This window comes from Sus scrofa, unplaced genomic scaffold (genome assembly GCF_000003025.6).
Source record: "Sus scrofa isolate TJ Tabasco breed Duroc unplaced genomic scaffold, Sscrofa11.1 Contig1966, whole genome shotgun sequence".
NCBI lineage: Eukaryota > Metazoa > Chordata > Mammalia > Artiodactyla > Suidae > Sus > Sus scrofa.
The window spans coordinates 23665-95753 of NW_018084993.1; the positions used below are offsets into that span (position 1 = coordinate 23665).

General features: G+C 36.4%; 3 protein-coding genes and 2 pseudogenes across 3 annotated transcripts; 1 reads left to right on the forward strand and 4 right to left on the reverse strand.

Annotated features, from left to right (window-relative positions):
- Positions 1-10460: 10460 nt before the first annotated feature.
- On the reverse strand, positions 10461-11522 carry LOC100156978 (olfactory receptor 4K2). Its single transcript, XM_021081685.1, is given in 3 exon segments — positions 10461-10899; positions 10902-11252; positions 11255-11522. Coding segments are annotated over 3 exon segments (948 nt in total). The 3' UTR covers positions 10461-10570.
- A 13886-nt stretch (positions 11523-25408) lies between these two features.
- Positions 25409-26584, forward strand: LOC110258400 (annotated as a pseudogene).
- A 12075-nt stretch (positions 26585-38659) lies between these two features.
- Positions 38660-39816, reverse strand: LOC100525650 (olfactory receptor 4K2-like). Its single transcript, XM_003128766.2, has one exon. The coding sequence runs from the start codon at positions 39743-39745 to the stop codon at positions 38786-38788; it is 960 nt and encodes a 319-aa protein (XP_003128814.2). The 5' UTR covers positions 39746-39816; the 3' UTR covers positions 38660-38785.
- Positions 39817-48239: 8423 nt separating this feature from the next.
- On the reverse strand, positions 48240-49353 carry LOC100525471 (olfactory receptor 4N2). The gene has a single exon (XM_003128765.2). It carries the CDS (start codon positions 49351-49353, stop codon positions 48430-48432), a length of 924 nt encoding a protein of 307 aa, XP_003128813.2. The 3' UTR covers positions 48240-48429.
- An 8154-nt stretch (positions 49354-57507) lies between these two features.
- LOC100525824 lies at positions 57508-59109 on the reverse strand (annotated as a pseudogene).
- Between the last annotated feature and the right edge of the window lie 12980 nt (positions 59110-72089).

Below are 72089 nucleotides of genomic sequence, written 5' to 3' on the forward strand. Positions count from 1 at the left end.
TTTATGAAGTAAAAGGATGATGTCAATGGGCAAACCTGTTTAATTTGAAAGTGCTTTACATGCAGTATGGAAACATTAAAGTATTTATAATAATCTGGTAAGGAGGAGATTATTGCCCCCATTTTTTAGAAGGAAATAGAGTCTCAGAAAGGTTAACTAATATGCTCAATATTATACTAATCCAGAACTTCATCCCAGAGCTTCAAAGCTCTTTCCACAAATGCTGATAGTAGAGTTTCTAATGGAATCTGAAAGGTATGGATTAGGAGTATGTGACAAAAGTTTCTTTTGGCCATCTCTCTTCTTTAGAGAAATATCCACCCAGATCTTCTGCCTATCTTTGATCCAACAATCCCACACTTGGGCATATATCTGGAGAAAACCATAATTTGAAAAGATATATATTCCCCAATTCTCATTGCAGCACTATTTACAGTAGCCAAGTCATATAAGCAACCTAGATGTCCATTAACAAAGGAATGGATAAAGAAGAGAAGATGTCGTACATATACACAGGGGAATACTGTTCAGCTATAAAAAAAAGAATGAGATAATACCATTTGTAGCAACATGGATGGACCTAGAGATTGTCATACTGAGTGAAGTCAAAGAGAGAAAGATAAATATTACATGATATCGCTTATATGTGGAATCTAACAAAATGATACAAAAAACTTATTTATGAAACAAACAAGCTCACAGATTTCAAAACCAATCTTATGGTTATCATAGGTGAAATAAACTAGTGGGGGGAAGAAGGGATTGGGAGGGTGGGAATAACGTATACACACCACTGTACAGAATAGATTATTGGCAAGAACCTACTGTGTAGCACAAGAAAATCTACTCAAAAGTTTGAAATAACCTATATGGGAAAAAAGAATGGATGTATTTGTAAATATGGCTGATTCACTTTGCTGTACACCTGAAACTAATGCAACATTGTGGGTCAACTATACTCCAATATGTATTTTAAAAAAAAGAGAGAGAGAGTGCATGTATGTGACAAATTGAATTATCTGGATTAGGGGATGAGAGGAGCTGAGTTTAGGCAGTTGATATAAAACTTAAATATTATTAAATGTACCATAGATGAACTTAATTATCCCTTTCTAGTTAAACAGGTAGGAAGTGATATATATTTTATTTTTCAAAATGGTTAATACTTTTTGCTTAAAGAGATAAGTTTGTAGTTTAAAATGTATTAGCTTGGAAAATTTTATCCTCTGATAATATTCACTAGATGGGTTATTGCTATTTTACAGTTTACAAAGGTCCTCCCAAAAATTTGAGCATTAAAAAAATAATCAAAAGGAATCCCATGGTGGCTCAACAGGTTAAATATCTGGCATTGTCACTGCTGAGGCTTGGGTCTCAGGTGTGGCACATGTTCAATCTCTGACCCAGGAACATCTCTTCTGCATGCCACAGGCACAACCAAAAAAAAAAAAAAATTAAACCAGGAGAATAAACAATGAATGCTGTGACAAAATAACTAAAATGAAACCATTCCAAAGGACATTTAGATCAATAATTATCACTAGCAGCAGAAGGAGCAGCCTCTCATTTGCATTCTCTGTGGGAAAGGGAATTTATATACAAAAGGAGAAAGTATGGGTTTAAGAAACATTGGGAGTAAAATTATTCTTGACCATATTTTTTTTTTTATTTGGTCAGTAACCTATGAAATGACAACTTTCTAGTAGTGAAAGTGAATGAGAAATTAATAGGTGTGGGAAGGGGAGGAAGAAAAATACTGGAAGAAATCCAGAAATCCTTACAGTATAACTCTGTATCCTTCCACTGAGTGCCATTTTTATCTGGATGCTGGACTGGGCTGTGCTGAACTATGATAATTATAAAATAATGTCCCCATCCCTATGCTTTTGTAGAGTCACTTCTTCTCAGTTTTTTAGAAGAAAAACCTTAAAATAAAATCAGCTCAAATATTACAGAAATTAATCCCTAATCCATTTTCTATCATACCCAAAGTAAAATTCTATGTGCCAGACTGTCATGAATGGAAATAGTTTGCAGTTGAGGCAAAGAAATTTGAACAAAACTGTAAGTCCAAACAGCACAAACAGTTGCTCCGAGTTACTTTCTGTGGTTAAAGGCCTCATTAACCTTTTCAATGAAAAAATCCAGAGAAATTAGATCGAGCAAGTGCTTGACACCAAATGAAGAAAACATACCTGGTTTAATTATCTGCATATTGCAAGAACATTGAAGCAAATTTTGGCTCCTTTCAAATTAAATGCTCCTGTAAGAGAGCTGGATCAGATGTATAACTAGAATGACTATTGACTTAGGCAAACCACCTCTTCTCAGCACTCTATTTGACTGGATTCCCACTTCATTGTTTCTGCATCTTGTTTAGGACTGGGGAATAAATTGGGACTTTGGGAGGACAGAGGTGTCCCATGGTGATTCATTGTCACTAGAAGTTTGCTGTTTCATTGAATAAGGAAAACGGCTTATGTTCAAAAAGTCAAATCATTTTCAGCTTCCCCTCAGCTCTCAGGCTCCTCCCCTGGCTCTTACTTCTACTGATTACGGGAACTATGTTTCTAATAGATTTAGGGAAATTTTGACATATGAGAATTTCTGAAATATTTTATGAAGAACTGACTCTTTAGTGATATTCTCCACCTTAGTCAGAATATGGAAAAAACTCATCAGAGAATATCTAATCCCCCACAATAAGGATATGTAATGAATTCCTCTTCTAATCTTAACTATTAAGTATCAGTAATAGAGCCTTCAATGTGAATATATTTGCACACCTAGCGTATATCCTACTTATGATGTATTATATGAGAAAAGAATAACCTGGGTTTTATGTACAATTTTTTTTTAATGTAGGATTTTTGCACAGGTGAAACTGACCTGTAGTATTTTGAAGTTGTGCTATCCACATCCGGTTTTGGTATTGAGACAATGATCGACTCATAAAAGTACTTTATCCCTAGTATTATTGGTTCTTTGAAGGTTTGGGAGATTTTGTTCATAAGCTTGAATGCGGGGAGTTCCTGTCATGGTGCATGGAAACGAATCTGACTAGGAACCATGAGGTTGCAGGTTCGACCCCTGGCCTCACTCAGTGGGTTAAGGATCTGGCATTGTCCTGAGCTGTGTGTAGATTGCAGACACGTCTCGGATCTGATGTTGCTGTGGCATAGGCCAGCAGCTGTAGCTCCAATTAGATCCCTAACCTGGGAACGTCCATGTGATGTGGGTGCGGCCCTTAAAAAAAAGGGAAAAAAAAGAAAAAAAATTTTGAATGTGTCCCATGTCTTCTATAGGATAGCAAATTTGACCTCTTTTTCAATATATGCCATAGGTATTAGCAACTTTACTTTTCTTCTTCTCTTTAAGAAAATGTGGCACTTATGCTTTCCTGAAAAATTAGTAAATTCATCTTAGTCTACTTTCTTCTGCTTTTATATATATAGCATCCTTTAGTTGTTTAATCTCCTCAACATGTGAATTTGTGGCCTTTTTTCTAATCCGTAGTGACTCCTTGTATAGTATAGGTCTTTAGTGTTGTTGGTGTTCAGTCCTGGTCTGTCTCTTGTTTGTTTGTTCTGCCTCTTCAAGAACTATATTTGGGTTTCACTGATAACCATATTAAATTATTTGGTTTTATTTCAAGAACTTCTGTTTTTAAAAGTAGAACTAAACTGAAACATCATCTCTCATATATTATATTGGTAAAAATTCAAATTTTCACAGCTCAGGCTAAGAGGCACTCTCATATATTACAAGTGAGAATGCAAAATGCATCAACTATTATAGATGTGCAGTTAGTGTCTAAAAATTTATACCATTGACTCTTGCACTTAGCAATTTTACTTAGGAGACTAGGGAAAACACATAATTAAACATATGTTGATAAGAGTTGAAGTGCATGGAGGGGAGCATGTGGCATTCTCTCATCTTTCATGTATCTCTTTGATGGTCCTTAGAGGCCTTCCTGAGGACAATAGTGGAGAACAAGGCTTAGACAACAAAAATGAGTAAGGCATTGCCTACAGGCTGTGGTATTGAACAATAGCTGCTATGATTCCAACAAGACAGCAAGATTTCAAGTTTCTCCAAATGAAAGAACAGAAACCCACCTATAGTGTGTCCTGCAGAAAGTATCAAACAATGTGATCAAATCTCTGGGGTCCATGATTTGCAGAAAATACAGAGGACAGAGGTACATGCTGTACTGTACTCTATGCACGCAACCACAGTATTTCAGACTTGGGGAGATGCTGCAGAGTGAATAGCTGAGGTTCTTCAAAGGATAAATTGCATAGAAAAAGAAGGAATGGTGGGAAGGAGACTTAAAGATTAAAAGAAAAGGAAAGGAAGTGAACAAGATGAAATTGGAAAGTCTCAGGATGTATAATTGGGTATAGATGTAAACATAACTGCAAAGAATTTACTAGAAAAGTCCAGGTAGTGGTTAATTTGGGAAGAAGAGAGAGTTGTGTTTGAGATGGACAAATGTGAGAACTTCAGGGATGACTGGCAAAGTTCTATATTGTAAACTGAAATATGGTTATAATGGTGTTTGGCTTATATTTTATTGTGCTATACATTTGGGGTATTTTTCTTTAATTGATTTTACTCTGCAGTTAAAAGGTTCTAATAATGAAAAATGAATATTATTATGATAGATATTATTGATTGATTCAGTTTCCAATCCATCCTCCTCTAAGATGTTTTCTGTTGCATTAAAAAATACTTGAAATCTATAAACTGCTTTTTTTAGCCAAGTTTTTCTATGCAAATTAGATTCCACCAATTAGATGCACTAATGAGAGCTTTAGAAGGCAGGGGTGAGGCAGAGAGCAGTACCAACATAAACGCTGCTGGTGAGCAAGAAGATGAAAATCAAGGGAGAAGTGATTGTGGCAGCCTGATCTGTCTTCTAGAGATTATGCATTAGCTACACAGCTGTTGAGGGTGGTGAGGCAGAGGCAGTAACATTTTGAGGCTTTTTACCTTAAAAGAGTTCTATTCTGGAACCTAACAACTGAAGAACTGGCCCCCAAGTCCTGCTTCTCCAACTCTTTCAATGAGCGTCTAATGCACTTTGTTAAATCTGCTTAGTATACCCAGTGGTTTTGTTTGCTTCACTAAATCCAATCAACATTATTATTCTCTGACAAAATGAAAAAGTAGAGATAGATACATGGTTATGTAAAACAAAATCCTAATTTAAGCACACTTTCTAGCTGTATTTATTTAACAAAAAAAAAAAATCAGAAAGAAAAAGATAAAATGTCAGTTAAGATATACCAGCAACTCTGCAGGCTGCATCAACCCATGATCTTACAGACCTGTGTGGATGTTGGTCCTTCTTAATCCAGCATAAATTGTACATATTTATCTCACAGTATAATTAATAACATTTAAAATAATTTACAATAAAATGTACCCTGATCTTTATGAGATTAATCATCATAACAGAAGCATCATGACAGTAAACTGAAAGACTGTCAAAGACTAGATTTTATTGGCATCTGACAGTACATGCAAGATGTTCACACAAATTAGGTTTCCATGGTTCTTTTCTCCTCCCAGTTTTCAACCCAGATACATGCATCACAAAATCACCATGCAAAATAGTAATAGGGAAGACACAAAGGAAAAAAAGAGGGTTATTTCAGTTCTCTCATCACCTTTGCTCTGTTTGTGATAAAAGCTTATTCGGAAAGCAAAGTTTCATTGGTCATTGTTTAAGGTTGAAAACACATCTGTCCCAAGTCTGAATATATTCAAATGATAGCATCTACAAAGAATTTCTTGGAGTTCCCATTGTGGCTCAGTGGAAGCAAATCTGACTAATATCCATGAGGACACAGGTTCAATCCCCGGCCTCACTTACTAGGTTAAAGATCCTGCGTTACCATGAGCTGTGGCATAGGTCACAGATGCAGCTCAGATCTGTTGCTGCTGTGGCTGTGGTGTAGGCCGGGCTACAGCTCCGATTTGACCCCTAGCCGGGGAACTTCCATATGCTGCAGATGAGGCCCTAAAAAAGACAAAAATAAGAACTTCTTCCCTTTGACAGCAGAGCCTAGTGATCACATTATCTCAGGCCCTTATCAGGGTAGAATAATTCTTCACATAAAACGGTTCATATACAAAATTTTACTTATCTAAGTTACTATTCACTAATCGATGCATTCATCTATATCTTCACCTTAATAATAATCAAATATCATTATTCTTTTTTTAATTTTTATTAAAGTATAATTGATTTACATTGTTGTGCCAATTTCTACTGTACAGCAAAGTGACCCAGTCATACATATGTATACATTCCCTTTCTTATACTATCTTCCACCATGTTTGATCCCAAGAGACTGAACATAGTTCCCTGTGCTATACAATAGGACCTCATTGTTTATTCATTCTAAATTTAATAGTTTGTATCTAACTCCCAACTCCCAGTCCATCCCACTCCCTCCGCAATATATCATCATTCTTATTCTGACCAAAATTGTGGTGAAAATCCAATCTAAAACAAATAATTTAATAATTACTCATTGTAAAAAAGAAATTGCATAATAATTAAACAAAAAATTGGAATTTCTCTTAACTTACAAAAATTATGAGCAATGCAAAAAACAAGTTTCTAAAGGCTTGAATTAATATAGAACCAATGTAGTTTTCTAATGGAAGTTACTTTTAATTTTCTAAGTTAATCTTGATATGTATTAATTTTATACACTACTTATACAGACACAACTATTTCAAATTTATAAAATAAAAATTTACCTTTCAAATTAAACATATCAATTGTTAGCTCAGGAGAGTACCAAGTTCTGTAAAAATATCCAGAGTTGTTTGAAATGATGCTGTAGTAACATTTGTTGACCACATATGTGCTTTATATGTCCTTTATTCCTCAAACAACTTTGGGGTGCAGGTACCATAACTATATCCTTTCACAGATATAGAAACTGAGGCTGAGGAACATTAGGTATCTTGCCCAGCAAACAGACTAGGCATTTAATCCTGATAAAAGATGCCCAAGTCTAAGACACTTTACCCATACACTCAGGGTGGATCCAGATTCTGCAGAGCCAAAGTTTGTACAATCTAAGGGGACTTCCTTAAAAAAAAAAAAGATCAAATTTATGAACAAATGGCTGCTGGGGTCCATTCCAAGTCTTTGGAAGAAATCCATGCAAAACAGGGATCTAAAACTCAGTCTTCAGTGTAAATCCACCCCTCATTACACTATATAATATTCTGAAATTTTCCTCCAATATTTTTGGAAGTGTACATCATTTATAATTTTTATTGTCATTACATATATCCAATTCTCTCATGCATTACAATTTACATTTATCACTTCATCTAGACCAGATTTTAATAGTTTTTTCACCTGCCTCAATGTATTGCTAAATTTTACAAAACAGCTTTTTACAGTTTTTAAAAGCTCATAGATTTGACATTGCCAAGCTTTCCAAACACCCGAGGGAATATGAGGTTGTTTGTCCTCATTGTCTCCTTGTAAATCCTCTGTATCTCAATGTTCCTCAGTTGGGTTACTGGAAATTTGGACCATTTAAAGCTATCCTCAACCTGCTATGTTTATACCAGCTTGTTTCTCTTCACCTAGCATGCTTTTCAAGACATTATTTCTGCCTCTAAACGCCCTAGTAGCAAATGGCACCATCTTTACTAACTGCTAAAGGAGGCTGTGCCATGTCACTCCACTTACCCTTGGCAAGAGTGTCAGCAGCATGTTGAGAAGACATGGTGATAAAATAATCCACCTCTGCCTCCTAATTAAGATCTAAGTGTTTATGTGATATGTAGAGGTAGGTATCTTGTATGTTGACCCCTCATGCTGAACCATCAAGGAAAATGGTAATTTCCTTTATATATGGAAGTTCTCCAGAGGCTGCCTTTTCATTTGCAGATACACAGCCTCACTGTCAATCCAAATACTCAATCTCAATATTGACTTGCCTTACAGAGTTGTTTGCTGATGAGTTATATTGTTGAAGTTTTTACAGATGTCATTGATTTTAAAATTATCCACATAAGCACTCAAGATTGATGACACCTCTTTAAAGTTTTCCAGAGAGTTCCCACTGTGGCTTAGCAGATTTGAACCCAACATAGTGTCGCTGAAGATGAAGGTTCAATCCCTGGCCTCACTCAGTAGGTTAAGGATCCTGCATTACCACAAGCTGCAGGATAAGTTGGAGGTGCAGCTCAGATCTGGCATTGCCATGGCTGTGGCATAGGCTGGCAGCTGCAACTCCAATGAAAACCCTAGCCCAGGAACTTCCATATGCTGTGGACGCATATGGAAGAAAAATTAATAAAAATAAAAAGTCTTGATAGTTTTATCTTGTAAAAATCAGTTCATTTTAAAACATATTTCCTGTTAAAATATTATTTGAAAGAGTTATTTGGAGCACCTCTAAAACACCGGTTAGAAAATTTATATATAAATGAGTTCCTGGAGTTCCCGTCGTGGCTCAGTGGTTAACGAATCCAACTAGGAACCATGAGGTTATGGGTTCGATCGCTGGCCTTGCTTAGTGGGTTAAGGATCCAGTGTTGCCATGAGGTGTGGTGTAGGTTGCAGACGTGGCTTGGATCCCGCATTGCTGTGGCTCTGGCGTAGGCCGGCAGCTACAGCTCTGATTCAACCCCTAGTCTGGGAACCTCCATATGCCACAGGAGCGGCCCTAGAAATGGCAAAAGACAAAAATAAAATAAAATAAAATAAATAAAAATAAATGAGTTCCTTGATCCTAAATATATTTTCACATGTAACTGAAACTGAGAAAAATGTATACACACAACCAAAATTTTTATCCCTATTTCAAATAGAATTATGCTATTATTTTGCAGATATAAACAGATTTTATTCTCATGTTAATACTGTAGACATTTTATTCAACAATTTCAAAAATGCCTAGGTTTAAACAAATACCACACTTTTAAATTCTAAAATTGTTTACTTATTTCCTTAATACATTAATGAATAAGATAAAAACACATTGAGGAAGAAACATTCCTCTTATCATTTGGCTTAAAATGAAACACTGGATATTTCATTTTCTTAACTTCTGTCTTGTCAATGGTGATTAGTTCATCTGTTATTCTTGATTTTCTCTATTTACTCACTAATGCCAGAAAAGAATAACAACTTGATATTTATCAAATATTGTGATTGCAACAGATCTTTCTTCTCATGGATACTAGTTGAATAATATTCTGGACACCATATTTCATAAGTATCATATAGTGAATTCCAAATAACAGTTGATGTTTACCAAGAGTTAAAGCAGATGATTTGCAAGCAAGGCATCCAAGAAATTTCTCATCCTTTGATGCTTGCAATTCCTGTATGTACCAGCAGGTGACAGTGATACATTGTTATCTTCAAGCTCATTTTGAACCTAACATTATTATTTTTAAAAAAAAATTGTTTATAAAATGTGCTTATTACATTAACAGTATATTACTAAGCACAAATTTCTTACTTTTGCATCCAAATAGTAAAAGGAAAAAGTAATTTAATGGAAGTATTCAACAATATACTTTTTTAAAGGAAAGCATAAATAAGCTCTCCATTGATTCACTATTATCATAAACTATTTTGTCTTAATTTAATTCTAGTTTTAATTTTCCAGGCATTAAACCGGCATTAATGTCTGTACAAAACAAAGTGCACTACTTTTAAACTCATTTCATATTACTTTTTGTCTATAGAATTCTCTAGCCTCTTTATTCAGCCTATATTATCAGAAGGAGTTATCATGGCTGTATTTATATTATATATATATATGTATATATAGTGGTGATGACTTTTCTACTTACATCATTTTCTTTGTACTTCATCAACATTTGTAATGAAATATACTCAGAGTTTCTTTAATAGAAGAACTCACAAATTTGTTTAAGTGTTAAGTAGTAATGACTGAGGGATGTCTGTAGAGGATCAGTCTAGCATTAGAGGCTACTCCTATAGAAATATTTAATTTCTAAGGCTTATAGATATTCAATAATTTGTTATACTTTGGGACAATTCTCTGAGTAACTCAGTTGTTAGTTGTACATAGTGTCATTATTTCCTAGTTCTTCTTTTTTTTTTTTTTTTTTTTTGTCCTCACCAAAATAATGGAAATGTGGAAATCCCCAGGCTAAGGACTGAACTCATACCACAGTCATGACCCAAGCCGCTGCAGTGACAACACTGCACCACGTGAGAATCCCCTAGTTCTTTTTGATATCTACTTTCTCTTCTTATTTTCTTTTCCTCTTTTCCAATAAATAGAATGTTAGTATTGAATCTCCTGAGACAATCAATCTTGGCATTTTTATAGATATTCTTTATTTTTGGTGAAACTCCTTCTGTCAACTTGCTTTTCTAAAATTTAAAATATATGTATGAGAATAGTTTTAACATGAATTTATCTTGTGCTCTCACATATTTTGACAATTGCAATTAGGAACCACAGAAATAAGAGCTTAACACAGGCTGTGTATACAAACATTGTGACACTTTAATGCCCAGGAGTAAAACTAGAAGTTAAAACTAAAAATAATGCAAAGGCATTGTCTTGTTAGAATTCAGAAGCTTATTCTTCAGTTTCCTCATAGCTGTCTTCACTTCCTGATTTCTCAAAGTATAGGTTACTGGGTTTAGAATGGGAGTAAAGATGGTATAAAACACAGACAGGACCTTGTCTATCAGAAAACTGCTTAGTGGCCACATGTAGATGAAGATGCAGGGCCCAAAGAACATGAAAACAACAATGAAATGAGCTGTGCAAGTAGAAAGGATCTTAGATGATCCTTTTGAAGAATGTTTCTTGATAGTAACCAGGACAATCGCATAAGAATTAAATAAAAGAATAAAGCAGGACAAGCAATTATGCCACTAGTTGAGATCATAAAGAGGCCCAGTACATAAGTATCCACACATGCCAGCTGGAACACCACAGGAAGGTCACAGAAAAAGCTATCTACTTCATTAGGACCACAGAATGGTAACGTGAGAGCAAATATAACCTGGCTCATTGAATGCATGATCCCTACAACCCAGGAAACCATGGCAAGAGCAACACACACCTGGGGACTTATGATTGAAGCATAGCGGAGAGGCTTACATATTGCAATATACCGATCAAAAGACATAGCCATAAGCAAAATAATCTCAGTACCGGTAAAAAGGTGTAGAAAAAATATCTGGGTGATGCAGCCATCAAAGGAGATGTTCTGTGTCCAGTGAGGTAGTCTGTAATCATTTTAGGGGTAGCAAATGAAGCAAGAGACATATCAATGACAGAAAGGTTCGCAAGCAGGAAATACATAGGAGAGTGTAGGTGAGAGTCAGCTATAACTGTGATGACTATGAGGCTATTACCCACCATTGTAGCCACATAAAACACTGAAAACACCACGAAGAAAAACATCTGTAGTTTCCAGGAATTAGAGAGTCCTAGCAAAACAAATTCACAAACTGTAGACTTGTTGGCCACATCCATTGTCCTGACTGATAGGTGAAAACCTGTTACCAAAGAAAACAAATCAAGGGAAAGTATGATTCCATTGAAGCAAAAGCTCTATTTCCAAGAATCCACTTTCACAGACTTTTTTCCTCTATAAAAACTTATCTTTAATATTACTTTCATCCTTATTTGATATATTGGTTTGAAAGATAGGGTATTAGGAATCACAGTGAAATATCACTTAAGTCATAAAGAACATAACTCTTTACTTTCTAATGCCAATGAGCCATCCAAACGAGATTATATCATCCTTAACAGATCTACTTTTCTACATATTTGTCCATTCATTTATTTGTATAACTTTAAAGGTGGTAGCTCACATTAAATGGAACTTATTCTGGGCTAACAATATGTTAAACACAAACACACATGCACACACACCACATACACACAGGTTTAGTCATTTAGAATTCATCCATAAGGTTATCCTTACTGAAAGAACATGTAAAAATTATATCACATATATGGACATGAGCTCTTAAGCAACATCATAGAGACTTCAGTGAACAGTTGCAGTACTCTTGTAAATTCCAGATAATTGTTAACATATTCACAGATTTAGACCCGTCAGAAACACAGAGAAAATTAGTATTGCTAATATTTACCCAGTGGAATAAATATACTACAATATAGCCATACAGCCCAAGGAAGGGCATTTAACTTCTTTTCTCTCAATTGCTTTTTTAAATAGGAGTTTGCTCCTGCAAATATTTGTAATTCAATGACTTAAAGTTTTACCTTGTCTCCTAAAGAATTTATCACATCATTTATATGGGAAAGAGCTCAAAGATCAATCTCATTGTTTGAATTCAACTCTTGTTTGAATTCTCCTTTTATATAGGCCAACATATGCAAACTATTTATTGACCTCAGCTCCATGGAGTAGGGGTTAGAAGATGGTAGAAGGAAAGGCAGAGAGCAAAAACACCTTTGCTTACCAGATCTAAGCAGAATCGGGGCTTTAGACTCTTCAGAGTATTAAAAAGGTTGTGACAGAGAATGTATAAGAGGTAATTTTAAGTATAAATAAATGACCTTGTTGAACTATCAGTGATTTAGCAGTTGTAGATAAAAATGGATGTTGTAGGAACTTGGGAATTGACCAAGAAATTATATCGCAATGGGATCTATTAAACAACAAAGATGGTATTATTTGGTTCATAACAGGAAGATATATCTAGAGTCTTATGGGAATTTACAATGTTTGTTTTTACCTGGATCTGAGAGATTCAGGGAATGGAAGTTGGGAAAGACATCATTTAAGAGGTAGCAGGAGATATCAAGTCAACCAACACTAATAAGCAGTCTTAACTATCTAATCCTGTTCTAGAGACAGTGGAGAATAAAATCCAGGAAACTCCATTCTACGTCAAGTAATTTATAATTTCTTTGTGATATGAACACTCATAAATAAAACAATTGGTAAAAAATACAGCCAAATAAATCAAGTGTTCAACCATTCTCAGAGATCATGAGTGAACTGAATTTTAGGTAAATTTATAATATGCTTACTTAATCCAGAAAGTGTTCTTGCAGAAGAAATGTCATGAACTTGATCTATAATGAAAACTAAGATTTTGTATAGCAAGGAAAAAAAAAAAAACACTGTGGGAAAAAAAATGATGGAACTTACTTGTAGGAACAAGATATTCGGTCAGCAGGTTGGAAGAACGAGAATGATGACCCTCTAAAATATAACAATATAAAAGATGACAAAGATTCATTGTAAAATTGTAGGCAAAGTTATGACAATTTGATATCAATATTTTGTTAAGGATTTAAACAGATTATTTGGAAAAGAAAGAAATTTTAGGCAGGAGATTAAATATGTATAAGGAGATCCCTTCAACTAAGGTATTGGTAACGTGAGTGTTATTGGGAATAATAAAATAAGAGTTAAAGGAGTTCCTATGGTGGCTCAGCGGAAGCAAATCTGACTAGCATCCACAAGGACACAGATCCCTGGCCTCACTCAGTCAGTTAAGGATCCAGCATTGCCGTGAGCTGTGGTGAAGGTCGCAGATGTGGTGAAGGTCGCAGATGTGGCTTGGGCCTGGAGTTGCACTGGCTGTGATGTAGGCCTGCCACTACAGCTCTGATTCAACCCCTAGCCTGGGAACTTCCACATGCCATGGGTGTGGCCCTAAAAAGACAAAAGACAAAAAAAAAGAAAGAAAGAAAGAAACTGTCACTATGAGTTATTTATTTATTATGCAATTTGCTATCTTAATCCACCTAGTCCATCTCTTTAGGGACCTTCCATTGCTGTGAGAAGAGTATAATTCCCATTTTATTTACCAAAGCCCTGGAAACATGACTTACTCTCTTCACTGTAATATGGGCAGAAGTATCATGTGCCACACAATGAGCAGATTCAGTGCATGATTCCACCATTGCTCCCAACAGAATGCTTTTATAACTCTCATATATTGCTGGTGGGAATGCAGAATGGTACAATCATTTGAGAAAATAGCTTGCCAGTTTATATAAAGTGAAACATACAATTACCATGTAACTCAGGAAAAATTCTCTTAGGTTATCTACCCAAAGGCAATGAAGGCATAAGTCCACAAAAAGACATATGTGACATTTCATAGTAACTTTGTTCATGATAGTCCAAAAGAGGAAAAAAACAAAGACAAAAAAAACAAATGTCCATTGACTAGTCATTAGGTGTACTCATATAATGAAATACTAGTCAGCCAAAAAATGTAAAGAAATATCCATATAATGAAACACTACCCAGCATGTGTTAATTGACACATGCAAAAAACATGAGTGAACCTCAAAAGTTTTATCCTAATCATGGTTTCTCATCTCAGCATTGTTGCTCTTTAGGAAAAGGTAATTGCTTGTTGTAGAGTGTGGTCCTGTGCATTGTAAAAGTTATGCAGCATCCTCAACATCCATCTACTACAAGCCACGAACACGTCTCACCCTGCCTAAATGATGACAATCAAAAATGTTTCCAAATATTACCAAATGTCCCCCAAGGAGGCAAAACCATCCCTAGTTGAGAACCAATGGACTAAGTTAAGGAGTTCCCATTGTGGCTCAGCAGAAAGGAATCTGACTAGTACAAGTTGGATCCTGCATTGCTGTAGCTGTGGTATAGGCTGGCAGCTACAGCTCCACTCCAATTCAGCCCGTAGCCTGGGAACTTCCATATGCCAGAGGTGCCACCCTAAAGAGCAAAAATTAATTAATTAATTAATTACAGTAGCCAGGCATAAAAGTCTACATACTATATTTCTCTTTATCTGAAAATGTTTAAAAGGAAAAAGTACAAAACTGCTTTATAGGAAGAAGATCAGCAGTGTCCAGACTTCAGGATTAGAAAGTAGATTTATGATAAAGAAATATGAGGAAAGTTTTGGGGGTGATGGAAATATGAAGGAGTTATACAACTACATGCATTTGTCAAAACTAATTCAATTGTATTCTTAAATATAAATTATTCCTAATAAAGCTGATTTAAAGTAAGCATATTTTATGCTTATTCAAATGAAAATTGTATACAAAATGAAAAGGAAATAATACGTGAGAAAATATTTGTGATATATATGATAGAAAACTTTTTATTTCCTTAGTATGTAAGCGCCTGTAAATTGATAAGAAAAAAGTTTCAATAGGAAAAAAACTGGCCAGAAAATCTAAATAGGCAATTCATAGAAAATTATATCCAATAACAAGTAAACCTCTGAGAAATATTTAATTTCATTAATGGTCAGGAAACTACATGTTATTAAAAAAATCATGTCATTTTTGCCCATCAATTGATCAAAATTGAAAAGAATGATGAAGGATATTCTGTATCACAGATGAATGTATAGATTGCTCTGGGGGTTTTAAAAGTATAGTTGATATACAAAGTTCCTTCAATTTCTGCTATACAGCAAAGTGACCCAGCCATACATATATACATTCTTTTTTTTCCATTACTATCTTCCATCATGTTATAACCCAAGAGACTGGACAGAGTTCTCTGTGCTGTACTGTAGGACCTGATTACTTGTTCATTCTAAATGTAATAGTTTGCATCCACCAACCCAAAACATCCCTCTCCTCCCCTGGCAAACACAAGTCTGTTCTCCATATACATGATCTATTTCTGTTTTTAGGTGGATCATGTGTGCCATATTTTAGATTCCACGTATAAGTGATATCATATGGTATTTGTCTTTCTAATTCTATCTTACTTAGTACGAGAATCTCTAGTTCCATCCATGTTGCTGAAAATGGCATTATTCTGTCCTTTTTCATGGACAAGTAGTATTCCTTTGTATATATGTGCCATATCTTCTCAATCCATTCATCTGTCAATGAACATTTGGGTTGTTTCCATGTCTTGGCTATTGTGAATAGTGCTGCAGTGAATGTAGGGGCACATGTATCTTTTTTCAATGAACGTTTTGTCTGGATATATGCCCCAGAGTGCAATTGCTGGATCATATGGTAGTTCTATATTTAGTTTTCTGAGGAACCTCCTTACTGTTTTCCATAGTGGTCATACCAATTTACATTCCCACCAGCAGTGAGGAGGGTTGCTTTTCTCCATTCCTCTCTAACATTTGTTATTTTTTGACTTGTTAATGATGACATTCTGTACCTCATTGTAGTTTTGATTTGCATTTTTCTAATAATGATGTTGAGCATTTCTTCATGTGTCTGCTGGCCATCTGTTCTTCACAGAACTAGAACGAAATGTTTTAAAATTTGTATGGAAACACAAAAGACCTCAAATAACCAAAGCAATATTGAAAAGAAAAAAACTGGCACAGCTGAAATGAATCCAGCTAGGAAACATAAGGTTATGGATTCGATCCCTGGCCTCACTCAGTGGGTTAAGGATCTGACATTGCCATGAGCTGTGGTGTAGGTTTCAGACACAGCTTGGATCTGGCATGGTTGTGGCTATGGCATAAGATGGCAGCTATAGCTCCAATTTGATTCAACGCCTAGGCTGGGAACTTCCATATGCCACAGGTGCGACCCTAAAAAGCAAAAAAAGAAAAAGAAAAAAGAAAAGAAAAAAACGGAACAGGAGGACTCAGGCTCCTGGTTTCAGATTGTACTACAAAGCTATAGTCATCAAAGTAGTATGGTACTGGCACAAAAACAAATAGAAATCAGGGAAACAGGATAGAAAGCCCAGAAATAAACCCAAATACCTATGGTCAACTAATCTATGACAAAGAGGGAAGAATATACAGTGCAAGAAAGATAGTTGCTTCGATAAGTGGTGCTGGGAAAACTGGAAATCTACATGAATAAGAATGAAATTAGAACACTCTCTAATACCATACACAAAAATAAACTCAAAAGGATTAAAGATCTAATTATAAGGCCAGATACTATAAAATTCCTTAGAGGAAAACATAGGCAGAAAGCTCTGCGACATAAATCACAGCAACGTCTTGTTCTGCCTAGAATAATGACAATACAGACAAAAATAAACCAATGGGACCTAATTAAACACAGACATTTTTGCACAGCAAAGGAAACCATTAAAAAAAACAAAAAGACAACCCACAGAATGGGAGAAAATCCTTGCAAATGATACAACTGACAAGAGCTTCATCTCCAAAATATACAAACAACTCATATAACTCAACAATAAAAAAAAAACAACCCCAGCAAAACATGGGCAGAAGACCTAAATAGACATTTCTCCAAAGTAGACTGCTGTGCTAAAACAAAACTCTAAAACTTGGAGATAACTGCTAAAATTAAAAATATACTTTTCCTGGGAATTCCCGTGTGGCGCAGTGGAAACAAATCCGACTAGTATCCATGAGGATGCAGGTTCAGTCCTTGGCCTTGCTCAGTGGGTTGGGGATCCGGCATTGCCATGAGCTGTGGTGTAGGTCACAGATGCAGCTTGGATCCTGCATTGCTGTGGCTATGGTGTAGGCCGGCAGCTGTAGCTCTGATTGGACCCCTAGCCTAGGAACTTCCATATGCTACAGGTGTATGTGTAGAAAGAAAGAAAAAATTCAGCTGTCATGGAAAGAAATAGTTTAATCTGAATATACTGACCTAAAAAATATGTCAACAATATACTCTCAAATAAAAAGAAACTGATCGGTAATATGTATTTTATGGTCTTAATTGTGTAAAATCAAACAATAACAAAGCAGACTAAGCTGTTTCATGTTGGTTACTTCAGGTCAGGAGAATAGAGAATATGGAGATGACACATGTTCTTTATATGTATTTGGATATTTTTCACTTCTTACTATTACTATTGTGGTAAAATATGCATCATATAAAATTTACCGTTAGTGGTGTTAAGTACATTCAGAATGTTGTGCAACTCTCACCACCATCTAGTTCCAGAACATCTTATTCAAAAGGAAAACCGATACCCACTGAGTAGACAGTCCCAAGTCTCCCTTCCTCAGACCCTAGCAATCACTAATTTGTTTTCTGTCTGTATGGGTCTGACTATTTTTGACATTTCATACAAATGGAATAATTCAATAAGCAACCTTGTGTGCCAAAAACTTTTACAGTAATGTTTGTAGCAGCACTATTCACAATAGCCAAAAGGTAGACACATCTATCAGCTGATAAATGAATAAACAAAATGTGGTAGGGTCATAAAATGGAAAGTTATTCAGTCATAAAGTAGAATGAAGAATAAATTACTGATACATGCTACAACCCAGATGTCCTTGAAAACATTCTAAATGAAGTCAGATATGTCTTACTTTTGGAACTACAGTTGACCCTTAAACAATGCAGGGGTTGGGATCAAGAAGTCAAAAATTTTTGTATAACTTGATAGCATTCTGTACCTGTCTTTCCACATCCTTGGATTCAACAAACCTCACATTGTATTTACTACTGAAAAAAATCCAAGTATATGTGACCTGCAGAGTTCAAACCTTTGTGGCTCAAGGGTGTGTGTATATATATCAATGAAGTTAAAGCAGAAAAAGAAATTAAGATTAGGACTTCCAGTTTCCAGTTCCACATGTAAGGAGCTTGGAGATCGTCACTCCACCCTGACAAGAAAATGCTGAACAGGCTTTCAAAAACTTTTTGGTTTGGTGGGGTGGTCTTTTTAGGGTCACACCCACAGCATATGGAGGTTCCCAGGCTATGAATCGAATCGGAGCTGTAGCCACTGGCCTATACCACAGCCACAGCAACTCAGGATCCAAGTCACATCTGCTACCTACACCACAGCTAGTGCAACGCTGGATCCTTAACCCACCGAGTGGGGCCAGAGATTGAACCTGCATGCTCATGGATGCTAGTCAGATTCATTTCCTCTGAGCCACAACAGGAACTTCCTCAACAGCTCCTTTAAGATGTGTGAGATGGAGACACAGGGCAAATCACTGCCCCCAAGATTGGAGAGACAGGCAGGCAAATACAGGAGCCACCAATTAACAAGAGCAGAGACACATGAGTGGAAACTGTGCAGGGAACCATTGCAGGGTGGGAAAACTCAAACTGTCATTGGCAAATTGCTGGAAGCTCAGGATGGACAAATCTGGGAGTTAAAAACGAGGGGACCTGGTCATAATATTTACCTCCAAGAGTTAGATTAGGTTCTCACAGTAAATACCAGAGAAAAATCTCCCCCCTCCACCCCACCAGCTTCCAGCGAGGGGAGGGGAAAAGGAAGGATTTTGAAAAATGCCCAAGCACTCTCATCTTAACAAGGCCATTGACAGAACACTGTAAACCAGTTATAATGAAAAAAAAAAAATCATTAAATATACAAAAATAAAAAGGCAAAAAATTAAAAATAAAAATAATTTTTTTTCTAAAAAAAGGCCATTTCAGCCACTTTAGCCACTGCCCAGCCATTTCAGCCACTCCAGTGGAGGTGCTAGATATGTTAGAGAGGGCACCAACACCAGCCAAGCTCCTGGATAAATGCAACTGCTTGAGTCTCTCCTGTGGACTATGGGGTAGAATACACTGCATCTTTTCATTATCAATACTGTTAAGTAAGGAGTTCCCATCATGGCTCAGCAGAAACAAATCTGACTGGGAACCATGAGGTTGCGGGTTCGATCCCTGGCCTTGCTCAGTGGGTTAAGGATCTGGCGTTGCTGTGAGCTGTGGTGTAGGTCGCAGATGACACTTGGATCCTGCATTGCTGTGGCTGTGGCATAGGCCAGTGGCTACAGCTCCAATTAGACCCCTAGCCTGGGAACGTCCATATGCTGCAGGTGTGGCCCTAAAAAGACAAAAAAAAGATAAAAGACAAAAAAAAATTGTTAAGTAAGATCTACATTTCCCATAATTCCATTCCCTGCATAGTTCTGGTTAGGTATTGTCTAAAAGGAAATCGCTTTGGGATTTCAAAGGTAGCATAAAGCACCAACCATTACTCTCTGATCATTATAGTTAGTTGACTTAAGACATGCCAGTAGGTTCTAGAATGTTGCACTACCTAACTATGTCCAATTCATTTTCCTAACTGCTCAATTTGAGAATTAACGGTAGCTGCAATCCTTGACCACGTGCTTTGCCACAGAACCACAGAAGTAACAGCTTCACATAATTTTTCCTGTCAGCTCCCCCTTTATGACTCCTACTTCATTGGCTAAATGGATTTGGTTTCTTACACTGACTGCTTAGTGCTGCTGCCTCTGATTGAGTAGCTCCCCATTTCATATCTTCACTTCCTCAGGTCCTTCCATAATTGTTCAAAGTCTAATTCCTATACTAAATCCTTTATCCCATGATGTATAGTGCCTCAAGTTGAACTCTGACTAATATAATTCCTAACTTAAGTAAAAACCAAGAAGCCAGATATATTCAAAGTTTAAGTATAGTTATTTTATAATGTTTTATTAGTTTCAGGTATACAACATAGTGACTCAGTATTTTTATAAATTATACTCTGTTAAAAGTAATTTCAAAGAAATGTACAATATATATCTGTCAAAAGACTTGTATGCCAAATATATGAAAAACTTTTAAGATAATAAGAGGACAGAATATCCTATAAAACTGTAAAATATTTGAACACACACTTTACCAGAGAAGGCGTTTGAAAATGATAAGCCCATGAAAAGATACTCAACATCATTATCTATTAGGGAAATGTTAGTTAAAATGGAAATGAGATACCATGTTACACATGCTAGCAGGGCTAAAATCTAAAAGTTAATAATATCAAGTACTAGAAAGGATGTGGAGAGCATCTGAAATTATCACAGTTGTTGGTGGGAAGGCAAAATAGTATAACCGGTGTAAAAACAATTTATCCAATTCTTTAAAGTTGAAAATAACACTTAACATACTACCCAACAATTCTAATACATATTTATCAAGAGGAAAGATATTTACCCAAGTCCACTCAAAGGTCTGTACATAATTTTTCATACCAGCTTTATTCATAATATTAAAAAACTGTAAACAACTCAAAATGTCCATCAAGGTGTGAGGGTAAACAAATCGTGAAATAGCCTCACCATGTAATACTGCCCATCAATAAAAGGAAACGAACTACCATTACATGTAACAACCTGGATAAATTTCAAAAGCAATATGCTGAGTGAAAGGAGACAGACCAAAAGAATACATACTCTGTGATTAAATTTATATGATATTCCAGAGAGGCAAAATGATAGAGACAACAAGCCATTCATTTCTTGGCAGTGGAGGTGGGAGTAGAGTATTGATTGCAAAAGAGCATAAGGGAATTTTTTCGGTGGGGAGGATGATATATCTTGATTGTGGTAGTATTTACATGAGTGGGTACATTTTTCAAACCTCACGGAACTCATTTGCTTAAAAGAGGAAAATTTTATCCAATATAAATTATACCTAAATGAAGCTAATTTTTTAAAGACAAAAAAGTTTTTATTTTATTCCTGACACCTCTACCCTATTATATCTCTCTCCTTATAGACTTATTTAAAGGTATATATTATTTGAAGATATATATATATATATACACACACTGCTTTAAGGGTGTGTGTGTATATATATGTATATATAAATGTCTCTTCATGGGGTTGTATCATTTCACTTTCATACTAATATCACCTCACTGCATCATTGTCCATAGTAGATTTTCAAGCCATTAAATTTTGTTGTCTGATAGAAACTCTATTACAATATGTCTTGATAAACAGTATCTCAATGTAATTTTAAAATATTTTCATACAGAGTTTGAGCATCTCATATAAATAGTAGCCAATTGCACACCTTTTCCCATTTCTTTGGAGGGTTGCTAGGCTTTTTATTCTGAGAGTAGCTCTTTATGCATTTATGTATCATTGTTTTGGCCTAAAAAGTTACAGATTTTTGTCTAGATATTCATTTGTGTCAGCTATGTTTTTGTGTCATGAAAACTTATTTATGCCATCAAAATTTTCAATTTTCCCTTACTACCTCTGGGTTTTGAATTATAGTTAGGAATAATCTCCTCCTCTAGATCTATAAAAACATTTCATTTTCACATCCAAATATTTCTCCCATTTTGAATAGTTATAGGTAAGGCATGAGGAATGAATGTAATTCTTTTTCCAGGTGGCTGTCTAGTTATCTCAAAATCAGTTGTTAAGAAGCACTTACTGCTCCCCACTCATTTTAGAAACTTCATTCATGATCTACTTTATTTCCAAATGCACTTAAGTTATTTCTAGGATTCCTCTTTTGTTTCTTTTGATTCTTTTTTTATTAATTTATCAATGTCAAAGTGTTTTATTTATGGTATCTTTTAGCATGTTTTCATGTATTCTAGAGCTAATCTGCTCCCATTGCTTTACTTCTTAAAATGTTTCCCTGGCTCTTCTTGCATGTCTGCATGTCACTTTTCCAAAAGAGTTTTGTAATCGGTTTATCTAGATCTAAGAGGACTGGTGTTATTTGTATCCAGATTGCTCTAAATTTGTAAATTAACTTCAGAAGAAATTATAAATTAGTTCAAGAACACATTATATGTTTCCATCTATTCGAGTCTATATTTGTGTCTTATAGGAGGGCTTTACACTTCTCTTCACATGGGTTTTAGATACTTCCTTTAAATGTATGAATTTTTTTGATCCTAAACAGAGAAACACAGACCTTATTTTCACTTATTGTTGGAGGAACTGAGAGGTAACATTTGCAGACCCCAAATCAAATAATAGATCCTATTTGTCTTATCTTTGCTGTGGCCTACATGCTGTCCCCATCCCACTATATTCATTCCATGTACACGAAGCACTCAAGAATAATCATAACATTTTGTGATCCATCTTGAACTCTGGCCAAACCAACTTGAATGTTCTAATAACTCCTGCTGGAACTTGAACATTTGTTTATCCTCTAAGGAACAGCTGGTCTTTTTCATGCCATGTAATCAATTCATATCAAAGCCGGCATTATAAATACAAATGTCTCAAAGATAGTGCACCTCCTTTACCCAGAAATTGGGCAGGGGATTGACTTGAAGTCACTCTGGAGCAGTTGTCACTGCTTTAAGGGTTAATCGAGTATTGGAATATTAATATGTGTGTGGAAAATGATTCTAAAATCATCTAGATCAACCCACTCATGTATGAAGAATCACAGAACCAGTTGATGCAGTAAATTTTCCAGTCTCACACATCTGGGACAAAAGTTGAATCCACAAAATTTGAAAATTTTGTGAATCCCAGGTCACTGCTATTTCTACTTCACCAATTTAACTGAGAGCTCTGCTGGAGACATCCATTTTACTATCAGGTACGTAGATGCAGAAACAAATCTAAGTTTCTGAAATGTGTCAAGTCAGAAAAACAGTGTGGAGTTAAAGGGCACCAAACATCAGAACAAAAAGTCAGAGTATGGGTAATTGCATATGTAAATTGGCTTGGTTTTGGAACAGTTCTTTTAGAATGTATACCACAGCAGAGTTTTAAGAAAGAAAAGAGAGAAGAAAAGCTTGGGTTAGTGACACAACATTTCAATTGACTTTCAGTGCACTTTGTAAAGTCTTCTCAGATCTTAGCGTTTCCCTAAGCAGCCAAGTTTTAATGTCATGTTATATTACATAACTTTTAGGTTCTCCATTATCATCCCCTGTCTCTACATGAACGGTTTCCTATTTGTTCCAAGTGAACTCTTAGAAACAGGAAATTTTCTGCTTCAACTGCTTTGGTAAAAGTCTATAAAATTCAACAGTTAAAAAATATCGGACTTAGTGCTGGAGGGGCTGTGGAGAAAAGGGAACCCTCCTGCACTGTTGGTGGGAATGTAAACTGGTACAGCCACTATGGAGAACAGTTTGGAGAACTTAGAAATCTATACATAGAACTTCCATATGACCCCGCAATCCCACTCTTGGGCATCTATCCGGACAAAGCTCTACTTAAAAGAGACACTTGCACCCGCATCTTCAGTGCAGCCCTATTCACAATAGCCAGGACATGGAAACAACCCAAATGTCCATTGACAGAGGATTGGATTCGGAAGAGGTGGTATATATACACAATGGAATACTACTCAGCCATAAAAAAGGATGACATAATGCCATTTGTAGCAACATGGATGGAACCAGAGAATCTCATCCTGAGTGAAATGAGCCAGAAAGACAAAGACAAATACCATATGATATCACTTATAACTGGAATCTAATATCCAGCACGAATGAACATCTCAGAAAAGAAAATCATGGACTTGGAGAAGAGACTTGTGGCTGCCTGATGGGAGGGGGAGGGAGTGGGAGGGATCGGGAGCTTGGGCTTCTCAGACACAACTTAGAATAGATTTACAAGGAGATCCTGCTGAATAGCATTGAGAACTATGTCTAGATACTCATGTTGCAACAGAAGAAAGGGTGGGGGAAAAACTGTAATTGCAATGTATACATATAAGGATAACCTGACCCCCTTGCTGTACAGTGGGAAAATTAAAAAAAAAAAAAATCTGACTTCAGGAAGCATGATACTTAACAGAGTCTATTTAAAATATATTTAGAAATGTATGATTGCAGTTCCCGTCGTGGCTCAGTGGTTAACGAATCCGACTGGGAACCATGAGGTTGCAGGTTTGATCCCTGGCCTTGCTCAGTGGGTTAAGGATCCAGCATTGCCTCGAGCTGTGGTGTAGGCTGCAGACACGGTTCAGATCCTGCGTTGCTGTGGCTCTGGCATAGGCCAGCAGCAACAGCTCTGATTAGACCCCTAGCCTGGGAATCTCCATATGCCATGGGAGCAGCCCTAGAAAAGGCAAAAAGACAAAAAAAAAGAAAAGAAATGTATGAAACCTTCAGGCCTTATAGTGTTCACAAGCCTTTGAAAAATGTATGGCATTGGTGGCCATACAGGGTCATTCATGCCTGATAACTGAAATGAAGAACTAAGAACATGAGGCTATTTTATTTTTATTCTGGAAAATCCCCATTAGAAAATTGAAGCAGGTTATGTACCCCTGTTATGTATTCTCTGTACCCATTTTCCTCATGATGTGTCCCTTTATCCTACCCACTGCAAGAAACTGGTGCCTACGTCGCTTTGCACCATTGTGTTTTCACTAATAATCAATCACTCATGATTCTCAAACATTGTTCACTCCTGTCTTTCCCTTTCATCATGATGTTTTGAAAAAGCTTACCCACTCCCTTCCCCTTCAAAACCTGTTGGCAGCTACCTTTGAATTTTTTACGTTTTTCACAAAGTGAGGAATGAATATTCAAATAGCTGAATTTTCATTTCTTTCATGGAGATTGCATTTTACTTGTAAGCAAATTGCTAAGACTTAATCTTGAATTGAATTAATTAAGATATCTGGAAAAGCCATGGGGGAAATATTCAACCAATGTGAGCAAGAGAGTGAGACAGCAGGAAACTGTCTGGTGGTGGGCAATCACTGCATTATTTCATGCCCCCCAAAAAAAAACTCACTTTGAGTTTAATCACTGTACTTTTCCTAGTTCTCCTCCACCTGGAAATGCCAGAGTCTTCCAGAAATCAGAGTGAAATGGCCTGGAACAATCAGTCAGTCATAAGGGAATTCATACTACAGGGTCTCTCCAGTGCCTGGGAACTCCAGATCTATTTCCTGTTTTTCTCCATAGTCTATGCAGCCACTGTACTGGGGAACCTCCTCATTCTGCTCACCATTGTGTCAGAGCCACGCCTTCACTCCCCCATGTACTTCCTGCTGGGCAATCTCTCCTTCACTGACATGTCTCTGGCCTCATTTGCCACCCCCAAAATGATCGCAGATTTCCTCAGTGAGCACAAAGCCATCTCTTTTGAAGGGTGCATCACCTAGATATTCTTCCTGCATCTCTTAGGGGGTGCTGAGATCGTACTGCTGATATCCATGTCTTTTGATAGGTATGTGGCTATTTGTAAGCCTCTACGTTACTTAACCATCATGAGCCGGAGAATGTGTGTTGGGCTTGTGACACTTTCCTGGATTGTTGGCATCTTCCACGCTATGAGTCAGTTAGCATTTACTGTAAATCTGCCCTTCTGTGGGCCCAATGAAGTGGACAGTTTCTTTTGTGATCTCCCCTTGGTGATTAAACTTGCCTGAGTAGACACATACATCCTGGGAGTGTTCATGATCTCAACCAGTGGCATGATTGCCCTGGTGTGCTTCATCCTCTTGGTGATCTCTTACACTGTCATCCTGGTCACCGTGAGACAACGTTCCTCCGGTGGGTCCTCCAAAGCCCTCTCCTCTTGCAGTGCCCACTTCTCCGTTGTGACCCTTTTCTTTGGCCCGTGCATTTTTATCTATGTGTGGCCTTTCACAAATTTCCCAATAGACAAAGTGCTCTCAGTATTTTATACCATTTTCACTCCCCTTTTGAATCCCGTAATCTATACTCTTAGAAATAAAAATGTCAAAGATTCCATGAGAAAACTTAGCAGCTGTGTCTTTAAGTCTAGGAAGACTGATCATACCCCTTGAATTCCTCATACAAAAATGAGCATCTGTTCCCCTCACTCGTTGGTCAACATAGCGATGCTATTGCAAGATGGGTGAAGACAGAACTATTTCTGTAATCAGCCTGAGTAGTCCCTAAATATCACTAATATTAAGGGTTCCTCTTGGAAAAACAGTCACAGTGCTGGTAAATGACTTAAGCTTAAGAACAAAGACCTAAAGGTATAAATGAACTGTTATGTGCCAAGAGGTCAGAGTAAGAGCTTAACCTTTTACCATCTAAGTGGCTTTTTAAATAGTAAAAGAACTTATATAATAGGAAACAAACCCTATATCATCCACCCATAGCTACTCCTCACTTGATCTCATCTAAAGAGCACAATAAAAGTGGTATGGTGTCTTGAGGTAGGGCTCTTGGTCCCTGAGACCTTGAATCCCCTGGTTCCCACCTTTACTTAAGGAAAAAAAAAAAAAAAGAGTTCCTCACACAACCTAATATTTACTAGGGAGCATTATCAAATCTATACCCCAAATTTTATCCCACAAGGACTCACTTTTTAGAATATTCAAGACTTGTCAGGTGTAAGCATTTATTTGAGTATTAAGTAAAATATCTGTATGTTTTAAGAATATATTTCCTCCCAGTCTCTTATAATTGTCTCTAAAAAGGGGGCAAGTGTGAAAATTCCAACACCTGGACTCTCAAGCATTCATTCATTTTTAATTGCTGAAAAAGGAGCTAATAAATGAATTGTTCTAGTTCAGAATCCAGAAAAAAATGGGGGGTTCTTGGTAAGTGAAAATGTTTGCTATTTAATATTTTTGTAGCATATCTTTGATAAGAATAAGAATGTACTTTATTTCAGTCTCTAAGCTCCTTAGTGTGGATTTCACAATTTTAAAACAGTATAGTATCTCCAGGATAATTTGTATAGTCATATATATATGTGTGTGTGTATATACACACACTAGATTCTAGAATTTATACAATAAATCCCATTCCCATTCTCATTCTACAGAAAATGCAACTAAGATCCAGGGACACTGTAGCTTTTTCAAAACAGAATCTAAGGTCTTTCACCTACAAAATGGGTATTTATTTTCTAAGCAGTAAAAAGTTATTTTGGTGCCATGATGTTCACTGTATCATTTTTATAATCAAAGTACATGTTGTAAATAGCAGGGTCCCAAAAGATCTTCTTTGCTTTTCTGCATGATTTTGGCTTTTTCTGAGCAAGAGTCAGTGTCCACAGGATGTACTACCTCTACCTTCCAGGCTGTGGTTCCACCAACTCTGCTTGGTCAAGACCACTTCTTACATTCTGATGAAGTGTCTCTGGGAACTGGCTGTCCTGTAACTAACATAACTGAGAAGGGGTATGAGTTTAATTATCTTGTCACCGAGTGTGGGAATTGGAAAGAGGTTTTTGCCAATGGAGTGATTTTTTTATTCAATTCTCTATGATAACATAGTGCACAAAGGAATCACTGGAAAAGTTCTTTTAAGGTGTATTGTTTTCAGCTCATCATTTTCAGACAGCATTCCAAGCACCACCAACAACAATCTAACAAAGTTCAAAAATGGCATTCCTTCTGCCAAATCTCATTCTTCTTGGAGCTTAACCAACCCTTGCCTGCTTGGCTTGCCTTGGATTCCATACTTCTAAAACCCCTTGGTAAAGCCACCCCATCAGTCACTTCTACTTAAAATGCCTCATCCTTGTGGTTCATAAGAGTGCCCCCATGGCTATGTTCTAGATTATTCTATAGCAATCTTGATAACTCTATTGTGATAGCAATCTTAAATTTAATTTTATATCCAGTCATCCTAGATTTCTGAAGTTTTTGGTGCCACCTTCTGAGAGGCCATCTAGAAGTTAGGGTTCAGATAAGTGCCTAATGCTTTGTTTTTGTTTGTTTTTTCTAATGTGTTCCTTTTATTTTTTATTTTTAAAATGTGTTCCTTTTAAACAAGTGGCAAAATAGCTTTTGCATATTCTTTCACCTTGGTTAAACACAGTATTTGACTTAAGGAATCAATGAAACAGTAGTCCTTCAACATATTCAATATAGTTAATAACTACATATTTTATTTTATTTATTTATTTTTTTTGTCTTTTTGCTATTTCTTGGGCCGCTCCTGCGGCATATGGAGGTTCCCAGGCTAGAGGTCCAATCAGAGCTGTAGCCACCGGCCTACGCCAGAGCCACAGCAACGCGGGATCCGAGCCGCGTCTGCAACCTACACCACAGCTCACGGCAACGCCGGATCGTTAACCCACTGAGCAAGGGCAGGGACCAAACCCGCAACCTCATGGTTCCTAGTCGGATTCGTTAACCACTGCGCCACGACGGGAACTCCAATAACTACATATTTTAGAACATAGAAATCATCTCAGTGATATCTATTTATCTTACAGAAGATGAAATTTAGAAGAAGAAAAAAAGTGACTTTTCCAAGTTTATATACCTATAAGATGACAGAGTCTAGCCAAGAAGGTGCCCCTTCTCTCTCTGCCTGTCTCTGTCTATCTCTCAATTGGACAACTGCGAAATTAAGAGCATTTTTGTCATCATAATTCTGAGAGCTAAAAATAGAAGAAATGCTTAATGCATAAAAGTGAACTCATAACCATTAATAAATATCCAGTTATCTAGTTGCCTGGCAATGTCAAAGTTTGCATGATGTGGTATGTAATGTTGTGTAGCTTGGGTTTAGATAAAGGCAGATGTATGCATCATTGACTGATAGATATGCAGATTGTAAATAATTGAATATAAAGGTAAATCAGTTATTAGGTAAATGGATGGGCTAATATATGGATGTGGATGGATGGGTGGGTGGATATATAGCAAAACAGAGATAGATAACCAGGTATTTACAATCATGAAGAAACTAATATACCAGTTGAATATATTGACTCCAGCTCTATGCATGTATGTTGAATCTGAACAACTGTAAATTGCAGCTGTTACTTGTTTAAAATTATTTGAAAAACTATTGAATTTGCTAAAGTTGAAAAAGTATACTCTTAAATATGTTTCTTGTGATGATGTATAGCCAGTTCAATTTACAAACATGGGGAGATCTAAAGAATTATGTTAGTGAAAACAAATTTTAAAAGCCCTTTAAGTATGACTCTATGACTATTATAACTTTATTCTCCAAATTATCAACCCTGTTAGACCAAGTCTGCAAACTGGATATTTATATTCATTCTGATATAAAGCATATGGTTGGCCAAACAGAGTAAAGAATGTTGCATTATTTATTTTCTATGTCAGGCTATGAATTTTGTTCTCCAGTTTAGCATCCTAACATGCACACTGCTAGAATCATAGCAAAATACATGTCACAGTTTACATTATATAAAAATTTGCATGTGTTCTAAAGTAAGATTCCAAGTATTAGGAATGCAACACTGAAAATTAACCCCAAAGACAAAATTACATGGTTGGCATAAGCCCCAACCTAAGAAAATTTCATGAAGAATTATCCCAGTCCCCATTCTAAGTCCTCCACTGATGGGGTTCTCTCCATTCCTGCCTCATATTTTCTGTTGACAGTTTTCTGAGCATGCTCTTTAATCTTTCATTCTCATCACCATAAAGAATCCTAACACTGAGTCCCAACAGTTTACTGTGAAAGATAAACCTAACAAACAACTTCAGGAAATACTGGATTAATCTCATGATTCTGTCTTTACCTTCAAGAGGCATTAACCAATTAAATTATAGAAGTTCCCTTGTGGTGCAGCTGGTTAGGGATCCAGCTGTGGCACTGGCTGTGGCATAGGTTGAAACTGTGGCTCAAGTTTGATCCCTGGCCCAGAAACTTCCACACACTGTGGGTATGGCCAAAAAAATCCAAAAAGCAAAAGCAAAAAAAAAAAAAAAAAAAAGAAAGGAAAGAAAGAAAGAAAGAAAAAACAGACTGCAATGTGGCTCTATAGAGTCATTTAATTATTTTTTATCTCTTTTTTATTTTTTTAATTAGATTTCTCTTCTCCACCCCATCCAGCTTAAACTATTTCACAAGTTGATCTCTAATTATAGTCTAATAAATAAAACCAGGAGTAAATATCTTTTAAGATGTCAAAAAACCTAATATTGTTCAAAAAGTTAAATGTACACACAAAATAATATTGAGATTTGTCTCAGATTGGATGAGCTTCAAACAATAAGCCATTAGCACCAAACTCATTTCCTGGTCTCAGATCCCTTTAGGTGTATTTTTCACCCACAGCAAATTCATTGCTCCTGCTCAAAGAACTACTTTCGCCTGCTCATTCTAGAAGCCAAGAGGATAATCAGCCAGGTGGCCTTCCATTTGACAATGTAGCCAGGGATTCGTGGAGCTCCATTATCAAAAACTTGACAAAGAATTGTTTGATGTGCCCTTTTTTTTTTTTGTCAGCTATCACTTTGTACCCCTTTTCTTCCAGAAAACCTATTTAGAATATGATGTTACAATTTTTGTTTCAAAAAATTACAATGGTTTTAGAACCAAGACACAATATAGTTCTATTACATTACCCTTCAAGATTTAATCTAATACCTAAGCCCTACTTCTTCACAGGAGGCTCCTTCAATTCTTTTACTTTTTTCAATGCTCATTTCTTGCATCATTAATTTCATACATTGTTTTATATTGCTACCTAATCATTTCTCAAGTCTGTGTCTTTTCTTCTTGTAATTGATAGCATTTTGAGAACAGAAATTTTGCCCTGGCTTGTTTTGTTGTCGTTACTCATTTGTTTGCACATTTTTTTTTGTTGTTGTTTTTAGTCTTTGCCATAGATCTTGACTCAGGGCACAGTTAGAAGTAATGATTTGGTACAATTTTTGAAATAATTATCTTTTTTCTAAGTAACTGTACTTTTTGAGGAGTTCCCTTTGTGGCTCAGTGGGTTATGAGCCCAACTAGTATCCATGAAGATGTCGGTTAGATCCCCGGCCTGGGTGGGTTAAAGATCCAGCATTGCTGTGAGCTGTGGTGTAGATTGCAGACTTGGCTTGGAACTGGTGTTGCTGAATGTACTTTTTTTTTTTTTTTCTGTCTTTTTGCCATTTCTTGGGCCGCTCCCGCAGCATATGGAGGTTCCCAGGCTAGGGGTCGAATCGGAGCTGTAGCCGCCGGCCTACGCCAGAGCCACAGCAACTCGGGATCCGAGCCGCGTCTGCAACCTACACCAGAGCTCACGGCAACGCCAGATCGTTAACCCACTGAGCAAGGGTAGGGACCGAACCCGCAACCTCATGGTTCCTAGTCGGATTCGTTAACCACTGTGCTACGACGGAAACTCCTGAATGTACTTTTTGTTTATTCCTTGTTATATCCCTATACTCTTTGACTATATGAAGGGGAATTGAGGAGATCAGACTATATAGGAAAAGGGACTCTATCTACATCCTTCAAATGATGCTATAGACTCATAAATGATGGTATATTCTGTTTTCATGTTCATTTTTCTGAAGATATTTTCTAGTTTCTGTTTTGATTTCTTCTTTGATTCTGTGGTTGTTCAAGAATGTATTGTTTAAGAATTCCCATTGTGGCTCTGCACGTTAAAAATCTAACTAGTGTTCATGAGGATGCCAGTTCAATCCAGGCCTCACTCAGTGGGCTAAGGATCCATCATCACCACAAGCTGAGGCACAGGTCGCAGATGAGGCTTGAATGGGGGTGCTGTTGCTGTGGCTGTAGCGTAGGACAGCAGCTGCAGCTCCAATTCAGTGCCTCACCTGGGAACTTCCATATGCCACAGATGTGGCCCTAAATAGAAAAAAGAAAAAGAATATGTGGTTTAGTTTTCACATATTTGTAAATTTTTCCATTTTTCTTTTCATTACTCATTTCCAATTTCATTCAATTGTGGTCAGAAAAAATACCTGGAATAACGTCAGTCCTCTTAAAAGTATAATAAATTGTTTTGTAACCTGGCATGTGAGCTCTCCTGAAGAATGTTCCATGTGCCCTTAAGAAGAATGTATATTCTGCTGCCACTAAGTAAAATGTTCTGTAAATGACTGTTAGGTCCATTTAGTTCACAGTGTTGTTCATGTCTGTTGTTTCCTTATTGATTTTCAGTGGGGATCATCTGTCCATTATTATAAGTGGTATATTGAAGTCTGCCTATATTTCATTGCTATTTCTCCCTTCAGATCTGTCAGTGTTTGCTTTATATATTTAGGTGTTCTCATCCTGGGTGAATATATGTTAATAATTATTATCTCTTCCTATTGAAATAAACTTTTATCATTATGTAATGGCCTCCTGTGCCTGTTTTGACCGTTTTTGTCTTAAAGTATATTTTGTTTTTGTCTAAGTATAGACACCTCTTTTCTCTTAGTTACAATATTTATGGAATATTGTTATCATTCACTTTCAGCCTATGTGTGTCTTTAAATCGAAAATGGGTCTCTTGCAGACAGCATACAGATAGATTTTGGGTTTTTTTGCTCATTCAGCTACTCTGTCTTTTGAGTGATGATATTAATCTATCAATTACATCTATTAACTTAATCTAATTAATCTTGAATGTTATTAAAATAATTTTCTCTAGGCAAGTGCCATCTTGTTCATTGTTTTCTCTCTATTTTGTTATTAGTTTATTCCTCTCTTCCTGTTCTGCTGTCCTCCTTTGGAATTTGATGATTCTTTTACTGCTATACCTTGATTCTTTTCTCTTTATCTTTTCTTGTATCTTCTATAGATTTTTTTCTTTGTGGTTACCATGGGGCTTGCAAAAATCTTCCTATTGTTATAATTCTATTCTGAGCTGATAAAAACTTAACTTCAGTTGCATACAAAAACACTATACTTTTCCTCCTCACTCTGACACACACATTACAGTAATACTTTCAGAATTTAAGCAGATAAACAGCATATGCCAAGAACCCAACAAAATAGAGTCAGGCACATTGGAGGAAAGGAAGTTAGTGTTCAAAGGGAAAAGGAAAACAAAATGGAACTGAAGATATAAGCAGGATCCAGAGGGTTCATGTCTTACTGTATAATGTAATAATTTGTTGTATGTTTCCCCACCATGCTGGTATTCTTTTCTGTAATCCAGAGAATGAAGCCTCTCACATTATAAGCTTTTAGTAATAAATATTTGAGAATAAACACATATACATGATCTTCATCAACAGAGGGATGAACAATGTCAAAATCAACAGCACATCAGAATACTTTAGCCTTGGGGAGACAAATGCTGAGAGTGTATGTCCAGACCAGGGATGTCCAGGTCTGCTGTAATCCTTGCGCTCCTCCAGATACTCTCTGTCACCTTAATGTAAAGGCTTTCACCAACAACATGACATCTCCCCAGTAAACATGCACCAACATGCTATTCAGGGAGTGGGCATCAATAAACCAATAATGTCATTTCGGTGTATGAGATAGTTTCAAGGTGCAAGGTGGCAGGAAAAGAAGAAAATACGAGGAAAAATGGATACATTTCCAGAAATTGCTGAGCCAACAGTCACAAGTCTGTTCATCATGTAACTTAAGGTTCAGTATACTTGTCAAGTGAGCAAATTCAAGGTTTACAGGAGAGACTGGAAAGAGACAAGGAGAATCAAGATATCTTCTATAACTACAACATGGTCTTCGATCACAGATGATATATTTAACACACTTTTATACCAAAGAAAAAATAAGATAAACCTTCCATCAAATCACCTAAGTTTGTAAAACATTCTCACAACAGGAACTGGATAAAAACTGGTCTGTTGTTTACAATCTGCCCTCAGTTACTCAGTGTTCCCCATTATCTCTGCAACATATATCTAGCACCCCAGGCTCTGGCCACACTTTCACAGCCCAAGCTCTCTTTCCATGACCACTAAGTTAATCTCTTCTCTAGAGATAATAAACCACATGTAGTTCCTGAGTACACTAGGTATTGTTAGCTTCTCTGCCTTTGTTTATGCTATTCCTCCTTTTAGCATGTGTTCCCCTAACTTGACCTTCAAATCTCAGATTCAACACTGCCTCTGGAAACCTTTTGCTAACTCAGCAGGCACATTTGGACATGCCTCTTCCTAAGTCCCCATATTACCATATACAAAACTTACATCCTGGCAATTAAGACACTGCATTGTCATCACCTGTATTTTTATTAGATACAATCTCCTTAAGGGTAGAGACTGAGTCTTAATATTTCTGAATAGAGCAGAGTTCCTGATATATAAAAGGGCCAAAATACATTTTTTGGATTATCTTTACTGAGAAAGAAGATTGGGGTGTCACCTGTTTGACAAAGGCAGAAAATTCTACTTATGATAATGTTATCTTCTCCAAAGACTAATGCTGAAGTACTTCCATCAGAGGCCAACCCTATCCCTCTACAATTAAAGGTACCCTTGAAAGAATTAACATAGCTCCTCAATGTATAATGAAGTGCCAGTGACAAAAAGCAGACTTCTACTGGAATGCGGTCAAAAGAAAGAGAATCATGACTCAGAAAAAAGAAGAATAAATATAACATGCATTTAAATATTCCAGTTTGGTTTAAATCCTCATATAGGAATACTTTGCTGGAATACCAGTGTTCCCTGGTGATTCAGTAAATGCTGTGTTTGTTGAGATTAAACCATCAAATTTGATGGCAAGAGTGGATTATGTCAAAGCAGGAGTTGGAGCTGGAAAAAAAGTTACAGACCTGGTGATGAAAAGGGCATACATTTTAAGGTCATTATTAAGAATCCCAAACTGCTGGGCTAATACACATAAATGGAGTAGCCTGGTACAAGTCAAAACAGAAAGACTTGCTCTGTAGCATTTTTCTGATCTGAAAACTTAGCAAAATAGCTTAGAATTCTGGCCTGATGCTAGATGACTTATGCTTTTGTTTTTTTAATTTTGTTTTGTTTTTAAGAAAATCCATCAAGCTATATTTTCCTGTGAAATTTTCCACTAACGTATTATAATTATTTTGATTTCTTTATAAACCTTTGAGGGAAGACAGAACATGCTGGGTCTGTGTGCAGTTGTAGCTGGTGGCCTGGTGGCTTGCAAACTCTGCTTTAAGAATGATGAGAGAACTAGGTTAGAGAGGTTAGAGTCCCAAATTGCAAACCTACTAAGAGGTGTAGAGCTGAATTGAGATCAAGCAATCCAGCTTTAACGATGATACAAGCCCTACTTTAGGAGTTCTCAGTCGTGTGTGTGTGCGTGCGTGCACCTGCCTTCGCAATTATACTGAAATGTCATTATCAAAATGCGTTATGAGGACACAGTTTGGGATTTAATTGGTTCCTCAGGAATGAGCTCTACCACCAGAAATACCCAAGCAGAGCTAGATACATTTATCTTACAGCTTCAGGGATACTTTAGCCAGATGAAATGTCTGACTTGATGCTAAATTTTATAGTTTCAATTTTAACACTTTCCTGAATAGTATTATGTCCACATAAACAATTCCCTCATGTATTCATAGATCTGGAAAAGTCTTTCTTCCTATAGCTGAAACATTTCATGGTGTGCTATATATAAAGTAAATAGATAATTGTCATCATTCATTTCCCAGTTAGTATTATAAGAATATAAACCATTTCACTACTATTTTTTGAATGGATAAAAGTTCAAGAGTATGTAATAATATTTTATTGGTTTTTAATCATGTACACTCTATTTAAAAACAGTAATACAACAGGACACTGACCTATTGAACAGCGTATATTCTTTTTCCCTTTCATGCAATCTTGGAATATATTTCAACTTAAAATAAGTAGGAAACCCCCACAATATAATACTTCTTTTGAAAAATACAGACATAAAAGGACAGTTTAGCTACAGAAATGCACCAAAGATTAATAATTGGCACAAATCCAATATTGTATCACTAGTTAATATTAGGGAAATTAACACATCCTAATATAGTGTTAAAACTATGCCCTTAAATTCAAGTAAGCACATCTATTTCCATTCCAGTAACCCTGAAATTTTATACATATATAACACAACAGCAACCATAACAATGTTATTAGTTAATATTCATTAAAGCCTTCTTTTGCCAAGCACTTCTAGTTATGATAGGTGTTTTGGTTTAATTCACAACATCCCTAGTGGTTGAATACCATGGCCGTATTTTATGGTGAAGAAACGGAGTCTTAGAAACATCAAAAATACTTGCTCAAAGTTGCACAAGAACGTGGTGGGACTGGAATTCAACCTAGATAGACATAGCCCATCCAATTGCTAAACACATGTCCCTCAAAGACAGAGAAACAGATCTGGTACTTTAATGCATTTCCAGCACCCAGCAAGGGCCTTGAACAGAGTAGGTGCTCAGTAAATAAATACTGAATTGCAGATTAAAATTTTAGACATGAAGTTAATATTTTAAATATGTTAATTTTTTCTAAAGAATGGATATGAGGCAAAAGTACATTTCTACCTTTTTTCACTTGCCTAACTGACTTTGAAGCAAGAAGGAAGAGTTCATGATTTGGTTCAAAATGAACAGTATTTCAAATTTAAAATGAGGCTTTATACCGAGCCCCAACACTACAATCCTTCATAAACTTCTACACATTATTTAACCTCAGATATTAAATATTTGGCTTTGTGTCAAAGCATGTTGAAACCTTAAAAGTCCAAAATAAATGTAAAAAACTATTAATGCCATCTTTGTGTAGGTGAGGCAGGGGCTTGCCAAGAAAGAGATGGCATTAATAATGCTCTTCTCAGGGTACTCACAAAATGTTGTAAGACACAGTAACAGATTGTTTCCTGAACTCTTTTCATATACCTCAGTCAATTCAAGGAGATACAGCCTATCAGGATATTGTTATTCAGAGGAATCTCAAAGTATCTGGCTGTCTAGTCTAAGCTGGCTTTTCCAGGTCCTCCCCCTTTTAGCAATGGAAAACTAGAAAGTGTTTTATTTGTTTTTCTGCCATGCATCTTAACAAGCCACAGTCTTAGAAACATCCTAAAGCTATCAAGTCTGTGTTTGACAAATAGTGGTTAGACCTATGCAATTTTTATTCAAATACATACTACTTAAAAATAAGGTGGACTTTAAGTAAAAGCCTACATGGATGGGAAGGGAAAAGGAAATGACATTTTTAGAATCCATTCTGTCTGCTTTCCACAAACAGTCACAACAAGCAATTAATATACTTTTTAGCAATTAATTTAATTTTATTATCCTTATATTAGAGATTAAAAAGGGATAGAGAGGTAAAATGAATCTTCCAGGATAATACAATTAGGAAAAGACAGATCCAAGATTTAATTCTAAGTTCCCTGTATATTTAGAACAATGATCTTTGCCCCTTTCAGTATCCAGACTTGAACTAGTTTTGCGAATTCTCTAAACTTTAGGTTCTTCAGCCATTAGGCAAAATGATTGACCAGATAATTTTCAAAGACTGTCTCTTAATAAAAAATATATTTACCATAATCAGTACTAAACCAAATTAGGGGGAATTATACAATATATTTTTTGAATTATTATCCTTTCTTTCCACAAACTACATTATTTTGTATACTCATATACCCCACACTAAGACTAATAATATTTTGGAATAATTTATTTGGATCATATAATTAGCTATTATATCATGACTATAACAGCTAATAATTTTCTAAATGTTTAGTCTTGGTATTAATGAATTCCTCAAATCTATGATATTCCACCAGATTTTGAAAGCCAATCAGATTTGAGTAAGTCTATTTTCTGTATTTAAACTTTACAAGTTGCCACTTGATTATTTCCTATCAATTAATCAAGTGTGATAGTATCCACATATCTATTTAAAAAAATTGTATTGTTAAATCTCAGTCCTCTGAACTGTTCTCTTTTGTTCAGTGTTGACTCAGAACCCAAACAATTGGACCTGCTGAATCAAGATTATTCAACAATATTCAAAAGAACCTCTTTACAATATCACTTTTCCATGAAAATATTCTAATTATATGAAAAAACCTGTTATGCCCATCATAATTAATATAACAATTAATTAAAGTTCTACATGTGGACATCATCCGAACAGCAAAAGGTTATGCAGTTGAGTGAGAAGGTTCTGAGTTAGAAGGTAAACAACAACATTTATCTCAGGCTTCTCTAAGTAGTCTTAACCTGACACATGTTTACAGAATTTGGGAGTCTCTGAAGCCTGAATTTATGTTCACAATTTTGATGATCCATACATTTTTCAATAAAAATAGCCTATAAATTTCAACAGATTTTCAAATGGATCCATAATTGCAAAACGCTTGCAAACGCTCCACTAATTTCTAGGCAAAATATTTCACATCTCTCAGCCCTGTCTTCTTCTTTTCATGAATTTAAACTAAATGACTTAAAAGATTCTAACTTTACTTTTCTGTTGTTCTGAGAGCAAAACTGTTGCTATTAAATCTCAGACCAAGAGATCTCTGTTCATTGCACAGAATACATTGGGGTGGTTTTTCCAATATTTAAATATTGGTTACTTAGTTTCTTCTTCACAGCTGTCTTCACTTCCTGGTTTCTCAGAGTACAGATAAGTGGATTCAGAAAAGGGGTGAAAATGGTATAGAAAATAGAGAGAGTTTTGTCCATCAGGAAGTTTGTGAAAGGCCACACATAGATAAAGATGCAGGGCCCAAAGAACATTGACACAACTATGAAATGTGCAGTGCAGGTCGACAAAGCCTTAGATGATCCTGAGGAGGAGTGGTCCTTTATAGTGACAAGAACAGTAATGTAGGAGGTGAGCAAAAGCAGAAAACTGATAAGAGCAATCATGCCACTGGTTGAAATCATGAAGATTCCAAGAATATATGTATCTATACACGTCAACTGGATGACCAAAGGAAGGTCACAGAAGAAACTGTCCACAACATTGGGCCCACAGAACGGTAAATAGAGAGTAAAAGCTAACTGGGTCATTGTATGCAGAAAGCCCACTGTCCAAGAAGCTACCACAAGCCCCACACACATGCTTTGGCTCATAACTGATGAATAATGGAGTGGTTTGCATATGGCAATGCACCTGTCAAAAGACATGGAGATGAGCAGCACAATCTCAGTCCCAGTGAAGAGGTGCAAAAAGAAGATCTGAGAAATGCAGCCCTCAAAGGAGATCGTCTTGTGTTGAGCAAAGATGTCCACGATCATCTTTGGAGTGGCGAAGGAGGACAGGCACATGTCAATGAGAGACAGGTTGCTGAGCAGGAAGTACATGGGGGAGTGAAGGTGTGGGCTGAACAGAACTGTGAGCAAAATCAGGCAGTTGCCCAATATGGACATCAAGTAGAAAAGGGAAAACATCACAAAAAAGAAAATCTGGAGCTCAGGAGAATCAGTAAGTCCAAGTAATACAAATTCAGACACCCTGGAATGGTTGGCCCCCTCCATTGATCTGCAGGCTCTGCTCTATAATGACAAAATGGAACAAAATGACAGAGCTAGAAAATATGATACTTCTGCAATTATATATGAGGCAGTTATGATATCAGTTAATAATTCTCCAGAACATTGACTACCTAAAATCCAACAGATACCTATCTCAGCCAAGATTTTTCTTTTTGGAACCACTTAACAATTGCTCTCAGATATCACTACTCATGGACAACTTCTTGATTTTGTTCAGCATCAAGTACATACTGGGTTATACTCATCACATATCCATATAATAATATTGTTTTCTGAATATCAGCTAAGGAGTTAATATTTCTCATAGTCACAGAGGATGATTATACTAAGTGAAAGTGCTCTGCTTCATAAGTCAGGTAACTAAAAATTTAAATGAGGGTTAAACTCTCAAAGCTTTCTGTTAAACCAAAAAAAAAAAAAAAATGCAGTTATGTTGACTCTACTGTTGTTGAACCTGGATTTAAAAGAGAGTTTAACATAACAATGATTTCAGAAGACCCATTTAGTATGCTATGAGGGTGATAAGTGAGTTTTTCCTTAAGTGACCTCCTGTTTTCTCAGCTACAAAAAATTCCAGTTCCTTTCACACTTCATTTGCATATTTTCAAATTATTTTTGTTAGTATTGATAAAGGCTATTTTAACTATTAATATATAAATGGTAAATTAATTTCTTAATATAATAAAATTACTGGAGACCAAAAGGCATATCTGTAACATGAGAGTTATTTTCAACTTTATGAAATGAAGTTGAATAACATATGAAAGTTATTTCATGATCTCACAGAAGTATTTTTTTTAAAGAGGGAGAAATTTGCTTCTTAATTTCTACTCACGTTACTCAAACAGTTTTTGAGATTAGGAAAAAAGAAAGAAAGATTCTAGGACAAAACCAAGGCAATATAGAATATGCGTGTCATTTGGGGCCTTTTCTAGCACCAGCCTGTAAGATGCTCAAAACAAAACAAAGAAACTCACATTGATGATGGTATGTCAAAATGATACCAGAGCCAACTGAAAGAGAAAAAAAAAAGGGTTACTTTAAGAACTCAGACTCACTTTTTAAAATTGAGTTTTCAACTTACAGCAGATTGCAAGTTCTGCAAATACCTTCTATAATGTTTTTAATTTAAATGACCAGTTTTCCTGTGTGGAGAAAAATCTGGCTTCATCCTCATTTACTTGCACTATTCAAATTGTTCTTTCAGTGTTGATAATCATTTTTAAGATTTGTCAGAGACAGAGTTTCCGTTGTGGCTCAGTGGTTAATGAATCTGACTAGGAACCATGAGATTGCGGGTTCGATCCCTGGCCTTGCTCAGTGGGTTAAGGATCCAGCATTGCCGTGAGCTATGGTGTAGGTCGCAGCCACGGCTTGGATCCCACGTTGCTGTGGCTCTGGTGTAGGCCGGTGGCTACAGCTCTGATTCGTCCCCTAGCCTGGGAACCTCCATATGCCACGTGAGCGGGCCTAGAAAAGGCAAAAAGACAAAAAAAAAAAAAAAAAGTTTTCAGAGAATATCCCAGAAATGTTAAAACTCAACTGTGGCACAGTGGTTAAGAGAGTTGCATTCTTGACCTGCTGTGTGACCTTGATCACACTTGAGTAGCCTCTCTAAGATTTGGCCTCTTTACCTGAAAGAATTAAATTAGATGGTCTATTTCAAGCATATTTCCTGGAAACATTCAAGAATTCTCTAGGTTTCATGGAATTCCCACCGTGGCACAGCAGAAAGAAATCCAACTAGGAACCATGAGGTCGCGGGTTTGATCCATGGCCTCACTCAATGGATTAAGAATCGGGCATTACCATGAGCTGTGGTGTAGGTCACAGATGCGGCTCGGATCTGGCATTGCTGTGGCTCTGGCATAGGCCGGAGGCTGTAGCTCTGATTAGACTCCTAGCCTGGAAACCTCCATGTGCCGTGGGTGCAGCCCTGTAAAGAAAAAAGACGGAAAAAAAAAAAAAAAGAAGAAGAAGAATCCTCTCGGTTTCAGAATCCAAATTTCAGAATATTGTTCATAAATACTTGTTTTATTTAATTAATAATATTTACAATAAAACTATTCTAATCTAGTTTCAAGTCAGCAATTTAGAAAAAGATGAGAGCCCATGTTCCCAAAATCATTTCATCCTTTTGAAGTTAAATTACTTCTTCTCTTATAAAAATAGTATGAGTATCTTAATATATTAAAGGTGTTAAAAATTCTCAACCTTGGATACTTGAATATTTCTTCTATTTTCCTGACTTTATAATGAAATTAGTAATAACACAAAACTATTATTATACCTAATTTAAATTTATATGCATATTATTAATATGTTATGTATTGATTGTAAATGAATAAATAGTTGTCAAGTTTTATCTTCAGAGGAGCATTTCTAATACTTATTTAATTAAATCATCCATCTTTACGTCTTCAAATGACATATTTTTCCTTTACTACTTCTCTCATTTTTTAATCTGTACAGTTATTAAATGAAAATTGTTCGTCTAAAAACACAGACTACAACTGCTTCTCAAGATCCTTAATATTATTTCCAGCTTTTAACTTGCCAGCTAAGGATCAGAAATCAAAAACACCATATCCTTCAAGATTCACAAACCTATTGAAATCACCATAGTCCTTGGTAAACATCAGAAACCTAGAGTATGGATATATATTTTCTCTGTTCTTGCTATAAAAGCCACTAGAAAGCAGGAATATTGGGGAGATCAAGGATTAGACACTACAGTCTGCTTGCAGTGGGAGTTATTAAAATGTTGAGCCAACTTTTCCCAAAGTTGCAGCAAAAGCTGTGAAGTGTGCTTTGCGATTTAAAGTGAGGATGTGCATTCGTGATGAACAGTATTCTTTAGAGAAAAAGAACCACTGGGAGTGGCCTTGTGGAGACCTTTGAGCAGCTGTTTAAGGAGCATTTAAGAAGCAAAACATTGTTCCTTTGATTAAGGAAATATCCCCACTTTTATGCCCAGTGTTCAATGCCCCAAAATTGGAAAAGTTACTCTTTTGGGCTAAAGCACTTTGTCACCTGCAAACCCTTGATTACTTGAAGAATCATGTAAAGAAAGAATCTCTGCAGTAAAATTTCAGACAGGACATTAAAAATTACTACAGGCTACCCTCCTGCACTGCTGGTGGGAATGTAAACTGGTACAGCCATTATGGAGAACAGTTTGGAGATACCTTAGAAATCTATACATAGAACTTCCATATGACCCCGCAATCCCACTCTTGGGCATCTATCCGGACAAAGCTCTACTTAAAAGAGACACATGCACCCACATGTTCACTGCAGCACTATTCACAATAGCCAGGACATGGAAACAACCCAAATGTCCATTGACAGATGATTGGATTCGGAAGAAGTGGTATATATACACAATGGAATACTACTCAGCCATAAAAAAGGATGACATAATGCCATTTGCAGCAACATGGATGGAACTAGAGAATCTCATCCTGAGTGAAATGAGCCAGAAAGACAAAGACAAATACCATATGACATCACTTATAACTGGAATCTAATATCCAGCACAAATGAACATCTCCTCAGAAAAGAAAATCATCGACTTGGAGAAGAGACTTGTGGCTGCCTGATGGGAGGGGGAGGGAGTGGGAGGGATCAGGAGCTTGGGCTTCTCAGACACAACCTAGAATAGATTTACAAGGAGATCCTGCTGAATAGCATTGAGAACTATGTCTAGATACTCATGTTGCAACAGAAGAAAGGGTGGGGGAAAAAACTGTAATTGCAATGTATACATGTAAGGATAACCTGACCCCCTTGCTGTGCAGTGGGAAAATAAAATAAAAAAAATAAAATACAATAAAAAAAACAGTAGTATAGACACACGCACACACAAAAAAATTACTACAGGCTAGTAGTATGCTGATAGCTGTTACCAGGTAGGTGAAATTTGGGGAAGGAGAAGTTGGAAAGCTTAAAGTAGCTGAAAGAAGTAAAGACAGGTACAGGACAAATAGCCTAGAACAAGGGTCTAAGCATTAAATTATACAAATAAAAGCACAGCATTCAGCACAATGCCTGGCATAGAGAAAATGCTGAATAAAATATAGTAAAAGGAATAGCAGAGGTGATTATAATTATTAATGTAATTTTTTGAAATACTCAGGACACAGTTCAGGAAGATACTAGGTGTGAAATCTCAATGCTAACCCATAAGTGAGAGTCTTAAAGACTTGAGGGTCAATTATCCATCTGTGACTTGCCCTCCAAACACAGCTTTCTTCCCAAATACCTCAGTGATATGAACTCTTTACAGCTACCACAGTTATCCTACTTTCCTCATAAGACCAGCAATAAAGCCCTCAGAAATCTTCCCTAACTGGCCACATTCTTTGCAGGCTTTGAAATAAGTAAAACAGCAACTTTGTTTTTAAGATATTTTTGTTTTATTTCTCTTCTATAAAGAGAAAGAAAGGAAATAACTAAAACAAAAAAGTCAAATCAACACAACAACAGTTGCAAAGATTCAATAAATCTGAAATAGTTGCCCTGGCTTAAAATTAAAGATAAGTGTATATGATTATTACTAGAATTATCCTGGAAAAGGCAAGAGGATGAACAGAAAAGTAATAGCAATAAAAGATAATTCAGAAAGAGCATGGAGTTCGGAGGCATATGTTCAGTGTCTTGAAATCTGCTGTTTTGTGGATTTTGTCAGTTTTTTGGAGGGTCTTCTGTTTATGCTACTCCATCTTGCTTAGGAGCACAAAGACTAGTCATATTACATGTGGTTTGTAATTTATCCTTTTACTATTACAGGCATGTTTTATATAAGTAAAAATAGATCATAATACTCAAATGGCTATGAGTTATTCAATTATCCCTTATTATTGATTTAAATAATCCCCAGTAAAGAGGCTGCAGCTGTAACAGGGCAAGAGATGATGGTGGATGGGGCCAAGGTGGTAGAATCGAAGGGAGAAATGATCTAATTTGGCAATTTCAGCATGGTATAGCTAATCCAGACTTGTTAACAGATTGGATGTGGAATACGCGAGAAAATATTTTTAAAATAGTACGAATCCAAATTTTTGGACCAGCGGCTAGAAAAATGGAAGTACAATTAACTGAGATTGGGTTGTGGGATGAGGAGAGGGGTGTGGTGAAAATCAGGAGTCAGTGTGTTCCCTTCGTGGTTCAGTGGTTAATGAACCCAACTAGGATCCATGAGTATGGATCCATGAGGGTTTGATCCCAGGCCTGGCTCAGTGGATTAGGGATCCAGCAATGCTATGAGCAGTGGTGTAGGTTGCAGATATGGCTTGGATCCCATGTTGCTCTGGCTGTGGTGTAGGCCAGCGGCTGCAGCTCCAATTCAGCCCTTACTTAGCCTGGGAACCTCATTATGCCATGGGTGCAGCCCTAAAAAGCAAAAATAATAATAATAACAATAATAATTAAAAAATCAGGAATCAGTCTGGGATGTTACGCATGCAGAGAGACATTAAAGTCCAGCTGCAACAGGGGCATGGGCTTCTACGGAGAGGAGAGAAAGTTATGCAGAGCACTTGTCCATATTTAGATATAGGACTTAAAGCCAAGAAAGCTGGATCGCTAAAGAGAAACTCTCAAAGAAGGATGAAGGAACAGCTGGTTAGACAGAGAGGGGAAGATGAAGGTGGAGAGTCCTGGGAAGGCATTGTGTCAAATGTCATTCAGAAGTCACATATGATGAGACTGAATAAGGATCATTGATGTCATTAGTGGTCATGAGAAGAACTATTTTATTGGCATGATTGGGTGAATTGAAAGAAAAGACACTAAAAGCAGAGGGTATAAACATGCCAGCCTGAAAAGACTGACTAAGCACTGTATGATACCAACTACATGACAGCCTATAAAAGGTAAACTAAAGAATTAGCTAAAAATCAATGGTTGTCGGGTTGAGGAGAGAAGAGAGGAAGAGATGAATAGGTGGAACACAATATTTTTAGGGCAGCAAAACAACTCTGCATGATACTGTAATGATGGATAGGTGACATGCCTTCATCATAATCTATAGAACTGTATGGAAAAATGGGAATTCTAATGTAAATTTTTGGACGTTACTTTAAAATAAAGTATCAATATTGGTTCATCAATCATTACAAATACACCACACTTAAGTAAGATATTAATAGGGAAAAATATATATATGTATTGGTGGGCAGAAAGTATATAGAAATTCTATATTTTCTGCTCAACTTTTCTATAAACTTAAAATTGCTCTTTAAAAGTGTGTTCATGTTTAGGAGTTCCTGTCATGGCGCAGCAGAAACTAATCTGACTAGGAACCATAAGCTTGAAGGTTCGGTCCCTGGCCTCACTCAGAGGGTTAAGGATCTGGCGTTTCCGTGAGCCCTGGTGTAGGTCACAGATGCGGCTCAGCTCTGGCATTGCTGGGGCAGTGGCATAGGCTGGCAGCTGAACCTCCGATTTGACTCCTAGCCTGGGAACCTCCGTATGCCATGGGTGGGGCCCTAAAAAGACAAAAAACAAATGAACAAAAAAGTCTTTTAATGTTTAAAATCTAGATTACTTTTTAATCTTTGCTGTAAAGGGAAGCTGTGGAAGGAGAAAGTTGACAAAAAAGGTTTTTATTTAATATAAAAAAAATGGTTGTATGCTAAGGGGAAAAAAATCCAATAGAGAGGAAAAAGTTAGTGCAGAGGAGAGAAAGAATTACCAGGGTGATGGCCCTTAATAGGAAAGAGGGGGTGAATACTCATGCACAGATGGAAGAGTGAGCTTTTGTAGGAGCAGCATCAGGTAACCCAGTCTCAGGAAAGAGGCAGGTATGTGGGAAGACAGAGGGGTAGAAGCTTGAGGAATTCATTTCTGCTCCTCTCTCAGCAAAATAGGAGTTACAAGATAAGTTGAGAGTGAAGATGGGGAGGAGGTATTTGAGAAAAGAGAAAACTATGTAACCTGAATGTTTTTACCCTGCACATGGTTTATATTCATAGCCATTTTAATTTTGATTATTTGAAAATAAAATATAAAAAATTTAATCCTAGATTTCGATCGTGGTACAGCGGAAATGAATCTGACTAGGAACCATGAGTTCCAGTTCAATCCCTGGACTCTCTCAGTGGGTTACGGATCCGGCATTGCTGTGAGCTATGGTGTAGGTCGCAGACCAGGCTCAGATCCTGTGTTGGTGTGGGTGTGATGTAGGCTGGCAGCTACAGCTCTGATTAAACCCCTAGCCTAGGGCCATCCATATGCCGCAAGTGCAGCTCTTAAAAGATAAAAAAGACAAAAAAAAAAAAAAAAAAGAAATTTATTCCCCAGCATTTGGGGTTCCAGATTTGTTTTGAATATTGCCCATTCAGTATATTCAGAAGAAACTTAAATTTGGTTAAGTCAATGAGGCAGAGAGGCAGCAGCAATAGAGGCTTCTGTTTGTCTAGGGGAGACCTGATAGGTGCACAGTAGCTCTGGATCGTCATCTTGTCCCTAGTCTGTGGCTAACATGATGGCATTTTTCAGAAAAGATTGCAAAGATTGTAGCAAGAGCAGCCACCTTGACAGCCTCGGTGCCCTGTGTTATTCTGGGAGACATCTCTGGATGCCTAGCTATAGTCTGTTCTTCTGGACTTTATAACTGTTTCCTAAGCATGTAGTTCTCTATGTTAAATCATATTTTCTTACATAGCTAGAATGCAATAGATTCCTGACTGGTCCACCAAAGAATCACCATTAGTACACTCAGTGTGAAATTAGTACACTCAGTTGGGGATGAGATCAGCAAACAGCTAGGAATCAGAAAAGTCCACTAAGACTAATAATGAAGTTATAGAGAAAAAAAGTGAAATGTTTCCATGGCCTTTCCACATGAAAATTACAGGTTTTATTTGCCTTCCTCTAAATAATTATGGAAGAAAATTTTACAGTTTAATTCCTTTAAAACATAAGCATGGAATTTCCTGTTTAATGATTATTTTTCAACTCTGATATCATCATAGAATCTTGAGTTTACAACTCTATGTCATTTATGAAACATATGAGAGAATTTATTATTTTGCTTAAACCCTTAGAATGGGTTTATTATACTTAAAAAAAAAACTCATTATATTCACTTCATAGACCCGTATATAGTTGGAAACTATAAGGATGTCCAACACAAACTCTAATGTTTACCCATTCATTTATTATATCCCAGTCGGTTTGGACCTTTGCTGTGATCCTCAAATACACCAAGTTCTTTCTTGTCTTCACATTTTTTACTACCTGTCCCATCTGCCTGCAACGTTCTGCCCATTGATGTTTGCATGGTTGGCATATTCCATTTATCTAGATATCAGCCAAAACTTCACTTCTGTATAAAGGCCCTGCTTCAAGACTAAATATAGACTTATTACCCCACCTCTCACTTGCTGTGTAATATTTTGCTTTTCTTTCTAGTGTGTTCAGGATACCTCTTCTTTAATCCATGCTGTTTATTTTCTACATGATTGGCTGGCTATTGCTACTCGATTGTAACTTCAGGGAACAGTGATTTTACTTCTCCCACTAATAGCTTTTTCCCAATGCCTAGAATAGTCCTGACAAATGGGAGGTAATCTATAAATGTCATGTTTGGAAAATGAATAAATTGATTTCAGCTGAAATTCTCCCATCTTGATTTTCTTACTCATATTTCCCACTTTTGATCAGGCTAATTGTTGATTAAGCAACCTTTTCAGTGAAGTTTTTACTTCCTGGTTGCGAAGGGTATAAATCACAGGGTTCAACAGAGGAAAGATCACCGTGTGGAAGAGGGAAACCACCTTGTCTGCTGGAAAGGCTCTGAAGGGGCGGGTGTAGATGAAGATAGCAGGCCCAAACATAAGAAATATAACAATGATATGGGTGGTGCATGTGGACATGGCTTTGGTCTTCCCCTCAGAGGAGGAACCACGGACACGACAGAGGATGACAGCATAAGAGGCCAGAAGCCCCAAGAAACACAGGAGGGTCATGAGACCACTGTTGAAGACCATCAGGAGCTCCACCACAAAGGTGTCAGTGCAGGCCAGCTTGATGACCTGTGGCACATCACAGAAGAAGTTGTCTAGTCGGTTTGGACCACAGAAGGGCAAGTGGAGGATGAGGGCCACCTGGATGATGGAGTGGACAAAGCCTCCAAGCCACAGAGCCACGAGCAAGGCATAGCAGGCTCTAAGGTTCATGACAGTAGAGTAGTGTAAAGGACGACAGATGGCAATGTAGCGGTCCAAGGCCATCACTACCAGGAGTAACATCTCCCCTCCTCCAAGGAAGTGCAAGAAAAAGAGCTGAGTGATGCAGCCTCTGTAGGAGATCACCTTCTTCTCAGAGAGGAAGTCCACCAGCATCCTGGGAGCCACGATGAAGGAGTAGGATGCATCCAGGAAGGCCAAGTTGCCCAGAAAGAAGTAGAGTGGAGCCGTGAGGCCAGGGTCTGACCTGATGGTGAGGATGATGAGGAAGTTTCCAGGGAGGATGATGAGATAGAAAATTAAGATCAGGACAAAGACCAGGAGCTGGATATTTCGAGACTGGGTCAGACCAACAAAGATAAATTCAGCCACCACAGTACTGTTCTCATTCTCCATCTCCTCTGCCTGTAGTACATCAAGAAGCAGAGTTTAGTGTTATTACTCTGTCTTACATCTAGCCCTGGTGGTTATCTAGCTAAAACTATTTGACATATCCATCACTTCATCTGAAAACAGCACATCTCAGCCCTCTCTAATATCCTGGGTAAACTCCAAACATTTCTTCTTTCAATGTAAACAAGCAAACAAACACACCATTTCCAAAGCCACACTCTTATTCCCATTCAACCATGTGCTTATTCCCACACAGCACAGCTCTCCACTCAGAGTCTAGCATCCTGCACCTTCTCAGGATTCCTGCCTCCTTGAGTCATAGGAAAAGTCACCCGATTGGGAAACACATGACTCTCATTATCAAGATATTTGCATTTGGGGGTTTGTGTTGTGTTGCTTAGCAGTTTTCTTGGAATTACATGCCTTTTCTCCTCATCCACTGACCCAAACTTTTTCCGGATTATCTGCTTTCTTCAGTGCCCCTGGACTTCCCAGATCCTGTCTCTACCTCTCTGCCTTGCTCTCTGTTTTCTCTTATTGCCCTCCTCTGGCCTGCTGTCCTTGTATCCCCTGACTCCAGCTGGTCACCAGTTTCCCAACAATAACTCCACTTTTCCCATGACTTAGATGTAGCCTCCTAGCTGTGTCCCTTGTTAAGCACTGCTTGCATTGCCATGCCACACCTTGTCCGTGCAGCTTAATTAACACTATCTGAATCTCATTATTCATCATACTCTCCTAATTGCCTTCTTTTCCTGATCCCAGTATGATGCCCATGGAAGAGCCTTTCAACAAACAACATGCCACAATACCAAATTTTTATATTTAATTATTTCAACACATAAAACCATAGCATGGAAGAAGGGGAAGTAACGATAAAGGTCCTCGTCTAATCTGTTCCTTTCAGAGACAAGGAAATGAAAGCTACTGTGGTTATAACCCCTAACTTTAGAATGAGTTTTATTTATTGTTCTGATTGACAAGTGGTAGAATAAGGTAGGTGTGTACAACTCAGTTTAAGCACGTGAAGATACTATTTGCACAGATTTAATCAATGAATGCTCTTTTGTGTACTTGAATAACTAAAAATAATATACTACCCTAAAATCACTCCTTTACAGACCTTAGAGTTAGAAATTTAACCCTGTATATTTAAAAGAACACTACTTTGGAAGAGGGAGCCATCCATACTTAAGGCTCAGTGTGTTTAGCGGTTTGGGCTTATTCTAGAAAAGGTATGTGATGATTTGCTGAAGGGCAAAAAAGAAATAGGAGTAAACATTTATTACATGTATATAACTGTACGTGTCACTGCCTCTTATTTTTTAATGCTACTTTTAATATGTATAATATATTAATACAATGGTATATTAATTTATAATTAAATGTACATATATTTAGGGCACATGTTCAAAAATATTTTGTTATGGCAATGAATTTTGTAAACTTTGAAAATTACTAGTCTACAGAAAAACACAATGTAATCTGTGTGAGTATTCCCCATACTATTTAACTAAATAGCACTATTGTCTTAAGTTCTGTGGAACATGGGGCACAAAGAGGAGGAAACAGTTTGAGAGAAAATGCTAATGAGTCAGTACTTAGAAAAGAAAGAAAGAGATAAATGTGAGGGAAATAAAAGAAATTTAAAAATGAAACAAAACAAAACAAAACAAACACCCCCAAAACAGTATGTTTATACAGTGAATCATTAGAGTTTGTATTTAAGAAACATTAAAAATATCCCTTTAGGTATCTTCAGAGCTTAATAAAATGGATGATATACAGATTTATATATTTTACTACTGTAAGGCCCAGATGGAATTTATGAAAGTCATGTGTTAACATTATGCATATATATACACACACACATATACAAATACCACACACAGGCACCCACACATAAAAACATACAATCTCTCTCTCACACAAACACACCACATATTCCCTTAGGCAAAGTGAGACCTAACAGAATTTTAATAGAAAAAAATATTTTCTGGCTCTGCAATTAGCTTCTTTTCTCCCTTTTCTCTACTTAAGCAGCCATTTCTCTCATTATTCACTGCATCATCTGCCTATATAAATATACCCAGGAAATCCAGGAATGGAAGTGAAGGGCCCCTTCTACTTACTCTTAGGTTTTGTTCTTCCCACAAGCTCACTCAGAGTTGGTTATTTCATGATGTATCCATGTTTGATGATGTCTCTAAGACATCTCAGGATTTCTGAGGTTTCTGTGATGGAAAGGTTATAGGTTCCTCCTCTCTGACTGCTTCCTATCATTCATCTCTGCATTCTCACTATTACCCAACAGACAGGATTCCACCCTACCTGACCTATTTGATCCATTTTCTTCCCGTGTCCTGTCCTCATCTATGTACCCTCTGGACCTGCAATTCTGAAATGGTGGTTGGCATAGATCCAGAGACTCTGTCTCAGATGAGCATTTCTCTAGGTAAAATAAAATACAATTCGGGAAAAAAAATTCTACAAAATATGGCTCTCTTCAGAAAAAATACTCCATGTTAGCCAAACTAGTGGGAAAAGTGTTGTCCGAAGGGAAATCTACATGGTCACCACTCTATCTCTAACCTTCATTACCACTTCAGATAACTAAGAGACTCATCTGAGTCTGGCAGGAAAGAGACAGTAGAGGAATAGAGAAGGCCAGGGAGCCAGGCTTCCTGATTCTGAGGGTGGAGACACAAACCTCATCAGACAACACTGTGCCTGCCTGGAGCTCACTCCAGTCAGACCACTGCTGCAGCCAGGTGTAGAGACCCATGGGCTTGCTTCCTTCCTTGTTGTTCTTCTTTTCCTTCTGTTCATTCTCAGCAAGCCTTTGCTTTTCTAATTTATCTTTGTATGTTTGATGTAGTTTCTGGGCCACTGTTGATTACTTGTCTTTCATTTCCCCCCAAGTTTTCATTCCCTTTTTTCTTGTTTTCTTAAAGCTCCCTCTTTTTATCCCTTTCATTTGTTTAGACTCTTTCATCTGAAATATTTTTGCTCTCTCCATTTTTCCTCATGTTCATTGCTACTTCATTTTATCACAACCCTGTCTTGCCATTACATATATATATATATATATATATATATATATATTTAATGTCATTGTTATTTCCTTACAACCAAGAATGAGCAACGTGTATGCGTCCCAATATCTACAATTTCAAACATCTGGTCTACAAATAAAACTGTATAATTCACTCTGTAGTGCTAAACATTTTCTCCTCAACTGAATTCTTTTTGCAATTTACCAAATGTATATCACTCATTAATTACTTCCCACTCCTCTTATAATTTTTCTGCACATAAGTGAACCTGATGTAATGAGAAGTTAAATTTTTTAAAAAAGAAAATTTCTTTTAGTGAAATGAATACATTTGACAAAGTTGTCATAATTTCATTGCAGAGTCTGTCAGCATATTGATTGATGATTACAATTTGCTTAAGTGCAAATTAACAAGTTGACATTTTCTGAAAAATGTGGATCAAGCTGAAACATGATCACATAGTTCATGGATACTGATGCTGATGATGTTTAACACACCAAACAAATGGATGGGTGTTCAGCAAGGAAATTCTCTCATTAATAAAATGGGATGGTTAGATTAAAGTAACTCTAAATTTCCTTCAAATGCTTCCTTTCTAGGCAATGTTAGAACTCTCCTTGGTTTGAGTCATTGTATCTGATTCTGATGTCTTGGCTCAGAAATTCACTACTCTGTGGGCCTGGGCACATCGCTTAGCTTTCAGAACTCTGAGTTTTTATTCAAGAAATAGAATGATGGGTTGACTCTTTCTAACTGACAAGGGTGATCTGAAGATCACATTGTGGTGATGATGGTCATGTCAACTCCCTCCAGGAAGTTCAAACCAAAGCTAACCCTGAAAGTGTTAGGGGTTAAAAGGTACGTCTAATGAATGAACACATCTCCATGACAGCCTTTGTCAGCATCATAAAGATGAACCCTGGGTGATGGTAGCTACATACTCCTGAGTGATTAATAGACAGAAGACACCATGGAGGTGAAAAGGCCCTCATGTAAGGGTGCCAGTGCAGCCAGATGGTTCTATTTCCAGCCTTGCTCAGTTTCACAGCTTTCTCTCTACTAGCCATCAAAGCCCTGTGTGGATGAATGATAGAACCATAGGCAACAGAAGAAACTCTCAAAAGCATTGCATATGGAAATTAAGAGATCTGGGTTAAGCTTCTGCAAAATCATAAAATCTGTGAAGCTTTTCCCTGGAGCCCTTAAGCCTACCCTTTTTGCATCTTCTTCCCTTTCCTTTGTACTTTACAAGGAACATAAAATGTGTCAGCCACTGTATGCTCCTGGGTTCTAAACCAGATGTCAAATCTCTGAAAGCTATTGATGAGTTCACTTAATTAGGGTAATAGAATGAAAGTTTCTGTCCATCATTAAAGTAACTCTAAGCGTCAGGAGCAGCCGGCAATCCCTTGGGGAGAGGGTAGAAAATGCCACACTGAGGAATTCAGACCTAAGGCTCTGGCTATTCTGCTGAAACTCTGATCTCTATGCCATTGCACTCCAAGGCAGCAGATGAAGCAGTAGAGTCCTTGTAATGGGTTTACTATTGTTCTGTCCTGCCCGTTTCTTGTAAATAGGAGTAGTCCCCCATCCCCAGAAATTGGAGTCTCCAGGTTTGATGTAATTCTCACAATGTAGCCCTCCTCCCCATCCTGATAAAAAGATTCACTGACCATGCTTGTCATTGTTCAGAAATATCTGTTCTCATGCAGGGAACCTCAGATTTTGAAATCTCCTCTAATCCTTTATGATGCAGTGGAGAAAGTGCTTTGGAGAATTGAGACTGCCGTGACCCTGCTGAACATTTCCAAAGGGAGTGATTAGAAAGTCAACTGAATTAGGCAAAGAAAAATGCCAGACCTCTATAAAAGGCTAATATTCTAAAATATGTCACATAATGCCATCCTGGGTTAATCCTGAATTTTAACACCAAAATCCTCCCAATTGGTGAGAAAATAGAACCAAATTTCAAGCACATTAGCTAGGTCAACATAAATAGAAGGCTAAAAATTTTCACTTCTTATAATAAAATCAAAGAGAGAAAAAAGTCAATAAATTATGAGAGATCGTTGCCATACGTATATATATATATATATATATATATATATATATATATATATACACACACACACATACACACCAAGAAAGAAAGCAGGGTCAGGATGAGGCAAGTGACATACTTGCCTCAGGCACTAAATTTACCGTGTAACTGGGTCACCATGCTGGACAGTAGAAAAAAAAAATTGTATTGGGGAAATAATTCAAAAAATAAGATTAAATTAAAAAAATAAAATATAAAAAAATAAAAAAAATTAGCATCAAACCAAAAACCTGATAATGATAAATAAGATGTTAATGCCATAGCTTAAGAATCTATGTTAATGTAAAAGTTATGAGCAGATTATCAACTTTTCTAATAAAAGATCTGAACACTACAGATTTTTCCTTTTGCCTCAACTTCTAATATAGCTTCTCATATTATTACCTATCCTGAATTCGTTTAAGTTTTAGCATTTATTTTGTAATTAATTTTGATTTTTTTCAAATAATGATTAGACCTAGAAAATATTGTACTTAATGAAATAAGTCAGACCATGAAGGAAAAATGCTGTATGTTATCACTTATACATGAAATCTGAAAAGTAACAGAAATGACTGTGTATGTGAAACAGAAACAAACTCACAGAGATAGAACACAAACTAGTGGTTACAAAAGGGAAGAGAGAGGGAGTTCCCATCATGGCTCAGCAGTAAGAAACCTGACTAGTATCCATGAGGAGGTGGGTTCGATACCTGGCTTCACTTAGTGGGTTAAGGGTCTGGTGTTACGTGAGCTGTTGTATAGGTGGCAGATGTGGCTCAGATCTGGTGTTGCTGTGGCGTGGGTGTAGGCAGGCAGCTACAGCTCGGATTTGACCCCTAGCTTGGGAACATCCATATGCCGAGGATGCTGCTCTATAAAGACAAAAAAAAAAAAAAAAAAGGAAGAGGGAAAAGGAGACAGGCAAATTAGCTCTCTCAGATTCTAATATGTCTGTATCTCATGGGTCATTAGAAGAGCATCTTGCTTTTTCTCATCCCTTCAAAATATCTCAAATTATTGTAAATCACACCTTCATCTGCCAACATCCAGACTAGGTACTTGCCCACAGGTGTGGAGCTGCCATAGCTCTCTGCTTGTCTATACAGGCCCTGCTCCTCTTTGGAGCTCAATACAAAGACTTCTCTGCTTCATCCACTCTTTCATGACCTTATAGAAAAGTACAGTTTTCATTTTGCAGTGTTTTTGTTGTTGATAATACATGAGTAGCATTCTTCTACAAGCTAACCAGAACCAGTGGTCTTTATTCTCATTAGTTTGCTTTTGAGAATAACATTATTATTATGTTTATAAACCTTTCCACATTTTCCGTTGTTAATTGACTGTTTCAGTTGCTCGTATTTCCTTCTGGGTATGTATCAATTTCATATTCATGTATTCATTTCTCTGTATTAGGTGAATTAAACTCATCATTTATTTTAGTTTCCTTAGTTCATAGTTTTTTATTTTGATCTTTATGGACTAATGCTCCCATATACCATCCCAGGTTAGAGAAGAAACACTCAATTCAATTTCCATGTAAACTTCTATAGTTCTGCACAAATTACCTGCACATCTTCATGTGGGGGGCAGATTTTCATCACTCTTTCACTTTTGGCCACACAGATATTTTTAACATGTCAAATATCACTTTTCATTTTCATTTTCTATTTTTATGTCATACTTCACTGGCCTTCTCACCTCCAAAATTATAAAACTATTATCCTATGCTTTCCCACTGTTTTTTGCATTGCTTTGTTTTGTTTTCCCAAAGAAACTGTGAACATATAAACAGGCTCTCCAATGATTATTTCACTTAGATTTCCAAATTCTGCCTATCAAACATATTCATGTATCACTTGATTTGAGAGAAAAATTAATTAATTGGCAAAAGAGGCAAATAAACTGAAAGGTGTTCTGTATCATTCTCCTGATTCCAGACCATGGTTAATTAGTGTGTTTCTTCAGTCAGTCCCTGGCAAAGTGGCTTCTGTTATCCCATTTGCGCAGTATTGCAGTTTCCTCATAATCACATGAAAAATTAGCTTCAACGTGTTCTTCTGGCCACCATTTCTGGATGCCCAGCATGGAAAATGGTCCCCTACTTCTTTAAAGACTTTATCAGTACTTACTTCCCCACATTAAACCCCATTGTGATTAACAACACTGATTTGTGTAATCTTCAACAGCAGCTACAGAGTCTAAAAATAAATGTGAGAGAGAAAGTATTTCTAATATCCTCTATAATTTCTACTGGGACACATGAAGTAGTTTAGAAGGATGTGACTTAACTTGCAAATATTTATGGTAAATATGTTGTCTGTTGTTTCTAACTCAACTTCACTATAGTCAGAGTATATAATCTGTATGAAATATAGTGAGACTTTGTATGAACTAGCATAGGGTCTATCTTGCAGAATGACTCATGAATTTCAAAAGAATTTGGGTTCTTTATTTCTGAGTGCATCACTCTATAAATAGCAACTAGGTCAAGTTTGATGATAGTGATGTTCAAATATTCCTTATCTCTACTGGTTTTGGTACATGTACTATAAGTTTTCAACACAAATTTTTAATCTCAATCCATGTTTTTAGGTTCTCTATGTCTTTATTTATGTCTGAATATCTGTAGCCTGGCATATAGAGTGGTCTCCTACTCCATAAACAATTTTAAAATATCTAATTTCCCACATTAAACACTGTTTTATTTCAGATAATCTCCAACAGAATATATAGTACCAAATAACTATAATTCCATAATCAGACTGAAAGCAACTGAGGGCCAGTTTTAACATCCAGGGAGGATCTGTAAAAATCTCTTAGTAATAATCAGACCACACTGAAAAACAATCAAGTGAAATACTTTCATGATTTTTTTCCCATAAAACCAACTGTTTTCCTTTCTTAGTGTACAAACTTTGTGAGGGGAAAGAATGTATTTATTTTAAGGAATTTTCAAGCATTTTAAATTGTTTAAATAAGTCTGCAGCATAACATTTGCTTTTTAATGATATTTTGCCACTTATGGCTCTCTGCCCAGAATCCTAATGATGTTCCTCTAAACCATGAAAGAAATAATAACGGATAAATCAACTCTATTACTTAAAATATTAACATAAATTCTTATTTCAATTAGAACAAAATAAAACTTACCTTGGCCTAAGAGACTTTGGTGATTTGGCCCTTACAGCCACATATAACTTAACCCCTAAATTTCTCACATTCATTCCTTATAGTCCAACAACTTTGTTCTTTAAATATATCAACTATATTCACTTGTTATGTATAACTTTCCCCTATTAGTACAACTGTACATGAGAAACGGAAGGCACTCAATGAAAAACAATATTTGTTAAATTAATTATTTGGGGCCAGAATTTCCCCTTCATAGCTTATTATACAATCTGTTCAACAAACCACATGCCGGCTTAATATCCTCCTCATAGAAGATTTCACTTCCTGGTTGCGAAGGGTATAAATCACAGGGTTCATCAAAGGAAAGACAACTGTGTGGAAAAAAGAAACCATCTTGTCAGCTGGTAAAGCTCTGAAAGGACAGGTGTAGATAAAGATGGCAGGTCCAAACATGAGAAGTGTGATGATGATATGAGTTCTGCATGTGGACAGAGCCTTGCTCTTCCCTTCAGAAGCAGACCTACATACATGGCAGAGGACAATGGCATAGGAGGCCAGAAGTCCCAGAAAACAAAATGAGAGTGAGCAGGCCACTGTTGAAGACCATCAGGAGCTCCACCACAAAGGTGTCAGTGCAGGCCAGCTTGATGACCTGTGGCACATCACAGAAGAAGTTGTCTAGTCGGTTTGGACCACAGAAGGGCAAGTGGAGGATGAGGGCCACCTGGATGATGGAGTGGACAAAGCCTCCAAGCCACAGAGCCACGAGCAAGGCATAGCAGGCTCTAAGGTTCATGACAGTAGAGTAGTGTAAAGGACGACAGATGGCAATGTAGCGGTCCAAGGCCATCACTACCAGGAGTAACATCTCCCCTCCTCCAAGGAAGTGCAAGAAAAAGAGCTGAGTGATGCAGCCTCTGTAGGAGATCACCTTCTTCTCAGAGAGGAAGTCACCAGCATCCTGGGAGCCACGATGAAGGAGTAGGATGCATCCAGGAAGGCCAAGGTGCCAGAAAGAAGTAGAGTGGAGCCGTGAGGCCAGGGTCTGACCTGATGGTGAGGATGATGAGGAAGTTTCCAGGGAGGATGATGAGATAGAAAATTAAGATCAGGACAAAGACCAGGAACTGGATATTTCGAGACTGAGTCAGTCCAAGGAGGATAAATTCTGTTACCAAAGTGCTGTTTTTAATCTCCATCTCCTCTGCCTGCAGTACATCAGGGAATAGAGGATTTATTTCCATTCTTTCATCTAGGTTATAGTTCTTCTATAACTAAAACTTGTGTATTCTACATCTATGTTACACCATGACCCTCCCACAAAGTAAGAAATCTCTTCTACCCTTTAGTCTTCTATAAATCATAAGCACCAACTCCCTTGTCTTGAAGCTACCCTTGTCACCTCTGTCCTGTGTTCCAATTTAATTGCTCTCTCGTGCAGCACTCTGTCCTGACCTGGATTTGTTCATGATTTTTGTGAGATATATGAACATTTTTCTGACAGAGAAAAAATTTAAACACAGATATCAATTTCTGAAGTTTTATTTGAAATGGGAGGGGATTGCGATGAGGTAGGGATTCTCAGCAAAGAGGAATGACAGATATTTTTAAGGCAACAGAAATGCTCCATATCTCAATTGTAATGGTTACAAATGTCTTTTATTTTCAAAATTTATTGAACTATTAAACTATACAGAAACTGGTACATTTACTATATAATAGTAATATAAGAATACTTACCTAAAAAGTTAAAAAAAACAATTATGACTTGAAATGTTTTCTTTTTCTCTATAGAATATTAACCCATCATCCTGGTCTAAATAAAAAGAATCTTGGTCATTTTGAAGAAATTGAGATCTGAGGCTTATTTGTACAGTGGTCTGCAAATTGGCAATGTGCTCACCTGATGTACATAATAATTCACTGGTAGTGAAATTTGGGGACCTAGGGTAGGCCACCCCAAAATATGGCTTAATGGCATATTGATTATTTTGAATTAGTTACTTAAATGGCCAATGCAAAGGAAACACTCTGACCCTCCTTTCTTTCACCCTTAAAGCAGGAAGGAAATCTCTCCTGTGAAAGGTATACTCCCTTCATCTGGAGGTACAAGGAGAGTCTTATCACTGGAGATAGGGAATTGAGGCTGAGAAACCTTATGAACAAATCTTGTTACTTCTTTATTTTTCTACCCCAAGCCCCAACTCCATTAGATGCATCACTGATTGAGCACCTAAAACGTGTTTCTTTGTCCTATCAAGTCCTCACAAATTTATTGGGTTTTTTGTCAAAATAGTATAAAAGCTTCTGCTTTGGACAGTTGTTTATGTCCCATTTCTATGAGGTCTCCATGGACATGATTAAAATTGGTTTCTTTTTCTCTGTTAACCTATCTTGTGTCTGTTTCATTATTAGTCCAGCAACAAGAGTTCAAGATGGGTAGAGGGGAAAATTTCCCCTCCCCAACATAAACATCAATGATTATACCCCATTCTTTGAATTTCTACTTTTGAAAGTGTCATAGTGTAATTTAATGTAAAATACAAAAAAAAACCTAAATGTATTGTTTTTACATGCTCAAAAATTGTTTATTGTTAGGATAAGAAAATGTAAAAACTTGAAGACTTTTGAACTAGAGCATAATACAGCAGTGTGATATAGAACAATATTGCACATGCTTTCAGTTACACAACACATTTGTTTTTAAGTAGAGTGGATAATGGAGTGTCGAGAGGAGGGAAAGATGGGTGTACTACTTTTAACTATAAATGGTGATAGAATGAAAAAGAAGAGAAAGAAGGAAAAAAAATTCACATCCCAAATCAAGAAACCAAAGAACATATTTATAATGGCATATCTATTTAAAGTAAGAGTTCCCATCATGGCTCAGTGGAAACAAATCTGACTTAGCATCCATGAGGACGTAGGTTTGATCCCTGGCCTCGCTCAGTGGGTTGGATCTGGAGTTGCCATGAGCTGCGGTATAGGTCACAGATGCAGCTCTGATCCAAGTTGCTGTGGCTGTGGCATAGGCCAGTGGCTATAGCTCTGATTCAACCTCTAGCCTGGGAATCTCCATATGCCACAGGTGGAACTCTAAAAAGACAAAATAAAACAAAAAAATAAAAATGTCTGATTTTGTATGCCTAAACCCAGATAGATTCATTAACAACAGATGTTAGTCAAAATTAGGAATTATTAAAGAGGTACACATGTTGTTTCCTAAGCAAAACTTGAGCACAAACATTTACAAATGGCCTGATCCAAATTGCTTTGCTCTTCTCCACACCTTTCCTTTCCTTCCTTCCTTTCTTCTCTTTTTCTTTCTTCTCTCCTCCCTCCTCTCTCCCTTCCTTTCATCCTTGTTTTCTTAGCATTCATTAGCTTCAATATTTATCATTCCATCTTAGCACAAAACCAACTGTTTGAAAAGTAAGTCAAGAATTCCTCTGTAGTTATTTCTATACTGTTTGCATCTTGCACTCTATAACACACTTGGTCATTTCATACTCTTTAAAACACTGAGGCTGCCTTTAGTACTTAAGAAAAATCTTTAACTATCTCTAAGTTTATGAGTTGTAGGCTCTTCCTCTCTGCCTTGTGTTTTATTTCCTATCATGCACTTATGTTCTTCTATTGACTTCTTAACAGATGGGATTTATTACCACCTAACATCCCTCACTTCTTTCAGTTAGTATACCCTATGTAAAGTTAAGACCAAATATTAACATCTTGAAGACAACTGGTATTTTAATAAAGGCTTTGTATATCCCCAATAAAGTAATTCAAAATATCAGGATAAAATAGACATATGTTATTAAAAACAGATAAAATGTGCTACTGTATTATTGAATTCAGACTTCAAATATTAGTTTTTTCCAACTATAATTCTGACCATTGCATTCCAAGAGAGCAGATGTCCCATCAGAAGAGTTGTGATGTTTCCATTTATTCCTTCTTTCTGTTCCTTGTAAATATGTAGAGTAACAAACAAATTTACCTCTCTAGCAATCCAGCATTGCTATCCCACAGCAGACACCACCTTCTAATGGAAGGGACAATAATTGATTATTCCTGCCTTTGTTCTTAAATATCTCTTCTCACAGAGGGGCCTCTTAATGTTTGGAAATAACAACCAATTTGTGATGCAACAGAGAATGTACTTTGGGAATTTGAAGACTAACAAAACTACAGAACACTTTAAAGGGAAATTTCAGAATGCCAGTAGGATATTATCAAAGAATTAGAGATTTGTTAGGTGCAAATATGCAAGTACATATCAGTTAAGGAGACACTGTGTCACTTATGGGTTCTGAAAGCAATATTCCACCAGTGACGGAAATAGTGGAATGGTGAGCATGTTTATTGGGTCTGAGTGAATAGAAAGCCAAGGGATGTTTATATGTTACACTGCAATTCAAAAAGACAAAAATAGGAGTTCCCATCATGGCTTAGAGGAAAAGAATCTGACTAGCATTCATTAGCTTGAGGATGCAGGTTCGATCCCTGGCCTTGCTCAGTGGGTTAAGGATCAAGAATTGCCATAAGCTGTGGTGTAGGTTGCAGTCATGGCTTGGATCCCACATTGCTGTGGCTATGGTGTAGGCCAGCAGCTGCAGAACCAATTCGACCCCTAGCTTGGGAACCTCCATATGCTGCTGGTACAGCCCCTCCCCCAAAAAAAGACAAAAACAAGAAAAAAAAAAAAGAGAGGGAGAGATAAATAGAATAACTGACAGGAAATAATTGCTATATCAAGAAAGGAAATAATATGGTCACATAGATGATAAGTAACTTAGATTCAATGTATTTCCAATGACAAAGACATAGGCAAAGAGAAAATAAATAATGCTTGCAAGGTCTCCTTTGAATAATTCCTTATTTAAAAGAACCTGCATGTTGTAGAACTGAAAATCCTCTAGAGGAGACATCCTCCTAAATAGACCCTATTGTGGTCTTGATATTTGCTGTTCTTCATTTTAGGAATATTTGACTCCTATGCTCGGCTAAAGAAATGATGAGGGAGTATTTCTTTTTCAATTTAATGTTATTAAACAGAAAAAATTAATTAAGAATCCTGTAGTAGAAAGCAACTTAGTTTAAATTTTAGTTAGATGTGATTTTGCTTTATTTTCCATTAAAAAATTAAAATATTGTCCATATATTTTTAATAAAAAAATGCAGAACCAAAGATATTTCATTCTATTTTATATCCAGTTCATAGGAAGAGAAGTAGGAGGAGTGAAAAATGGGAAAAATAGAGAAAGAAATAGATATACAAAATTAGGAAGATAAAAATGTAGAGAAAGAGAAAAAGAAAATTAAAGAATAGGGACAAATGCAAGACAGTATTAGGAAAGGAAGAAATGAACATAAAAGGATAAAGAAGCATAGAAATGCATATTCTCTAAAACCACATATACAAATAGATTTAACAAATGAAAGAAAGTTATTCATTCAAAAAAGAGAAAGAAGGAAACAAACAAAAAAGAAAATATTTGGAGAAACACATGAGGAGAAAAGTCCTCATCTTGGAGTACATTGCAGTCTTTATTGCCACTGAAGATTTTTTTAAATGTGATTTTTTTTTCCATAACTGTAGACATAATCAGGTACCTTGATTCCTAATGTTTACATAATACTTAAATAAACCTGTTGATCTAAACTAGTCCCCAGAAGGGAGACTTCTTATTCCTACTGGTAAAAATTGATAATTTTAGACAATTTTAGAAACAAAGTCATGAATCAGGCTGTATTTTGGTGTTAGCAATGTCTCACTGAACAAGACAAAAGTGTTCCTTCCCCTGGGGATTTTACATTGTAATGCACGGAGAGGACGGTAAACTCTAACATATCAGAGAGAAAATATCTGATGGTGGTGAGTGCTATGATGTACTATGATATAGTGACGTGCTAGGAAGAGATGGGAAAGAAATGGCTGCTCCAGGTGAGCTGGCCACAGAGAGCCTTGCTGAGGACATGGCTTTTCAACTGAGATCTACAATAAGCTGACTATGAGAACATCTGAAAAAAGAGCTGATAAAAGGCCCTGAAGCTGGAAGGAGGAGGTGCAGTGAGAAGCAGAAAGGAGAAAGAAGCAGAAAGGCCAGTATGGCAAGGTTAATAGTGGATAAGTTGGGAAAAAAAATTATAAGGCAAGATAGAGAGGAAGTATCAGATATAGACCAAAAGGCAATTGGTCGTCATTCCATTTGAGACGTTATAAGCAGAAGAGAACCATTATCTGATTTACATTTTTAAAGGATTATTCTGTTTACTAGTAAAGAACAGGTCATAGAGGGCAAAGAGTAGAAGCCAGGAGACTAGTCAGAGGGCATTTGCAGTACTACGGAGGAGATGACAGGAGGGTAGGCTAGAACAGGAGATGGAAGGAATAATTTATACCAAATATATATATTGGAGAAATAGTCCAAGGGGCTTGGTGATGGACTGGAAGATAAGGAAGCAAGAACAACTCTTGATTTTGATCTTGATTTTTTTAAATTTGATCTTGATTTTGACCTCGATTTTGATCAACATAACTGTGTGGGTGGTTGTGTAATTTTGAAATATGGGGATAACTGAAACAAGTAAAGGTTGACAATTAGACATTCTGCTTTAAATATATTTGTTTTTTAAAGTAAACTTTTCAAAATGAATCATATATTCACGTTTCAGAAGTGAAAGATTTAAAAATAATTTGTACAATGAGAAATCTCCTTCCCATCTGTCCTCCATATGTCCATTTCTCCTCATATCTGACAAAGAAAACTAAAATCTGTTGTGTCCTTAAGGCAACAAATTACATGCATTTAGAAGCAAGCATGAAAACAAGTTCTTGGTTATTCTTTAAATATAATTTATATACATGAAAATGTACAGATAAGTTTTGGAACTGATCATTTCTATCAAATGTATGCACTCAAGGAACAAGTTGTAGAATGTATCCATCATTCCAGAAAGCTGCTTTTTGACCCTTGTCATTCTTCCCTGCAACTACCACCATAGTGAGCAACCCCTTTTAAATGTCTAACATAATAGGCTAGTTTTGCTTTTCTTTGGATTTTATAAAAGTAAAATCATGATATGTGTTCTGTTTTATCTGACTTTTTAACTGCATTATGTTTTTAAGGTTCATGCATATTTTGCATTATCTGCAGCTATTCCTTTTAATTACTGAATCATGTTCTACTGTTTGTATAAAACCCAAAGTTTTTATCATTTTTATTATTTTATTGGCACTGGGGTTGCTTAAATCTTGGGCTATGAATAAAGTTTCCATGAACATTCTTTCTTTTCTTTTTTTTTTGCTTCTTCTAGGACTGCTCCTGCAGCATATGGAGGTTCCCAGGCTAGGGGTCTAATTGGAGCTGTGGCCACTAGCCTGCACCAGAGCCACAGCAACTCGGGATCTGAGCTGCGTATGTGACCTACACCACAGATCATGGCAACTCTGGATCCTTAATCCACTGAGTGAGGCCAAGGATTGAACCTGCAACTTCATGGTTCCTAGTCGGATTCATTAACCACTGAGCCACGACGGGAACTCCCCTGCTTATTAATTTCATAATGATGTAGTTCAATGAGCAGTATTTTTTAATTTTTTAATGTTTAATGTATAAATTGTCTGAAATGTTTCTTTTGTGCTGTTTAAGAAATCATTGCTTATTCCAAGGATGGAAAATATATAATCTTCCATATTTTCTTATAGAAGCTTTATATTTCTAACTACTACAGTTAGGTCTATGATCCAACTCAAATTAATGTTGTGTATGCAGTGAGATAGAGGTCCAAGTTCATTATTTTCCATTTGAGTATTCAGTTGCTCTAGCATCACTTGTTTAAAACTCTCCTTTCCTAGAGAATTGTATAGATATCTTTGACAAAAATCAAGGTACCATTCATATGAGTCTGCCTCTACCCACTGTTTTGGTCCATTGTTTTTCTCATTCATCTGAAACTTTTCAGTCAGGATCACTTTCTTATTGTTCAATTATATCCTTTGAAATTTTTCTTAGTTGGTTATCTACTAGTAGCAAACTTTGTTTTGTTTTTCTGAGGATGTTTTTATTTTCACAGAGCTGATAATTAATGATTTTCTCTCCAAACACTAATTATAACTCTTTGTTGGTTTACATTTTTGCTATTAACATCAGCTGACACCCTAACTCTCTCTTAAGAATAATCTCTGTTTTTCTAGTCAGATATGTTCAACATCTGTTTAGTGGTCTTACTGATCTGCAGTTCTATTATGATCTGTTTTAAAGTGCATTTAAACAAATGCATTCTTTCCAGCTTTCATTCTTTCTATCCCATTTTGTCTCTGCCCTGCATTATTGATCATTTACTTAGGTCTATATTGTAGGTTACTTTTTCTCTGGATGTGTCTAATTTGTATTTAAATATATCTTTTGAATTTTTAACCTAAATCTGGAGTTCTCTGTATTTTTCTCATAATTCTCCTGTTTGTTTTTATACCATCTTTCTCTTTATTCATATTTCCAACCATTTTTTAATTTTTCCAAAAATATTAAATACACTTAATTTATATTCTGTGGTTCTTTTGTGGTTTTGATTGTCCTTTCTGTTGCTCTTCTGGCTTTCACAAAGTCTTGCTTTAAATTGTGTTCACTGATGTTTGACTGTAAGCTCTTTTTTCTTTCAAGTTTATCAGTAAAATACTTTGAATCCTAGAACAAAGACAGGCATCTTCAAAGGACATTTGTATTTCTATCAGGAATCATTATAACTCTGGAACCAAAAACACTGAAGAAAATTATCAGCTAGCAGTGATTCAGACTACTCACTAGTATAAATTCAAACCCCCCAAATATATATGAGCCCATTTATGCTTCATAATTCTTTTTTCTCTTTCTTGCCTTTTGGGGTGGTGAGATTTTAAAAATCTATTTCACCACTACCCAGAGAACATATCCTTTGAGACCTGAGCATGTGGAACTGATCCTTAGGTGGATCTGGTGCCCTATCCATCTCTGTCCCTACTGCCCACACTTGTGGCCTTGAAAATAGAACACAAGTCCAAATAGCAAAACCTGGTATCTGTTTTCTCATTTATTTCTCTGGGTTCTCAACCTCATTTGATTTTTACACTCTCTGTGTTCTACGCCATCTTTTTTTTTTTTTTTTTTTTTTTTTTTGCCAGTTCTCAAAGTATTTTAAAAAGTGTTTATTTATCCTACATGAGTATTTGTATTCATTTTTAGTAAACCTATCTAATGTGCCACCAAAGGGGAATGGAGCAACTCTTTAGTTTCTGAATTGTCAAGGTATGTAGCTTTCCTACTCTTTAGCCATGCAAGTTCCCACATTAGTTTCAGGCTTATAGTTTTGAACCTCTACTCCTCATACTGGAACTAGAACCCTCAGGCTGGGACACACAACCCTAGCTAAAGCCTAGACTGGACTTGAACCCACTGTTTTGTTGTTGTTTTTGTTGTTTAATTAAAATCACTCACCTGATCCCAGGACTTACTGAAGTTCAAGTTCTTTTTCTTTCTTTTTTTTTTTTTTTTTTTGTCTTTTTAGGGCCACACCCATGGCATATGGAGGTTTCCAGGCTAGGGGTCGAATCGGAGCTGAAGCTGCCAGCCTTTGCCACAGTAACTCAGGATCCGAGCCACAACTCGGGATTTGAGCCATGTCTGTAACCAAGACCACAGTTTCTGGCAACACTGGATCCTTAAACCACTGAGCAAGGCCAGGGATCGAACCCAGGTCCTCATGGATACTAGCTGGGTTCATTAACCACTGAGCCAAAATGGGAACTCCTGAAGTTCAGGTTCTTTTATGTTGCAGCACAGAAGGAATTCAGTGAGAGAAAAAATGATAGGTAAGAAGATGGACAAAGTGTGGGCCATCTCAAATGGCGAGAGAGCAGCCCTGGGAGAAAGACACTCCACCAAGTGTGGGCCATCTCAGAAGGCAGGAGGGAAGAGTCCTCAAAATATGGGGTGGTTAGTTTTTTATAGGTTGGGCAATATCATAGGCTAACAGGTGGGAAGATTAATCCAACTATTTCAGAGAAATGGGAACACCTCAAATTAAAAATGTATAATAGATACATACAAAAAAGAAAATAATACAAACATAATATTAAATATTGTCATCAAATTCAAGGGAAGAAAGCAAAGAAGAATAAAGGAAAAAATAACTACAAAGCAGTCCCCAAACAATGAATAAAATGATAATAAGTACATATTTATAACTTTAAATGTAAATAGACTAGTACTCTAACCAAGAGACATACAGTGGTTTAATGGATTTTTTAAGAAGACTCATTTATATACTGCCTATAAGAGACTCACTTCATCTGAAAAAATGCATAGACTGAACATAAGGGGATGGAAAAGGGTATTCCATGAAAATGAAAATGAAAAGAAAGGCAAGATAGCAATACTTATATTAGGTTTTAAGACAAAGTTTGTTAACAACAGGCAAAAGAGGACATATAATAAAATGATCAATTAACAAGAAGATATACCAATCACAAATATATATGTACCCAATATAGGAAATAGTAGTCTTAAATAACACATTAGCCAGATGGAATTAATAGATACATGTAAAACATTTCATCCAGGAACAGCAGATTATATATTCTTTTCATGTGCACATGAGATATTCTCAAGAGATAACCTGCTAGACCAAAAAACAAGTCTCAATAAATTTAATAAGACTGAAGTCATATCAGGCCTCTCCTTTGTCTACAACAGATGAGACCAGAAATCAACTACAAGGAAAAAAAAAAAAAAAAACCCTGCAAAACCCACAAATGCATGGCATCTAAAACAACATGCTGCTAAAAAACAAATAGATTACTGAAGAAATGAAAGAGGTAATCATGAAATACTTGGAGCCAAATGAAATGGAAATGAAATGCCAAATGAAATGAATGAAGATCTATCAACATAGCAGTTCTAAAAGAAGAGGTGATAGCAGTAATATCATATCTAAGGAAGGGAGAAAAACCTCAAACAACTTAACATTACATCTAAATGAACTAGGAAAAAGAACAAACAAAACCTCAAATTAGCAGGAGGAAGGAAATAATACATAGAGCAGAAATTAATGAGACTCTAAAAATATATTAATAAAACTAAGAGATGGTTCTTTGAAAATATAAAAATTGATATACTCTTAGCCAGCTCTGTAAAAAAAAAAAAAAAAAAAAAATATCCCAGATAAATAAAATCAGAACTGTAAAAAGGAGAGGTTACAACCAACATCACAGGAATACAAAGGATCACAAGATATTATTATGAACAACTCTATGCCAAGAAAATGGACAACACAGAAATTCCCTGGTGGCATATCAGTTAAGGACTTGGCATTTTCATTGCTGTGACTTTGGTCCGATCCTTGACCCAGGAACTTTTTGCATACTATGATTGTGTCCCCCACAAAAAAGAAAATGGACAACCTAAAAGAATTGGATAAATTCCTAGAAACATATCATCTCCCAAGATTGAGTCAGGAAGTAATAGAAAATATTAATAGACTCATTGCTAATAATTAAGTTGAATCAGTGATTAAAAAAAAAACCGTCAGCAAACAAGATTCCAGGATCAGAAGTCTTTATAGATGGATTCTAGAGAACATTTAAATAGTAGTTAACACCCATTTTCGCATATAATTCCAAAAAAAATGAAGAAGACCACTTTCAAACCTATTCTATAATGCCAGAATTCCCTTTATACTAATATCAAAGGTATCACACAAAAAAAGAAAATCACAAGCTAATATCATGATGAAAGTAGATTCATAAATTTTCCAAATACATCTGCAAACCAAATTCAACAATACTTAAAAATGATCATACACTGTGATCTTAGAGTTTATCTCAGATATGCAAGGATGGTTCAATATCCACAGAGCAATCAACTGGATACATCACACTAATAAATTAAAGAATGAAAAGCAAATGATTATCTCAAGAGATTTAGAGATAGCCTTTTTTAAAATAATATTCAACATCCTTTTATGAATTACAAAACTCTCAGCAAAGTGGGTACAGAAGTTACATAATTTTGCATAATAAAGGCTACATAAAACAAGCACAGAGCTAACAACAGATGCAATGTTGTGTATCTGAAAGAATTTCCTCTAAGATAAGGAAAAACATAAAGATGCTCATTTTCACCATTTTTATTTATCATAGAATCTTCAACAGATGTTGTTGGAACCTGGACAACTACATGCAAAAGGATTAGAATAGACTACTTTCTCATGCCATATGTTAAATTAATTTACAAGAGATTAAAGACTTAAGTTTAAGACCTGGAACCCTAAAACTCATAGAATAAAATGCAGGAAGTATGCTCTCTGATATTGGTCTTAATATTTTTTTGGATCTGCTCTTCAGGAAAGGGAAAATTACAGCAACAATAAATAAATGGGACTACAACAAATTAAAATGCTTTGTACAGCAAAGAAAACCATCAACGACAACAACAAAAAAGGCAGCCTATTAATGAGAGAATATATTTGCAAATAATGTACTTGATATGGAGTTAATATCCAAAATTTGTGTACACCATGAATAGTCCAAAAGAGAAACTCAATATTAATTTTATTTTCAGTAGCATCAAAAACAAAATACTCAGGAATGAACCTAACCTAAGGAGGTCGAAAATATATACACTCAAAACTATGAAATATTGATGAAATAAATTATAGACATAAATGGAAAAACATTCTGTGTTCATGGATTGGAAAACTTAAAATCACTGAGATGCCCAAACTACCCAAAGCAATCAACAGATTCAATGCAATACCTAGACTAAATGAATATAGCCAAGTTACTACAATAATCTAAAAAATGAAACTAAGGCAAAAGAATGCTACAGTGGCTTAAACATGTCATAAGGTAAAAAAATTCTAACAAAATTGACACAGGACCTTCACTCTGAAAACTAACATGCATAACAGAGAAATTAGGTGAAGAGATAAGTTTATGTTCATGTTGTTAGTGCTGTTATATGGAAATTCTCCCCAATTATATTGCTTGATTGATAGATTAAAAACCTAATCACTATCCTTATAAGTACTGCCATGAACATGTGGGTGCATGTGTCTTTTTTAAGGGGAATTTTGTCTGGATATATGCCCAGGAGTGGGATTGCGGGGTCATATGATAGTTCTGTGTATAGTTTTCTAAGTTACCTCCATATTGTTCTCCATAGTGGTTGTACCAAGTTACATTACCACCAACAGTGCAGGAGGCCTTCCCTTATCTCCACACCCCTCCAGCATTTTTTCTCTGTGGACTTATTAATGATGGCCATTCTGACTGGTATGAGGTGGTATCTCACAGTAGTTTTGATTTTCATTTCTCTAATAATCAGGGATGTTGAGCATTGTTTCAAGTGCTTGTTGGCTATCTGTATATCTTCCTTGGAGAAATGTCTATTCAGGTCTTTTGCCCATTTTTCCATTGGGTTGTTGGCTTTTTTGCTGTTGCGCATGTTCAGTGCAGCACTATTCACAATAGCCAAGACATGGAATCAACCCAAATGTCCACCGATAGATGACTGAATTAGGAAGATATGGTATATATACACAACAGAATACTACTCGGCCATAAAAAAGAACAAAATAATGCCATTTGCAGCAACATGGATGGAACTAGAGACTCTCATCCTGAGTGAAGTACATCAGAAGGACAAAGACAAATACCATATGGTATCACATATCTGGCATCTAATATATGACACAAAGGAATCTTTCCACAGAAAAGAAAATCATGGACTTGGAGAATAAACTTGTGGTTGCCAAGGGGGAGTAGGAGGGACTGGGAACTGGAGTAAATAGATGCAGAATATTGCCTTTGGGATGGATTAGCAATGGAATCCTGCTGTGTAGCACTGGGAACTCTAGTCACCTGTGATGGAACATGTAATGTCAGAAAAAGGAATGTATACATAAAAGTGTAACTAGGTCACCATGCTGTACAGTAGAAAAATATATACACATGACAAAAGATTAAAAAAAGTGTCCTTATAAGTATGTTTAAGGAAATCGATGTTAATTCGAAAATGTGGGTGAAAATGCATTGGACCTAGAATACACAAAGCAGTATTATAGAACAAAGGGGGATATTTACACTATCAGATATCAAGATTTAATGTAAATCCTAGTGTGAGTAAGATGGTGTTGTACTAATAAGAGTCGAGAAATAGAGAAGCAGATTGAAATGGAGGCCCACACATAAACAGCAGTGTTATTTATACATAGCATCCACTGCAATGCAATGGGAAATCAATGGTCTTTTTAATAAATTTTTTAGGTCAATTAAATCTATGCATGGAAGAAAATGAAACTTGACACCCTACCTCACACCACATAAAAAAGTTAATTTTAAAAAGATCATACCCTTAAGTGTGAAAGCCAAATATTTAAGTATCTTTTTTAAAAAATGAAAAAAAATAAAAATGATAATATTTTCATGA

What these genes read in the sequence shown, in the direction of transcription:
- LOC100525650 (XM_003128766.2), bottom strand. Translation starts at nt 39,745, where the DNA reads ATGGAGGGGGCCAACCATTCCAGGGTGTCTGAATTTGTATTACTTGGA.
- LOC100525471 (XM_003128765.2), bottom strand. Translation starts at nt 49,353, where the DNA reads ATGGAGAATGAGAACAGTACTGTGGTGGCTGAATTTATCTTTGTTGGT.